The sequence below is a fragment of the Glycine max genome, chromosome 17, assembly GCF_000004515.6.
Source record: "Glycine max cultivar Williams 82 chromosome 17, Glycine_max_v4.0, whole genome shotgun sequence".
NCBI classification, from domain to species: Eukaryota; Viridiplantae; Streptophyta; class Magnoliopsida; order Fabales; family Fabaceae; genus Glycine; species Glycine max.
The window spans coordinates 7,450,648-7,521,971 of NC_038253.2; the positions used below are offsets into that span (position 1 = coordinate 7,450,648).

Sequence of the window (71,324 nt, forward strand, 5' to 3'; positions counted from 1 at the left end):
CTATTTATCCTAAAATTATTTATTAATTTCTCAACGATATACTCCAAGAATTCTTTTAATCTTATTATCTGCATAAAAAGTTTCGATGCGTTTTAAAAAATGGCTAGTTAACTATCTGATGATTGTCTGCCTCTTAGTCTTAGGTACACTTGAAGTGGTAGACTGCGCCGCATATTCATTATTCAATGGCAGCAGCAGCTACAAAACCTACCGGCAAAAAAATATATATATATATATATATTTAAAATCACCGTTCGAGTATTTTTTAAAATCTTTAAATCTTTAACAAACTATTCTTTATTGATCACTGTTTTACTTTATTTGTTATTCTGCAAAAAAAAATGTCCTCATTTTGCTTTCAATCCATACCAATTTCTCTCTGATAAACCTACTAAATGGACCTCATGGTAAGAATTTTGAATAATTTACACAGTCTTTTAAATTCTAATTTCATTGTCACTACTGTAATAAAAATAAGCTGATTAAAAAAACTGTAATAAACATATAGTTCCCGATGATAATTACCACAACTGATTGGTAAATTGCACTCAACTTTGCAAGTAAGGCTTGAATTCGACATTTTATTTAAAAGATTCGAGCTCAACAAAATTTATGAATAGTTAATTTTTTTTACCTTATTAAACTTAATTTTGTAATGTTGTGACATAGTATAATAATAGTTTAAATTGGGACTTTTCCTGGATAGTGAAATATTGCAAGAATCCGTCCATTCGAACCACTGACTATCCTAAAGCCCAATCAACATACAAATTAAATGGGTTGAACATGGCTACGCATACTTAGAGCCCATGGCTGCGAACATGACAATAGAAATGAAAATTGGTCAGGCTTGATGAAGAAATGTTCTATTTCTGTTTGTGTATTAATTATGGAAGGACAAAATTAATTTGATTAAAAATTATATTTACAGTTAAGGATGTATCAGAATATATGCTAAATATTGTTTTCACTGACTCAAGGTCTCGATCTATCTTGAACAAAAAGCTATTATAGATAGTCAGTCATATTTTTCTCTAGATATTAATCATAAAAAGTTTGTGAATATTTCACGTTATGGTGAAAAAAATGGTAGTTTAATTAATAAATACCCATATTTTTTTATGAATAATATGAAGAAAAATTAAAACTCTATAAAGAAATACAAGTTAAATAATCTCTAAGCGCATAACAATAAAATCTAGAACAAACTAAAAAAAAAGGGATTTTTTTTTTAAAGGAAGGAAACGGTGCCAAAGGAAATCTAACTCGGGTCAAGCACATTCTGAAAAACTGAAACCTATTCCGCAGCATACATTACCCATTACTGTAAGCAGAAATGCTATTAACATACTTTTTATTATGGGTTTATCTAATTGAACCCAGATGAAAAATGGGATTAAAGAACTTCATCTTTTATAATCAATAAAATTTAAATAATTATCTTATTTTATTATTATAGTTAATGCATTGTCTTTTGTTTCTCATGTCATATAACTCATTTATCACACATTTTATTTTATTGATACAATTTATAAGAATAACACATTAATACTTTATTTTCTTTCCAATATTTTCATTATATACCTTCTTTTATTTTTTATTTTTACCGAATATACCTTCATTTATCACACACATTTGTTATTTTTATTTTATTCATTTCGAAACTTATAGCTAGGTATAATACTTCTATTTTTTTTTCTAATGTTGTCATTGTAATTCTAAATAAAAAATAAAGATAAAGAGTAACATTGTTAATTAAAAATTATAAAAATTAAAATAACTCTTTATAATTTGATAAAAAATATAAAAAATGTTACTCTTTAATGATACAGAGTATATGACATGAGAGAGAAAAGGATTCTCAACATATAGAGTTAGTTATGCACTAACGATTTTCTATTAGTTAGAAGCAGTTATAGTTAATTGTATTTTTTGCTAGTTAGATTGACATCGAGAACTGATTGTATATAAGTTAAAACACATGCATTCATCATTCATTCTTTCAATAAGATTCATTCAATTCATTTGATCTACTATTGTTTTCTCTACAACCTTTTGCTTCTTTCTATGTTTGTTTATGTTCATCATGAACTTTATGATGGTATCAGAGCTCTTCACTTGAAGACCTTTGTTGCACATCCTCTGATTTCGTTTTCTTTTTCATCTTTGATCATCATGAATCAGAGTCAAGATACTCTGCAAGATTCATCCCAAAATGTTCATAGCCCTTACTACTTACTCCTTAGTGAGAATTGAGCTACGCCATTGGTTTCACCTGTCTTTGATCCCATGAATTAAAATTCATGGAGTAGGTCAATGCCCACTACATTGAGTGCAGAGAATAAAGTAGAGTTCAATGATGGAACAATTCACAGGCCTACGTCGAACCATGTGTTGTTTCTAGCGTAGAAGAAATGCAATAATATGGTGGTTTCATGGTTAGTGCATTCTGTGTCAACTTCGATTAGGCAAAGCATTTTGTGGCTTGATGATGCAGTAGACATTTGGAAAAACTTAAAGTCGCGATACTTCCAAGGAGATTTGCCAAGGATCTTTGATTTGCAACGGGAATTAGTAACAATCAAACAAGGTGATTCTTCCATTACATAATACTTTACAAAATTGCGTGTAATATGGGACGAATTAGAAAGCTATAAACCATATTCTTTTTGTGTTTGTGCAACTAAATGTACCTGCAATTCAGTTATTGATATAATGCAAAGAAAAATCTAATACCAGGAGTGTCTTCCTCAAGTGCACCCGTTGTTCATATTTCCAACGACTCTCTTTCAAGTTATTCACTTATTCATGAGTCTTAAAGTACTTCCTTAGATTTGGTTCCATTTTATCATCCTCTTCGAAAGTCTGAAAGACAAATACTAAGGCCACAAAAGTTTCATGACTTTCACATCAAGTATACATCAACTGTTATCACTTATTAACCAGACATTAGATATCCTTTATCCTTAGTTTTATCTTATGACAAATTGTCACCATCTTATCATAATATTATCCTGCCTATTACTGCTTAAACTAAGCCTAAGAGTTATACTAAGGCAGTCGAGTCTGATCAATGGGTCAAGGCTATGCAAGATGAAATTGCAGCATTGGAAAGAAATCATACTTAGGTTGTCACTGGCTTGCCTCTCAACAAATCTACTATTGGATGTCGTTGAATTTATAAAATCAAGCATCATGTTGATGGTTCTATAGAAAGGTACAAAGCTCACCTTGTTGCTAAAGGCTACACTCAAGTCAAGGGCCAAGATTATCTGGATACATTTTCTCCTGTTGCTAAAATAACCACAATACTATTGCTTGTTGCACTTGCCTCAATCAATAATTGGCATCTTAAACAACTAGATGTCAATAATGATTTTTTGCATGAAGATTTAAGTGAATAAGTCTATATGATCATGCCTCTTAGATTACCAATATCTAAAGCAGGCCAGGTCTGCAAATTGCATATACCTTTTTATGGCATGAACAATGCAGGACTATTAACTTTTCTCATATCTCATGGATATCAACAATCCATCTCTGATTATTCCTTGTTCACTAAGAAACAAGATGGCTCTTTCACTGCTCTCTTTGTACATGTTGACGATATAGTCCTTTTTGGAAACAATTTGCCAAAAATATCCCATATTACACAACTGCTAAATGACAAATTTAAAATCAAAGATCTTGGCAATATGAAATTCTTTCTAAGCTTTGAAGTGGCTTGTAGCAACACAAGTAACAACTTTTGTCAAAGGAAATATGCACTAGAGATCCTCTTTGATGCCAGAATGCTTGGTTGCAAACCTATTTCAACCTCCATTAATGCTAGAATGCTTGGTACACGACTTCATCAAAATTCAAACATTGTTTTGTTTGAAGCAAAAACTTCTTCATTTAGAAGACTCATTAGTCGCCTTATCTACCTCACAAACACTCGTCCAAATATCACTTTTGTTGTTCAAATTCTCAGCCAATATGTTTTACACCTTACATCAGCTCACTAGTAAGCTAGTTTTCGCATCCTACGATATATCAAAGATGCTTTCGATCTTCCCTTATTTCCTGCTACCAGTGAAATTCAATTGAAGGCATTCAGTGACTTTGATTGGGTGGGTTACGTTGACACCGCAGGTCCATAACTATTTTCTTTGTCTATTTAGGCTCTTCTCTTATAGCTTGAAATCCAAAAAGCAAGCCACCGTTTCCAAAAGCTCTTATGAAGCCAAGTATCAGGCACTTACTAGTGTTGCTTGTGAGTTGCAATGGCTCACATACTTACTGATCTATGTATATCTTCCAAGCAAGTCTTACTTTTTTTGTGATAATCATTCAACCCTTCATATTGTTGCCAACCCTGTGTTTCATGAGCGCACAAAGCACATGAAAATTGACTGCCACATTGTATGCGAGAGATTACTTTCAGGCTCGATCAAGCTTCTTCCTATTTTTCCAACCAATCAACTTGCTGACATATTCACCAAAGCTTTATCTCCTCATGCTTTTCATCTTTTACAGCTCAAGCTAGAAATGTCTAACATACATTCCTCAGCTTAAGGAGGGCTTTCAGCATATAGAATTAGTTATGCACTAATTGTTTTCTATTATGACAATTAAAAGCAATTATAGTTAGTTGTATTTTTTGTTAGTTAGATTGACGCCCAAAGCTGATTGTATATAAGTTGAAACACATGTATTAATCATTTCATTCTTTCAATGAGATTCATTCAGTCCATTTGATCAATTGTTGCTTTCTCTACAACCTTTTGATTCTTTTTGGGTTCGTTCATGTTCATCATGAATTTTGTGAAACATAATGCATTAAATATGATAATGATTGCATTAATGATAAAATATTCTTGATTATAAAAAATGAGGTTGTTGAATTCCATTTTTTACTTGGTGTCAATTAGATCAACCCTTTTGTTATTTGCTGAAATTTTTCAGTAAAAAAAACAAAAATAAAGCCCAACCCGGGACTCACTCTCTTTCATTCAGCGCTTAAGCCTGAAGAAAATCACTGCGTAATGTGTTGTGTGAAGAATGAAAATATAGCTCAATTTTTATGCTAATGCATTTTAAAATCATAAACGAGTTTGTTTAGTTCCACATTTTTTTATAAGATTTCCCTAAATTCAGTTTATTCTTAATTTCCGACTTCCTACAAGAAGCCAATCAAAATTGAACTACAAAATTTACAGTATAAGTTTTTAAACTATAAGAATCTATTTAATTTTTTTAATGATGCATGAACATGTAGATTAACTTACCTTTTTTTTTTGGCGTATTCTACATTGAAGCAATGTTATAATGATATATATGACCATGGGGTTTGTAGGCCATAGGGTATCCTCGAGGAAGTGCCAAGGGTACCTTTGTATAATATATTAATGAGTAGTGAACAAAACTTGATATCAAAAGTGCATCAAGGAACACAAACATTTAGGAGATCTGAGAGACCCTTTTTAGATTGTCGTGGTTCTCAATAAACTTTTTCATAGAAAAATAAGGGAGGGTTTCCACTGTCCACTGAGCTGCAAAGTACAAATACAACCGCCCTATGCTTTTTAATCCAATTTCTTGCGGAAACCACGTCAACTATGTTGTAATACTAGTACAATTGTTGTTTGGTTTTAAAAGTGCTTATCTGCAAGTTTGAGATGATACTTGATCTTGAAACTATTAATCAAATTAATGACATGTGGAGATGAATTAATTTCCAATACGAGAGAAAAGGAAACAAAACTATCACGGCTCTTTATTTAGAAAAATCCCTCTAAGCTCCTTGTCATTAAATTAAATATTTAATGCGATTAACGTAATTAATAGAACCCACCAAAACTATAAAATTCAGGTCATAGAACCATATTTGTGAAAGTTGGAAGACATGACATCAATTATATACCAAATCCCGCTGTCCACTGCTACCAACAATTTCCTGGTTATTCGGGTCAATGCAAAAATTTGAATTAATTTTAGTTAATCTATGCAAACAAGGACGGGATTCAAATTCTCTATCAAAGGATTAAGTGTGTATTTAAATGAATATTCACATAATTAATTTTAAATAAAATAAATTTTAATTAGAATTGATTTAAAAACCAACATGTGAAAAATTATTTAAAATTAATTTTAAACTCAAATTTAATTCCATAACGTTAAATCAAGCATACACCAATATCTTATATAACTTATAGCTCCTCACACGAGAAATAAGAAATGGACAAAAATGAGAATGGGGACTAATGCCTAAAATTTAATGCCATGGACCCCAAATATACGTGAAAGTTGAATGATTGGACATTTTTGCAGGCAAGAAGTAGTGAGCGAGAGCGACGTGAGAATACAAACAGTCCCTTCTGTGCCGTTTCATGACTACGAACAAAATGCTTGATCAAATCAGAAATCCCAGCTATTTCCATTTTCTTCTTTACTTTAGCACATTGTCATAGATGCACTACTAAGTTATTTGATAAACAACAAACACATAACAGTGATTGTTAGGGTCACTCTATTTTTCGTAGTCACAATATTGCTAATATTGAGATAGCAACTAAGATGAAAATTATCCCTACCAAAATTTGTAACTAACACAATATGGCAACATTACATGTTAAGCTGCAGTTCATTAAAACAATTTGGAAGAGCATACTTTTTTTAAATCGCCAAAATGTTAATTGGTAATTTTTTTGTTAGAGGAGAAGTCGAATATGTGACATTTCAACACTAAACATAAACAAAACTTCTTGTTAGGCAGAAATTTGTCTTTAAAAATATAGAATGTCCCCATACTTTGATGCAATCGGAAAGTATGAAATAATTTAAAAATTTAAATTCTAATAATTGTACAATCAAATTTGATTTCAGTCAAAAAGATAGATAAATGTAGATACACAACAACAATCGGTGCACGTGGCTTGTAAAGTTGGTTTCTTCCATTAACTCTATTTGTTACACACCGCATTAATTAACATCTTCAGACCCACTTAGGTAGTAGAATTAAACCGAAACAAAGTGGGTGATCCCTTTTTGAAGCAGAGGTAATGTACAGAGGAATGCTGCTACTCTAAGGCTTTTTTTTTTTTTTTTTTTTCTTTCTAAGACAAAAATGTATTCCAAAAATCTTCTTTTCTGAGTTCTGACCAATGCAGAATTCATTCACCTCCTTCAAGCTGCTTTTTGTACAGCGGTCTTAAATAAGAGGATGTATAATTTTTGATCCATGGAGAAATATAGAAACCCTCCAACAGAATGGGTCACAAAAGACCCAAAACTAGTCCCCACAATACAGTGCCATGCCGGTCCATACACCCCATCAAATTCCTGCAAAATCACAACCACCCAACCGAATTCCATTGACCAACCAATCAAACCACAGAGACAAAATTTTGAATCACCAAATGGGTTGATATCAATTTAGTCCCCAAATTTTTAAGAACTGACTAAATCAATAATTATGCCTCACCCAAACTTACTAGTAAGTCCCAACACAAGAACAAATTAATTAATTAATCTAGCAAATTTTTTAAAAAATCAATTCAATAATAATAATAATACAATACAATGATTATTACAAAATTGTACCTTCTTGAGGGAGAGTGCAAGGGTTTTGGATGTGAACTTCTCCATGCTATCTATGGCCTTTCTAGCACAATCCACAGCATGGATCTGCATAAAGGGTGGCATATCAACCGAAACCATTTTGGCACCATTGATTGCAAAGACATCTCTTAAATTAGCCTGTGTTCCACAGAAGGATCTCCTTCTACCCCCACCCGGAGCCAAAGACGACACGGACATTCTCTCAGCAGCAGCAACAACAACAACATCATGTTTCTCCAAATGAGGATTCCTAGGTTTTCCTTTTACAACCTTAGCATCCTCGACCATGCCCTTATCATTATGATCACCAAGTTCCCTCCTTTCCAATTTCAAACAGTGCCTTTGGGGCTTCTCTTTGTGGGTTCTCTTCACAGGCACAGTAACAGAACTCTCTTTCTCTTGTATGGCTTTGGCCTGCAAATGGGTGTCAATAAGAGGAGAGTGTTTTTGGGGTGGACGGGTTTTGTGGGGTTGACTCAAGTTTAGGTTTGTCAAGTGTTTTACTAAGAAAGAGGGTTTATAGGTTTGGATGAGATCTGGGTTTGGGGTTGTAGGGTTAGATTCTGGAGCTGCTAGATTCCGACGCTGTAAGGGGTAGTGTGCCATGATAGAACGGTATTGGAAAATGGAGAAGGTGGAAACTGGAAAAATGGACAGTGACTTTTTTTTTTCTCCTGCGGTTTGGTTTTGTTTTGTTTGTCGGAGAAAAGATAATCAGATACAGATAGTGAGATAGATAGATGGGATTTGTAATGTAGAGTTGTGTTGTATTGTTATATGTATTGTAGTAGTTCGAGGGAAAGTAATAACTTGTGTTTGAGTAGAAGATTGTAAATAAATTATTATTTTTGTCTTTAATTTTAATTTATTTTTATTTGTTGGATTTACTTGTATGCAGGATTGCATTTTCAATTTAAATTCAAATCCACGCTTAAACCGAAGATAACAAAGGTGGAGGTGGTGGTCAACTTATGTCTTCATTACAACTTATACTGTGCACTAGATGGGGACTTGTGTGGTGAGATAAAACAATAGTGGTAATGAATTCACTAAAATCTGAGTCATATTTTTCAACATAGTTTCTTGTAAAGAAAAATTATTTGACAAACTCCATAAATCTTTTATATCATATGATTAAAAAAAATGATGTTTAATTCCCTCACGCACCATGGGGACAGTGGGACCGGGGATGGGGAGTTGTTGACCGTTGACCGGATACTCTTACGTTACGTATGAGAATGGGTATTGGGCACAGGTTTGTAATAGTAGGGTAGGGTAGGTAAGGGCCATGGGTACAGAATAGATTATTATTGGGATTACTGTTGATTGGTATTTTGAAGTTTTTCAGAAAATGGTTTTATTGCTGTTGTTGCATTGTTAAATATGATGTTTAAAATTTTGTAGGGTTGTGTAAAGGAAGGCTAAGGCTTGTGTATTCAAATGTTTCATTGTAATCGTGTTTCTAGATTCCTAGTCATATCATAGCACACATGTGGGCGATGATGGAGTCGTAATTGTTGTTCGGTCTTTGTTAGTTAAAGGCCAATGGGGAAGGAAAATGCTGCCATGATGGACGCTTTACATGTCATTAATTGGAAGGACAATTTGCTTTCCCCTTTTAATCTAACAACGTTCATGTACACATTAATTACTAAAATTTATTATTCTTTGAACATTTATATCATTGGCTCATCTAAAATTTAAAAGCAAAGAGTTATTTAAAATGCTATCTAAGCTTAAAGTACTTTCCAAGCTTAATTTATTTTAAATTAACAATAAATAAATTGATAATTTTTTATTTTACAAGAGTTGAATTTTATTAGAAGTATTTTAATTGAAAGATTGAAAAGTTAACTTACTGAGTTATACTGTTCAGTAATGTGCAATGCTATAAGAATATATATATATATATATATATATATATATATATATATATATATATATATATATATATATATATGATTCTCTATACATTTTTTTAATTTGTGAATAAAATATCTTTATTAAAAAAATTTATAAATATTGTAATATTAAATAAAAAATGTTGAAATAATAGTATAATGTTTATTGGGAAAATATATAAAATTTTATTATTAGTAATAAGTTCAAATGAAATTTTAAATATAACAAGAACAAAAATCTTATCTTATCTTTTTTTTTTTTTTATAAAAAAAGAACAAAAGTCTTATGGTAGTAGGTGACGTTAATAACTATATTAATCATACAATGCTATTAGACTCGCTTAAAGATTAAAATTTAAAGATATTATTTATCATAAAAATTATTTCTTTCAAATAATAATTTTAAATTTTTTAAAATGTATTAAAATATATAAATAAGTTAGTCAAACATATCATCAATCACGATGACATCAATATTTTTTTTTGTCTAATTTTGGTTGACAGGCTAAACACAGATTAAAATTGCTTAATTTTTAAAACGTTGTAAACAAAAAGGTTTAATTCACATTGATGTGATGATTAACATCGAGTGCTTTGAAAATAAAAGATGTTATAAAATAATATTGAAATAACGTTTACTGTTCAGTATAGTGTGGACAAATAGAGCAGAACCTTTTATACTAATTCAATTCCCCATCACATTTCTCCTTTTCAAATTTCTCAAACTACATCTATGAATGTTCTGACAATGGAAGAACGGAAATGCATAACAATTTATTCTTTAAGTTGAAATTTTAGTTCGATATCAAATAATAAGAGAGAAGCATCATGGAAGATCTTTATGATTGTATCCTTGACATTAGCAAAGGACTTGTTTCTTTGAGTTAAAACTCTTAATAAATGCATAACGTACACTCATCATATTTCACGTCTTAAATTAATTGCTTTAAATTTTGAATTATTAATAGGATACTAGTAGTATACTCATAAAGGATCAGAATTCGTTCAATTATATCAGGAAAAAATAGTTCAAAAGTATAGATGTAATATTTTCGTAAATACACTAGCCCGTGATCATATAAAGTAATAAACCTGAATCAGTGACATTTGGTAAGAAACTAAAAAAGAAGACAAACCATATTTGACTTTTCCTTCGCTCGATCTTGATGATAGAAGATTTCAGCAGTCATATAATATCAAACATTGTATTGCACGTTGAAATTTAGAGACTGATGGACACTTTAGTATCAAATACATTTTTTTAGCTTCATAAGTCAATATGTTATTATTAAGTGATTCTTATGGATTGGTCGAAGTGAATAACCTAACTTAGGCTAAAATTTATTACAGTCCCGCTATTATTTCCTGTTGTCACGTCCCATTACATCTTGGAAACTCAATACCCCAAGTTAAGATGAACTAGAGCCCAACTTTAAACACGTGTTTAGAAAATTTTTGGTCCCATTTCATTTCTTCTGCAAAATAATGGAATTGCTATTCTTACTCATAAATTTGAGATTCACACTTCTCACGTGGCTTTAGATTTTGTTTTGAGAATATACTATTTTCACTTAAATAAAATTTCAGTGAGAAATACAAAAAAGGAAATATGTTTTCGTTAGATAAGAAATAATAAAAACTCACTACCGATAAATACAATATGTCTTTTGTTAAGAATAAAAAATATTTAATATCCTTTTTGGGATAAATTTAACGTCTCAAATTAAAAAGAAGTGTGGAAATTTGTATCCCAAGACAGAATAGGAATTAAATCAAACTTCTTAAAACCAAATTAAATAGTAATAACATGGTATAATGGTGGTATCGCACGGTTTCAAGCTGGATGGAATTGGAAAGTGGAAAGTTATGTACCGAAAAAAAGCTGAATGGAAAGTGACCTGAAAATGTTGCAGGAAAATAGTGCACTTGAGATTCATCAACATCAACATCACCACGCCAACGAGCCCTTCTTGCTTAGCTAATCCATCAACGACTACGCCACGTTTAATGCTACCATCAATTTCAAATTTTCAAATTCATCATCACATACATCACTCCCCATTGCAACAAAATGCCATCAACAACAAACACGACGTCGTCACGGTCACCACCGCCAACCTGAAACCAATTTCTGAAGCCAAAACTAGAGATGAAAAGAGGGAACAATTTGGTCGCATTGAGCAGACAACGATCCATTCAGATTCTCATCGCCATTGCGTTCTTGTACGTCCTCTTCTTCACCCTCGAAATCCCCCTCGTCTTCAGAATCGCCCAAAAACAACGACCCACTCACACCCGCCGTCAACTCGTTCGCCGCCAAAACGGCGTCGTCTCCGCCTTGATCCTAAACGACGCCGCGTTCGATTCGGAGCTCTACCAATCCTCCTGCCGCGCCGGAAAAGCCATCTGGGAAGAACTAAAACTAAAATCACGGAGCCCGCGAGGCCTCATTTCTAAGCCCGAGAACCGATCTGGGCCGTGCCCGGGATCCGTCTCCGTGTCCGGGCCCGAGTTTCTGGGCCGCGGGAGTTTGATGATGATTCCGTGTGGGCTTACGTTGGGTTCCCACGTAACGGTGGTTGGGAAGCCGTCAAGGGTGCAACGGAAGACGTGTCAGTTCGTGATGGAGTTGCTGGGGCTGAAGACGGTGGAGGGTGAGGAACCGCCCAGGGTGCTACATTTCAACCCTAGGTTGAAAGGGGATTGGAGTTGGAAGCCCGTGATTGAACTCAACACGTGTTACCGCATGCATTGGGGTACTGCCTTGCGATGTGATGGTTGGAAATCCAGAGCTGGTGAAGATACTGGTAAGAAAAATTATGTTTATATTCACTATGGTTGTGATGTATGAAGCAAATTCGATACCGATACCTTTTGGATACTTCAGCTATTTGTGAAGTATCCAAGCCTTAAAAAAGTTATGGAAATCCAATACGAATATAATATAGAACCATAGAAGCACTAAAGATGGAAATTGTTGATTACAAGAAAGGAGTGAGATTGATACTACTCCTACTTATAGACAATAGGAACTGATTTATAATCACAATAATAGTAGATATAAGGTGGGTTACATGATTAAGGGAGAAGGGGGGAGAGAAAAGGTCACGGGTTCAATCTTCTCGGCTAACAAACTAACATTTATCAATAAAAAAAATCACAATGATTTATAATTTTTATTTGTTTTTCACAATGTCCAAGAAGTATGATCTTAATTTGAATTTGCAAAATTGCAATTATATATTTTTTTATACATATTCAGATATATCTTGTATGTGTCATGTGCTATATGTTTTTTTGAGAATAATTGTATCGTTGTTGTATTGTATCTGATACACTTATAGCATCCATGCATCATAAGTTATGATCGGGATGAATTAAGTTGTTGCTTGTGTTTGATACAGTTGATGGGTTGTTGAAGTGTGAGAAGTGGATTAGGGGTGATGAAGATAATAGGGATGCAGTGGAGACCAAGGCAGCGTGGTGGTTGAAGAGATTGATAGGGCGAACAAAACGAGTAAATGTTGACTGGCCATTTCCATTTTCTGAGAACAAGCTATTTATTCTTACTCTTAGTGCTGGATTTGAGGGTTTCCATATTAATGTTGATGGGAGGCATGTGACCTCTTTTCCTTATCGCACTGTGGGTAATCAATGTTCTTCAACTTATCAGCTTGAAGAGGGTTCTGCTATATAATAATGTTAATGTTTCAATTTGAACAGGGATTTACTCTTGAGGATGCCACTGGTCTTACTTTGAGTGGGGACATTGATGTCCATTCTGTATTTGCTGCTTCTTTGCCTTCGGTGCATCCTAATGTTTCTTCGCAGCAGCATCTTGAATTTTCAACCAGATGGCGTGCGCCAAATCTTCCTCGCTATGGTGTGGAATTGTTTGTAGGGATCCTTTCAGCTGGAAACCATTTTGCTGAGCGGATGGCTGTGAGGAAGTCATGGATGCAGCATAGCTTTATCAAATCTTCTAAAGTGGTCACTCGTTTCTTTGTAGCACTGGTAACGCGAACAAGTTTCTCAATTTTATTGTTACTTTGTTTGTTGTGTAGGTTTCTTAATAGTTGAAAGGTTTTAACAGCACCCGAGGAAAGAAATTAATGTGGAGTTAAAGAAGGAAGCAGAATATTTTGGTGATATTGTTATAGTTCCTTACATTGATAACTATGACCTTGTTGTGTTGAAAACGATGGCCATATGTGAATATGGGGTAAGTTGTTGATTGCTCAAAGATCTTTCAGTTTGATAAAGGAAATAGTTTTAAGTTAATATATGAGATGTGTTGTGCTGTTCACAGGTTCACACAGTTTCTGCGGAGTATATCATGAAAGGTGATGATGACACTTTTGTAAAAATTGATGCTGTTATGAATCAAGCAAGGAATGTTCCACGTTCTATGAGCTTTTATATTGGGAACATTAATTACCGACACAAACCCTTGCGCTGGGGTAAATGGGCTGTGACATATAAGGTAATCAGAACCTGTTGGCTGCTGCAATGCTTTTATCATAGTTAATTAAGCAGTGAGCATTGTCTGGGAAAAATATTTGTGTTGTAATGTCACTAACAAAGTGTCTATATTTGATCCAAAGAATGTATGATCTGTGCATGAGCACAGTTTCTTTAGGCACAACTAAGCAAAAGCTCAATTCAATATTATGATATTAAAATAACTTCAGTACCGACTTGACCTTAACACATACTTCATTGTTATTTTAATACTTTGCTAGCTTTTGATTGGTTGTGGTTATAAGCATTGCGCGTATACCATAATTATTCTGTGCAAGAATTGCTATTCTTCCCTCTCTGCAACCAGCCATCAGGTCCCCATTGTTTATGGTTAGCACCTAACCTAGTTGCAGGCTTGCAGCACCATAGTCAGTTGTCCGAATTTTATGGGCTGGAGACCACGATCCCTAACTGAATTTAACATTCAGTGAAATGCTTTATTAAGTATTCAGAGCACTTACTTTAATAGAATGGGCTGTGATTGATTTAACAAAGGCTCTTGCTTCCTTACTGTTGTCACATCTAACTTCTTGCTGGTGATAATTTATTGTTCTCTTCTGCTTTCAGGAGTGGCCAGAAGAGGAATACCCACCCTATGCAAATGGACCGGGTTATATTTTGTCTTCTGATATTGCACACTACATTATATCTGAATTTGAGATGCATAAATTAAGGGTTAGTGTACTACTATTTCATTGCTCATTCTCTCTGTTGTCCTGTAATGTCTCCCAGTATCTTGATGCTGGTGCATCTGGTGTCCATAGTGGTTGAAGTTGTCGGCGTTTTCATCTTTATGCAGTTGTTTAAGATGGAAGATGTGAGTATGGGAATGTGGGTAAAGCAATTTAACAGATCGAAACCGGTAAACTATTTGCATAGCTTCAAGTTCTGCCAATATGGTTGTGTAGAAGGCTATTACACAGCCCATTACCAATCGCCTAGGCAGATGATATGCCTGTGGGATAAATTGCAGATGAAGACAACGCCTGAGTGCTGCAACATGAGATAACATTGAGGTATAGGTTGCCATTGAAGTAAACAAGTTTTGCAGTCATAGCTTAGCTTAAATATTGTAAATATAGTGGAGCTTGGATAGTTAAATGTAGCCCTGTATAAATGTGGCCCTTTAAATTTCATTGTTTATTTATTTATTCATTTGGAAGGACAATTCCATTATTTAGATTACTCGATTTTGTTTCAGCATGGGAGTGGGATTGGAAGATCAACGTGAGGGTGGGCGGGAACTATGGGTAGGCGTAGGACCATAGGTATCGGGAACATTTTCTTTTTTTGAGGGAGAGCAGGAACATGTTAAATATAGAAGTTCTGTATTTTTTTTATATTTTATATCTTAACTCTTTTTGAAATTTTATGCTTTATCTCATTTTCTAAAATATTAGTTTAATCTGCAGTAAAAATAAAAAATATTACTTTAATCCTTATTATATCTATAAAACTGGGTTTTTCAAGTTTAGTGTTACTCGCAATACCGAGTCCTGCCCCGGGGGTATTTATGTAAAACAATGAAGTCTTGTTATCTTCATTATTTTTAAAAATAAGCTGTCAAATAAAATTAGCAACTATGTATTATAACACATTAAAAAAAATTAGAGCCCAATTATGCATGCAATGATACAAGTTAAATGTTTTTTTTTTTGTTTTAATCAAGACATTTGATTCAAGATAATTTAGTAAACTAAAGTAGGAAGAATTATGTCTGGGTTCACCAAAAACATCATAAACACCAGAATAAAGAGATTGCTCGTCGATACAATTCAGGTCATTAACTTGTACTGCATCATCCACCTGTCCAAAATTTGAACACAAAAATATTAAAAAATGAATAAGAACACAATAGGATTATACTCCAACTGTATCTTTCATCTCCTTCCAACTGAGTAAAATTGATACTCCAAACATCTCAAATTAAACAGCAACGTTTAGGGAGTAAGCCAACGAAGTTGAAGAAGATTCCATATACCAACCAAATAAACTCACGAGAGGAACAAGTTGATATACATATTTTATATGAAGAAGTAGGTAACAAAAACGCGAGAGCAACAAATCAACAAAGCAGATCCATTGGCTGAAGTAATACATATGTAAGGAGAACGAAGTCTCAGATAATATAATATAGAAGATAATGTAATTTGATAAGATGGATCAAAACCAATTACAAGACTAGGAAAATGCATCAAAGCTCATCTTCCATCCTCAAGTACTCTCCCACATCGGCCTGGTGCAGAACAACAATCCCGTTGGGATCCAGCTTCCTACAATCCAGCGTGGACTTGGCGGCGACACCGAAACCCAACGGCACGTCGGCCATGGAGAAGACGACAACCCCGTCACCGGCAGCGATGTTTTCGGAGAGTTTCCCGAGAGCGCCCTTCAAGACATGGTTGCCGTACAAGAAGGACATCTCGGACTGGGGCTTGAGCCAGACCTTGTGCTTGGCGTTGGCGGCGAGCAAGTTGAGGGCCTGGACGGTGAGGTGGAAGCTGCCGCCGTGGGTGTATTTCCCGATGCAGGTGCCGAGGGAGACCAGGTTGGGGCGGGCGACGTTGGTGGCGCGCTTCACGAGGGACTCGCTGGCGTAGAAGATCTTGTTCTTGTGGAGCCGGAAGCAGTAGCGCCCGGGGTTCGAATCGGGACCTTCGTGCGAGGGGTTCTCCACGATGTTCTTCAGGTTGTTTCCGACGAACTTGAACAGCTTCTCGAACACTGCGCTCGTCTCCTTCTCGTCCAAGGGTCTCATCCTTCCTCCTCCTCCTTCTAGGGTTTTACACCGCAATTAGGGTTTTACAACAGAAAAGGGTGAGTTGAAAACTTTAGATGAAAAGAGTCGAAATAATAGTACTAAGGCCCAAGTCTAAGAAATACGGGCCTCGTGAGCACAAGCCCACTATAAAACAATTCGGCAGGAGCTGGGCACTTGCTATTTACATTTCCCCGTTTATCTAAGTACACCCCCATGCCTCCTTTCTGCCTCTTAAATATCCATTATACCCTTTTTCTTATTTTCTCTTCTTTCACGCATATTCTTTTTGGAAACGTTGTCCCGTAGTTCCGGTGACGACGTTCCTTGGATCTTCTCACTCGCAGGGACATGTATGTGAGCAAATATAATTTTCCACGTGCTAGAAACTTGAAACAGGATTCTGAATTGAATTGGAAACTTGAAAGTGTGGCGGCAGGTATGAGGCATCACATGGGCATTACTGTGGAGTGTGAAGAGATTCTGCTGAACTGTAAAATTGACATTGTTAGGGACATATCACACATAGAACAGCAATTAATGTTCAATTTGATTTTTTTTCTTTCCGCCAAATAAATATTCTCTTCAGTCTTTTTTCATTTAATTTAAAATATTTTTTCTACACAGTTAATGAAAGCAGCAGATTTCTTCACCCTCAAGAAAATTACCGTTACTGAGTTACATTATCTAATTTTCTTTCTTAAATTACAAGTTAAGGCTTATATTGGATTCACTATTAGATGTCCTGGAATGTTGTCGATAATATTCAACAGAATCCTACTCTCTTTAAATCCAACTTTAATATTTGTATTTTCTCTGGGCTAATTAATTACCACCCTGTTTTGTTTTGTTTTGTATTATTATTATTATTATTATTATTATTATTATTACAGTATATGCCGCTAAATCTAAAATGTAAGGCATCTTTGTATTGCCGTTGGATTTGCGACTCTGTGAATCCAATGCTTCTTCACCGCAAAAGTAATAAAGGGAATGCTTTTAGAGGGTTAATTACAGAAATAGGTCCTTTTCTAAATTTTTTTTATCATCATGGGAATTTTTTAAAAAAAATTACAAAAATAGATAATTTTTTTTAATAAAATTACGGAAATGGGTAAATGATATACGATTTCATAAAATATGATTTCACTTTTTAATCGTTTAAAATATCTTTTTCTCTAAGAAACTAGAATTGTATGTTAAACTACAATTTCAATTTTTTTTTACTGAAATCGTATGTTGAAAGACGATCTCAACTTTTTTATTTTTTTATTTTTTCTAAAAAATTAAAAAAAAGGATTTCAAAATTTTTCTACGGAAATTATATCTTGAAATATGATTTCAATTTTATTTTATTTTTTCTAAAATAATTAAAGAAAACAAAAACATGTTGAAATCATGCCTTAATACATAATTTCAACTTTTAATAATAAAAAAACTGAAATCATATGAAAATATACGATTTTATTGTAAATGTTTTCTGTAAAGTAAAATCGTGTTTTGAAGCATGTTTTTGTCAAAGCTTAGTTTACTCATTTTGGTATTTTTTTTAAAAAATTATTCGTTTTTGTAATTTTTTAAAAAAGATACACCATAATGCTGCAAGAGCCGCTTTTAGAAATATATGTTAGTGTTGCCTATTCAACAATTCAAACATGTGCATAATAGAAGCTATTTAAGTTAAACCCTCCACTATTACGTGCATATTTGAATAATTATTTAAGAAGTACATATACGTGTTATTTTTTTAGGAAAGATACTCTATATTTTTGTGCTGAAAATATTTTTAAAAGGGGCAGAAATCCATACTATACTTGAGTGGATTAACTCGTTTTGTTTTTGAAGTGAAAACTTATTCGACCGGGGAAATAGAATACGATTCTGACTTGTGATTTTTTTTTTCTTTTTGTTTTATTAATAGAGATTGAAGAGAGAAAAAATAAGTTTATAATACTCACACATTATACTTAATTAACTAAACTAAATTTTCTTAGTAAATTCTTTTCTTTTTAATAAGGAGTGTTTCTAATATTTTATTTAGGAGTATTTATGGGTGGATTTATCCATAACCCAACCTAATTATACTATGATTTGAATTTTAAAAATACTTAAAATACATCTAATTCAACTTAATATAAATCTAATTATATTGGATTGGATAATTAATCCGGAGTTCAACTTTGACCAGATCATATAATAATAAAAAATTTAAAAATATTAATGTTATTAATAAGAATATAATAAAGTAAAAAATAAAAAGATTTCTTTATGCAATAAATTTATATATTCTATGTAATTATATTGTATAATTTAAAGAAAATTATTTTTAAAAAATCCTTCTTTGTGAAATTTTTAGTTTTTAAATTTTATGTTCCAATTGATCCTACGGATCATAATCGGATTGGGTTAAATTGAGTTAAACAACAAAATTACTAGAATGTGACTCAATCCAATCTGAGATTTTTTAATTGAATTGGATGATAGATTTTTTCAAATCTAATTTGACCCACCTAACTTATCAGACCGGATGTACATATGTGGCGAGAAAGAGGAAACGTAAGTACGAAAAGAATTACTCCAGAGTCACTAATTTGATGACCTCAAGGTTCTTTGCATCATTATAATAATAAGTGAATACTCCGTCACACATTTTAGACCCAGGTTAAACAATGAATGTAATTTTATAATAATCGCAGTGGAAAATAGTAAAACTGGATAAGAAACAAACATCTAACATGGATCTAATTTGGAAAAACATTAGTGAGGTAACTTTATTAACTTGAAATATGCTTGTAATTGTGTTATGTTTCAACAACTTGAGGAAAATGACAAGAAACTGCATCAAACAATGAGAAAGAGACACAACACACAAGTACTTGGAAATTTTAAGTATAGTGAGCATGAGAAGGACCCCATTATGCGTATGTTGAGAAGCCCGTCATCTCCATTGACAGGCAAGTAGCAACTTCAATAGAGCGTTTAATTTTCACTAGTCATGCGCAAAAACACCCTTTCATAGATAGGGGGCCACATTTTTTTTTGTTATGTATTTGCTAAGTGAGTAATGATATATAAACGATCTTTTACTTTTTGGTTTAGATTATATATATTTTTCATTGGATATAATATTGTTTGAGTCAAGTAATACTATTATGCATAATAAAAAAATTTCTTCAAATATTTAAAACAACTATACACAATTGTACAAGATTCAAATTACCTTTTATTTTAAATGTCCTACTAACACTTCTTATTTATTTATATCTCTATCATTCTATTACATCTAAATCATATTATACCTATCATTTTTTTCTCTTTTTTTACTTTCTCTTTTTAAGTGTTAGATAACACATTGAATTTGATGTGTATCAAACGTTTTCTTTTGCTCAGTTCCAGTCTTTCGGAGCCTTTTCTTTGCCTTGCAGTGTCCAATGAGACACAACATACCGTGAATCAGCTAATAATTTTTAGGCTCTTGGACCACCTTCCACATAGTCCCACCAAATCAAAAAACACTTAGTGGAACCAAATATTCTATCTCACTTGTCCTTTTCCCATTTTAATAATACTCCACACCGCCTTCGGTAGTGTCATTTGACTCATTTTGGTTATAAACACTGTCCATTCTCCTCTTTCTCAATTCTCAAATATCAATTCTCATCCCTACCCACTCACTATCTCACACTGCTTTTTTAGTGTTTTTTTTTCTTCTTTTCCCTTGGTTTTTGATAACACACTCACCCCACAAAAGAGTTGATCAAAATATACCACCATGAAGATGAGTGAGATGTGGGCAACAATGGGGTCAACCTTAGCCAGCTTCATGTTCTTGTGGACGATCATGAGGCAGTACTGTCCCTACGGTGTTCAACGTTTCTTCGAGAAGTACACACACAGGATCATGAGTTACTTCTACCCCTACATTAGAATCTCCTTTCATGAGTACATGGGAGACAGGTTGAAGCGAAGTGAGGCCTATGCAGCTGTGGAGGCATACCTCAGTGCCAACACATCAAAGAGTGCCAAAAGGCTCAAAGCTGAAATGGGAAAAGATAGCAGCAACTTGGTTTTGACCATGGATGAATACGAAAGAGTAACAGATGATTATGATGGTGTGAAAGTTTGGTGGGTCTCTAACAAAGTTATGTCACCAACAAGGTCCCCAATGTCTTATTATCCAGAACAGGAGAAAAGGTTCTACAAGCTCACTTTTCACAGCAAGAATAGGGACACAATAACAGAGTCCTATTTGAAGCATGTGATGAGGGAAGGGAAGGAGATTCGTTTGAGGAACAGGCAGAGGAAGTTGTATACTAATAGTCCCGGCTACAAGTGGCCAAGTTACAAGCAAACGATGTGGAGCCACATTGTGTTTGAGCACCCTGCAACTTTTGACACAATGGCCATGGAGCCTGAGAAGAAAAAAGAGATCATTGAGGATTTGGTCACTTTCAGCAAGAGCAAGGATTTCTATGCAAGAATTGGGAAGGCTTGGAAGAGGGGTTACCTTCTCTACGGCCCTCCAGGGACCGGAAAGTCCACGATGATCGCGGCTATGGCGAATTTGCTGGCCTATGATGTCTATGACTTGGAGCTGACAGCAGTGAAGGACAACACCGAGCTGAGGAAGCTTCTGATTGAGACAACAAGTAAGTCCATAATTGTAATTGAGGACATTGATTGCTCTCTTGATCTTACAGGGCAGAGGAAGAAGAAGGGCGATAAGTCCTCGTGGGACGAGGACGAGGCCGAGAAGGATGTTATTGGAAGGAAAGAGGCCAAGGAGGAAGGAGGGAGTAGTGGCTGCAGCAAAGTCACACTCTCAGGGCTTTTGAATTTCATTGATGGGATTTGGTCTGCTTGTGGAGGGGAGAGGTTGATTGTGTTCACAACCAATTATGTGGAGAAGCTTGATCCTGCTCTCATTAGAAGGGGGAGAATGGACAAGCATATTCAGCTCTCTTATTGCACCTTTGATGGCTTTAAAGTTCTCGCGAATAACTACTTGAAGCTTGAGACTCATCCATTGTTTGACACCATTGAGAGCCTTATTGGGGAGGTTAAGATCACCCCAGCTGATGTTGCTGAAAACCTTATGCCTAAGTCTCCACTGGATGATCCTCACAAGTGTCTCTCAAACTTGATTGAAGCACTTGAGGAAGCTGCAAAAGCAGAGGAGATGAAGCAGAGGAGTAGTCACATTAAGGAGGAGCTTCTTCAACAAAATGGGTCCATTAAGGAAAATGGTGAGCTTCATGGTGACAAAGCAATGAATCAGTGCCAGATCTGGCTCGTTAATGATACATAATGTTTGTGTACACTATTATGAATCTATGTTAGTCAACTCCATGAGATGATTAAAAAAGGGAGGGGTTATCTACTTCAAAACGCTCTCTGGTTTTTGGTTCAGATTGTAATTTAGCGTCTGAAATCTTTGGTACCCAACTAAATCCTCCTACTTTTGGAATTAATTTTGAACTTGTATTAGAGAGTTGATGAAATTTATTGTTATTGGGATAGGTCCCTCCCTAATTGTTCTTTTTTCCCTTGAAACAATTTGCTGTTGTGGCTCCAAAATTGCGACATAAATATAATATTAATGTTTCTGTTGCACGCCGTATAAACAAAACTTAGTTTCATCATGTTTTGTATGAACATAACGGAACCTTATGTTATGTGGGTTATTGCTGAATTTTGTTTCTGTTAGGCTCGGATGTAAACCTTAGGAACCATGATTGAGAGAAAAACAGAGAGAAGAGAGCTCAAGTTAACGTGGAAGAAGGAATATTAGTGTCGCTTGTAAACGGAAAAGCACCTTTTTCTTCTTCTTCTTCTATGCTTAAAGTGAAAAATAAGGAAAATGTAATTTATAAAAATTAAAGTTTAATGTAAAAATTAAAAATAATTAATAATTCAAATTTTCAAAGTAAATTATATCAAATAAGGTGAAACAAAAATAAAGAGTACAATATAAAAATATTCCCACTCTGAAAAATAAAGATCTAGGAATATATTCAAAAGACAAGTATAAGAATCCTAAAAATAACTTGTATGGTCATTTCACAGTTCTCATTTCGATTTTGTTTTTATCTAGTATTAGATTCCCTCGTGAATTGAAGTGTGTAAAGCGATTGTTAACCAACAAATTTCTAATACATGTAATATTTATATAACCATTCCAACAGTGTCCTAGAAAAATAGTATCTTAGGTAAAAACAACACACGCATTGCCATTTAAAAGAAAGAATTTATATTAGACTTGGGTACTTACAATAATCTGTTAAGAAAATATAGCATCACGTTGTTGTTGATTGTGTATTAAAATTGAAAGCGACCTATAAGAACATTTGAATCTAATAAAAATTTATCATTAGAATAATCAATTTAAAACATTGAGTTTAATTTTGATATATTGTTGTTGTGATGATTTTTATATTTTTAATAAATTAGAAATTAATTTAAATATAACTTTTAACATAATTAGTATAAAAGTTAATAATATTACCACTATCATAATTTATGCTTTGATGATGTTATGTTTCATGTATAGTTAATTTTGACTGAACTCTGCAAATATTTTGTTGATCGAGATTTAAAATACATCGATGGTGACATTTCACTTTGATGTGATTGGGATGTGGTGAATACCATAAATCCCTGCAAGACACTCTCGAGTACCAGAGTAATGATATCGAGTAATAGTTAATCAAATACTATTGACATTATCTATATTTATAGGAGTATAAAATGGATTAGATTCCTTGACATGAGGCAAAGGGCCTCTAAATGAGTTATTCTATCTAAGTGTAGCAACGTGCTAACTTACTCTAAGACAAGGTGTGCATAGATGTATTCGTACCTTTAAATAAACTGATTTCTTTCTTTTTCTTCATTTCTGCAATCTTCGCGTAGCTTCCAAGTTTCTTGACACCCTTAACATTTTCTTTACATTTTTTGGTAACAGGTATCCTCCACTTTCTTTATCTCTTTATTTTCTCACTATGATTAACCTAATATTATTATGTTCTTTATGAAATTGACCAGAATTTGAAAAAAATAATCTAAATTTTCTACTGTAATGCTAATCAGCAATCAGTATCAAATTCAAGAAGAAAAAAAAAAAGAGAAACGGGGGCATGATAGTCTGAAAGCCACATACATCTTTTTTAAAGTTACAGTTATTGTACACGGATCGGATGGGGTAAATAACGCCGATCAATTTTCTCATTTTTGGGGGACCCTTTGAATGTAAAAATACTAAAAAAATGACTACCTAATCTACATAACTGAGTATCACGCTGCTTCTGGTTGCAAATCATGCACCAAGGGCTGCTTAGATTGTGCCATAGGAAGAGACCTGATCGTAACTTCCTCTGGGGGCTTATAACAAAATTTATAGTTCTATTATCATACATACCCATTGGCTTCCCTGATAGGAAACTACAATCCCTGCTCTCAACCATAATGGGAAGCTTCAGTAATCATTGTCTTCATCTTTCATTATTGTGTTTGGACCATCATCGAAACCCGTGCTAGGGGCAAGCTCATTCAAATCAAGGAAGCGTCTCTTTCCTGTGCTGCTCTCAACTTCCTCCTGACCAGGACTGCTTAATTTTTCAGGAGGCTGGTTTTGTTCATTCTCTTCTACTGCTGGATATGGAACAGGCTCATCTACTTTCTTTTCTTGTTCTTCATTATCACTGCCATCTGAATCTTCACTTTCCATCATGTATTCACCATTCTCACTGGGATCTGAGTGATCAGCTGATGAATTAGACTTCTCAGATTTGATCAACTCTGTTTCTGATTCTGATGCCTCACATTGTCGGTAATTTATACGATTTTTAGTTGCCCTCTTACTGCGTCTTAGACCGGATTGTATCTCACCCACAGACCTGAGTTTGGTTTCTCTCCTTGTGCGGCCACGCAACTGTTTGACCTTGAGGGGTTTGTCACTATCCTCACTTATGCTTAAGGAATCATCGTCATCGTCATCTTCTTCTTCATCATCTTCAACATTGTATTCATCCCACTGATACTCTTCATCATCTCCTTCGGAGCCACTAGAAGACATCCTTTTCTGCTTGCGTTTCTTGAGATATTCTTCATCATATACGGCTTCTCCAACAATATCATCATCACTGTCGAAGTCTGTCTCATTATCTGATACTGCCTCAACAAACTCTCTTTCTGTATACCGTTTAGGTCTCCGTCTTTGACGATTGCTAATGTTAAAATGAAGTTATTAGTGATATTTGGAAGAAAGCATCTTAACATATTTGAAAGAAACAAAAACTACACACCTTCGATCCAAGTTGTCAGTTTCATTATCTTCTTTGTCATCATCAGAATCAGATGATTCTGGAGATGATATACCAAAATTCCGATCTAGTGTAGCATATGGAGGACCATATTTACCATTAGTCAAAGCTTCCGCTTTTGCTACCGATTCTCTCCTGGGCATATGTTCTGGAGATGACTGTTTCTGCCTGAAAATGAAGAAACAGATACATATGCCCTGAGTAGATGGAACAAGTGAACGAATATGACCAACTCATCTCCCTCCCCACATTGCATAACACATATACACAACAAAGAGAGAAAGGATATAAGCACATACTTGGTTACTTTAATTGCTTCCTTGATTGACTGATCATAATCATCTGCAATAACAGTAATTTCAAAAGTTAGGTTAGGGTAAAACAAGCACATAGTAGTTTTCTGAGGGTGTAAGTTGATTTGAGTCCAACATAAAAGAAAACCAGGAAGTTCAGGCATAACAATTTGAACAAAACCACTAGGAGTGGGTTAGATGTGAGTGTTTTGGATAATATGCAAATCATAGGTTCAGACCATCATGCTCAATATAAAAAAAAATGGACACAATTTTAGCTTTAACAGAATGCCAACATATGAAGTTGCATCTTGCATAAAATGTGACAATGAAAAATCTACAAGGGAAAACACATCCAAAACTAGTTTTTTGGATCTTGAACCACCATGGATTGAAAAAGAAAAATCTACAACCGTTGCGATAATGGGAAAGGTTACATATGCTTTTACCCTTGTGAGGGGAGTTGTTTCCATATGCCTAAAACCAAGGACCGCGAAACCACAAGGTCAAAATCTTACCATCCCAAAGGGCCTACCCTCATAAATTACCCAAGAACTAAGTATGAAATAAAGAATCCAAGAATTTTATTAAAAAAAATTACCATGTTGAAACAGGCTGACTGGCAGAGATGAAAAATCCAATGTGACATTATTTATCAAATCGAGATAGTACCAAGATAGAGAATATAAGTGGAGGGAACAACACTCACCTTACAAGTTAGTTCTGTAGGGTTGAGTTAGATCCAAAACCCAAATTGTAAGATGATAACAAAGCCTATCCTAGATCCACTAACGAGCCACCGACCATATTTTTCATGCACCAAGTCCAAAAGTGTTGAGCATGTAATTGGAAAAAATCCAAGTCCCACATCAGCTAGAGTTAATGCCAAGATAGAGTATATAAGTGGGGGGCAACCCTCACCTTACAAACCGGTTTTGTAATGTAGAGTTAGGTCCAAAACCCAAATTTTAAGAGATTGGGTGACTCATTGGATGATCCAAAAACAGAGCTACAATCAGGTAGTTCCAGATCCAGTGCAGTATTGCTATAGTAGTAGCCAGTGGCATACCCCAGGCCTTTGGGTAACCAGACATTTCCCAAGAAACATAACAGAGATGATGGGTAAATGGATCCATCCTAAGTGCCTCAAACACTAGGAGGTGCACTAGGAGGTGCCTGGGGCCCAAGCACAATCACAGAAATTCAATTTTTTGTTGAAATTATAATATTTAGGTAGGAAAAGGAGGATATAATACTATTCAATTACATCAATATGTGTTGTAATTGTGAAAGAAAATACTGATTCAAAAGTCCCACTTATCCTAATAATTAGGTCAAGTACTAGTATAGAATTTACTAGAACAAGCCCCAAGCTCACTAATACAATAAAATTATTAATCTTAATTAAATAAGAAAACAAATCAGGAAATATTGGGAAACAACTCCCCATATTGCTTCCCCAATATATAGGATCATGTAAGATGCTCTAAAACATTCAACGATATAATCAAGATATTTATGAGATGCTTTTTTAGATATTCAAACATTTATACAAAAGGAGTGCAGACTAATCAACCTGCAATGTAGGCATTAATACCATGAAAAAATTGGCTCCAGTTATCATTAAACTTTCAAGTTCTTACCAAAAGTGTAGGTAACAGGTTTCCTGTCACGAAGAGAACGCCCAGGACCAAGCCCGTCAACAACCAAGTAATTATCAAGCAGAAGAGCTTGTCTGTGTTGCTTTTTCAGCAACTTCTCCTTTTTCTGTGCCAAACAAATCAATTTGGTATCATTTCAAAATGCAATTAAGATGCTTCAAGGATCGCAAATCAAGATTTTTAAAATAATAGACAGAAATTTGGGAATTTAATTTTGCAAACACCAGTTCTTCTCAAATTTCTCGACCCTCGAGTACCTTATGAACTTTCTCAATTTCAGGAAGCATGTCTATCTTCAGCCTTTTCCCCACAGAAGTCTCTGTTCTGTTTTTACTTGAGAAAAGCTTCTCCTGTGTGAGCAGATGAAAGAATTGATTAAATTCACATGTGACACAGCTTAATGTAAAGAAAATAAGAGCAAGGAAAGGGGTACATGATTCTTTGTTTTTTGTTCTTACAGAAAACGAAAAAGAAAAATAAGGGTGAATCCAATCATCTGGATAAAGTTTTATCTGCTAAATAACATTGACCGCAGTGAGTATAATTATAATTCAATAAAGGTTTAGCTACAAACAAGTTATAATGTTTGCTTGTGAGATCAATAAAGGTTTAGCTCAAACATTTTGAATCAGGTATTATGAAACCTACATAACAAAGCTACAAAGATGTCTTGGAATTTTGAGAACCACCCACAACATGATTGAGGAGGATTTTGCCTGCCTTTGTGTAAGAACTGCTAAATCCAATAAGTACCAAGCAGAAAAGAAAAAAGAAAAAAAAGAACAGCATTTGTTTAGCAATTTATTATATTAAAGAAAATCCTTGCAGAATTTTCAGATATCTAACAGTATATTTTTTTTCATTTTCTTATTTATGCATGTGTATCCTAAAGTGGATTGTGATAACCTACTAACAGCACAATGTTCTTTTTTCTTTGTAAGATTAAATAATGAAATACACAAAATCAAGAAAATACGTAAGAAATAAGAAGCTTGGGTAACTTCAATCATGCAAGTTTTCATTTGAAATATAATTTGATTATGATAAATAAGTTGTTAACCTAACATGTTCGCAATTCAGGGATAAAACATAATTTGGATTTCCAACAAAAATAATGTTTTGTACCTTAACATAGTTTGCTTAGAATATTGATTGGGCTTTCTAATCATAATTAAAGTAGAATTGTTTTGTGTTTTCCAACATAACAACACTATTATGTAATTTACTTTTAAATTTATTAAGTGATTCATTATCTAAATCACAAATCTATAACACCAATGTCCCAACTTCAATCAAGCCATCCATCCAACAATTACAACAAACATGTTAATTGTTCTGTGTTTAAGTGATAAGTAACTCATTAAGATGAACGTAGATCAACCAGCTTTAGTAACTTACAGAAACATCTTCAAATTCATCAAAATTGGTAGCAATTACTTCCCACAGGTATGATGTGTTAGAAAGAACCAGGGAACCTCTTGGTTTCCCTTTCTTCATTTGTACCACTTCGGTTTTCCTTATTTCTCGATACATCCTATGACCAATAATGGGGTCATCTTCATACCTGCACCAGTCAAATTTCAAATGAATAAAAACCAGACCTAAATGTACAATAATTTGTAATATAACATTTCAAAATTTTACCATGACATCACAAAAACAAAAGTTTATTACCAATAAGAAATTCCATTTGAATCACCTCCAATACGCTCTTTACGGAATGTTGAAAGTTGAACACCGTGTTTCATTGAGTTGTCAATATAACTTCGGATATCTTCTTGCTGCAAAACATTACTTAAATTTGATCATTACATCACTCAGAAAATACAAAAAGGGAAAACAGAGTAAGAAGAACATTTGGGGAATTGTGGGTGCAGTCAGTGTGGGTTTTGATCTTGGGGTTCTGGCTTCCCTGACCCCTTAAAGACTTCTAAGGAGGCCTAATAAGAGGCAAAATTCATTGGCCCTAGAAAAAAGAAAAAAGAACATAGCCACACATATGTGTGGATTGTAATATGGAAAATGCTGTTTGGTATGAACAATTTTTCGTAAAAACAGTACAATGAATATCATTGGTTGAGAGCATAAAAAGAAGGATACAGAGTAACGGAAAATTAGCAATTTACAAGGACCCCACCAAGTATGGTCATTTGTCAGTTATTTTCCACTATTCGTGCTCCCTTTCATAACAATTGGTTTGTACTAAACAGGACTACTCTTGTAATACATGACATGACAGTATGTTGATGCTGACTATAACAAATTGTTAGATACGCAAGCATAACAGACTCTTTTATGTGAAAGATAGAAGGAGCAAGGCAAAATAAGCAAAATAAAGAGACAATGCCATGCATAGAACATAAACAGCATCTAACTCAGTGCACAACATGAATGGACTTTGTATATAATCATTCGTTAAGATTCAAGCTAATATCATAGAGGGACCTCATCATACCATACCAAAGTTCACCCATTTAAGATGAAAACATATAGATAGATGAATATTAAAAAAAACATAACATACCTCAACACGAATATCACATAATACTTTTAAGATAACAACACGGACCCCTGGATCAAGTAATTTATATATTTCAATCTCCGCCCTGTCACATTAGCATAATCTGAGACTTGAGATATATGAAGATTAAGATTCTAGGGTTACAAAAATTGCATGAACACTTACCCATGTGAAGCAACAATTGGAAGATCCCCATCAGCAACCTACATTTGAATTCCATCATCTTATTAGCTCTAGAAATTGTAAAATATACATTATTATAAAATATCAGCTTGCTGATTAAATTAATTTATTACCCAATGCCACCAATCTCTCAATTTCCTGCATAATACGGTTATCCAAGTATCGCGTGTGAGTGCCATTCGTGTAATAGGAGGGATTGCCTATTAAAATGTTTAATATATGTTAATATCAGACCAGTAGAAGCTCTGCAAACATGTGGAGAAGAAAGTACTGATTTTCTAAAGGAATAAACCTTGAGAAAGATCATTGCAGAAGAATTACATCTAAATCCACAACTTCAAAGTTCAAACACCTCTTATAAGATTTGAAACTGTGCGATTACTTACAATTAACAGCCTTGACTTCCCCCCACTTGATTTAATAGAGACTAGTGCAAGGTTGATGTTTTTACAATACTCAAGTTAAAATCATAATTCATATAGTTATAAACATAAGTTCAAGTACCACGACTGTTTTCATTCAGTCCGTGACTCATTAGATCAGGGACTGGTTAAGTATGCTGCCTTTAACATCATTTATAAGCACAGGAACATCACAATAAAATGTTAAATCATCAAACTTTTCAGAGTATACTAGTCTCACAAGTCACAGTATTTGAATCTTGTAGAAAACTACAGTTCAAGTCAGAAAACTTTCAGTAATAATTAGGTATGAAAAAGACTTTTGTACCCCCAAAGTTTAGAGAATTCTTCTGAGTTGGCCTTTCCTTTTGGTATCCAGGGTATATATAACCCCTTGCAAAAGCAACTTTTAGATTGATTTGCATCCAGAACATTAAGTGAGGGGCCAAAAGTCAACACATGGATATTAAAATTTATGCAGATTGTTTTGGAGCTTGTAACCATTTCATAAAGAAAGCACTATCATTTTTGTTCTTAAAAGTGACAACTACATGGAATAAACAAACATCATGGTTGCATCCCATGCTTCAGCAGGGAAATGGGACTTTAGATCAGCTTATCACAACTCCCCAATTTAACACTCATGCATGGAGAAGAAAGAAAAATGCAAATTCATATTAATCTTTTAGCTATTGAATAAAGGGCTTCTCATAATTGTAATAAAAACCTCCCAATCAAGTACCTGCTTTCTACTCACAAATCTCAGTCAACCTCAAGCACGCAATCAGTCACAACTCACAAACAATTATATCCATCTCAGACTATTATATTTGTGAAATTCATTGCAAGGTCATCAATCCATTAATGTAATTTGAAAACTAAAAAATTTAGGATTCCTTCCATCAAATCCAGTATTACAGAAGTCAACTACCCCATTGGACAAAGATTCAGCCCAACTGCTGGGAATGCCCTGAGTTTATGATCTGGGTCCAACTCATTCACTTAGAAAACTTACACAAGTTCTCACCTTTGTCATAAAAACATTCTGAACACATATAGCTACATTTATGCTTGCACTAAGACTAAACAACACCAATGCAAATGTCTGTCACTCTACTCTCTTCCAACCACATAGCTACATTTATGCTTCCATGCCATAATTAGAAACACCCCACTTCATAACTCTAAAATTTCTTTACAGTTAGGCATCCAACTCAACCAGGTTACAAAACTAAATTCTGCAATCTAAGTTGGAGTATAAACATTCCAAATAAGTAAATTCAGCACAGAACAGAAAGAAACACAATCATAGAATACTAATTAAACATGTGCAGAGTAAACACCACACCACAACAACAAGCTCTAGACAAACTCAATCCGCAAAAGATTAATACCTACATCACGGAATAGTGATGAAATGCCCTAAACATGAACAAAGCACCAAACCACAAGCTCAAGGGAGGGGGGGTGGGGGGGAACCGACCTTTAGCAAAGGCATATGTATATGAAACAAAGTATCGTTGGGAGCAAGAAGAGCTGTCTCGAACTCTTCCGCAGAGAATTCCAACGAGATATTCAAAAGAGGCCTAAACAGCTGCAAAAAGGCACAACATTTCAACTTACAGAAAACACAAAAAACGCAATCCAAAGAAAAAAATTACACTTTGCAGCTCACGTGCAAGAAATTCAGCACGGAAGCGAACTCCCACATCGACCGCAGGTTCCACCGCGGCAACTGCGACGGCGACGGCGGCTCCACCAGCGGAGTCACGATCTTGCTGCATTGCGACGGTGGCCGCGGCGAACCCTCCTTCCTCGCACGCGCCACCTTCTTCGACGGCGCCGGCGAGGAAAGGAGGCGAGAGGAGGCGCGCATGGTGCACGCGCGGGAGGGGCGGGTGCTCCTGGTGGTGAGCGGAGGAGGAGCGGCGGCGGTGGTTTCCTCCTTCAAATCGGAGACATGGTTCGGAGGATTGGGTTCCGGCGAGGATCGTTCGCCGGGAACTGAAGGAGGGGATCCGTAGGGCATGGCGACGAAGATGAAATTAGGGTTTAGGGAAGTTACTGTGAGATTACATGTAGAGCATCATGATTCATGGGTTACCATTAGATGGTAGAAAAAGAAAAAGAAAAAAAAAAGAGAGAGAGAGAAGGAGATAGGAAGGACCAAAGGGTCCAATCCAAACCCTCAAATTCAAAGGTGAGTGTTACTCTATGAGCTGCTCATGTGAATCAAAGTCACTGCAAAATAGGAAAAACACTTTGAAGCAAAGTGATGAGAGAGAGAGAGGGAGAAGTAGTGGTCACTCAGTGGTAGATTTGGTTTGGTTTGAGGTTAGATTTGCTTTCACCTTGGATCAATTGGTAAAACCGTAAAAGTAAAATAAAATCTACTTTTTTTTTCCTCTCCTAGGTTGGACTGTTGACTAGGTTTACTTTAGATTTTCTTGACTACACACTTCTTCAGTTCTTCTGTTTTTATAGTTAGACTAAGTATGTTAGAATTAGCTTTATAAGACATATTGACACACTAGTCAGATTAAGTGCGTATTTGCTTACATGACAGATTGACATATATTAATTTGAAGTAATTTTTTTTATTTATCTATTTTGCATTATTTGTGAGATTTTGATGTGATTTTGAACATGATTATAGACGTGTTGTGCTATGCATGTTGCATACCGAGTCTTTTGAGCTTGATAGATGATGGGTCGTGTATTTTCTTAGCCAATGGAGGTACAATGTTATATTTTCCTGGCTAGCTAACATGGATGTGATAGCATATTAGGAAGTAATATGCACTAAATATCTATGGACCGGATAGGTGTTTTAGGCAGAAAAATTTACTCGAGTTCTTAACAATTTACTCAATTAAGCCCAAGCTATATATTAAGAAAAAATTAAATGATGAAAGCATGAATTTTAATTCTTAGCCACTTTTTGGTTAATAATCTCATATTAGCTACCTACAATGGTAACTAGAAGGCATATGTTCTTTCTTTGGAATATTTTGAAAGGTGTACGTGGGAGATGTTACAAGAATATATGAAAGGAGAAATTACCATTGGCAAAAACAGGAAAAGAAATACTCATTAAAGCTATTGCCAAATTAAGGTACTAACCTACTCAATGAGTTGGGTCAAGTCAATTATTCGATCCACTCTCGATATGTAATGGAACTTGACTGAACTTGACAGGATTCTGATAGGGTCACAATACAAATTAAGTTCAAAAGTGTTAACTGGCATAAATTAAGAAATTCTCATTCTTATGTACTTTTTGTAATAATAAGGTATTAAAAAATGCTAATTAAATGCATTTTTTAAGTGTAGTATTTTATATATTTTTAATATTGTTTTTAATCAAAATTTTATCTCAATAAAATGTTTGTCACATATAATAAATCATCGATGTTTTTTTTAACTTCAATCATTGATGTTATATATTCATATATAATTCTTATCACATCATTACATAAAATTATATAAATATAACTCTTTCTAAAACAAACATTAAACATGACTATATATAAACAAGTAGCGTTCATGGTTTTTCCCATTCACAATCGTAAAACTAAATTTTGTTAACACTCAACAGGCTGGAAAATCATTCAACAATACCTTCTCTACACAGAAACGCCTCATCTCTTTTGACAACTATATATCTAGCTAAATATTTAATTTCCTTCCCATAAAATGCATCTCGTGGAAAGTTGGTCCAGCATTTAGAATGTGAGGGGCAAGAGGAGGTTTTAAGAGTATGTATGTAAATGCATTTTGGAAAAAACTGTGATGGCTAGCTAGCCTAAAGGTCTGGCATATATAGTGGACAAAACATATGGTGAAACGTGGTGCCGTAATTTTCTTATATCACCTCTAAATTAAATTAACTAAACACATTATAAAACGTGGTGCAATAATCAAAATTTGGCAACATATATTCATGATTCCCCTCCACGTGAAACTTCAGCCCACCATCTACTTCTTTGTGTCCAGGTGCAACCTCAAATATGTCATTTCGTGAAGACAATTATAAATATTATATACCATGCAATCAAAACCAAATAATATTGACGGTTGTATTTTTTTATCTGTAAAAATCAAAGATAAATTTTAAAAAATTTATAACAACTTACATGCATTGTCAAGTTAGATCCTAAATAGTATGTGGTCTCATAACATTATCTCCAATTAATTAATAATTAATGATGGATGATGATTTCAGTTTTGTATCGACCCAGGCACTTTGATATAAAAGATGATTTGCATATTATCTTGAAAGGGAGTTTCAGCTTTGCATGCATGCAATGATATCACGTAGCGTACGTTGATATTGTTAAGGAGGGCAAGTAAGTATATGCGACCAAAACTGCCTATAGAATATCCGATCATACACAATCATTTTCACACTTGTAACAATATTTAATAATTAAATTTAGTTAATTAGTATATATTAATTAAGAGTGCAAAGATGTTTTAATACTTTAAAATTCATTTGATGATAAATTTTAATTATTATCTTAATAATTATACATTGTTAGTGGAAAAGATTTTACATTATCAACTAAACTTATTATATATAGAATAATTATTATATATCAAAGTAAACAAATTTATTATATATATTAATTAATTTATTATTTATGATTTATAACAATGTAAGATAAGTTTATATCATCTATATATATATATATAGTTTTTTTTTCTTTAATTGATTAATAATATATTGATCGTGCCCCGTAAATTAAAATTTTAAAATAAACTTAACCGGAGAAGGTTAATTCATTATTTTTGGACAGTTTTAATAATCAGACATTTTTGGACTCAGTTAACCCATTCGGCCTTGTTTCCATAGACCCAGTAGGTCTGGCAAAATGTCAGCACTAGCCCCGGACTGAAACTAGTTTTGGTTTCGGCTTAAACTCTTATAACAATAATGATGTAATAATTAACATGAGGATCTTTTGTTCTGCATAATATCTATCATTCTGTTACATTGTTATATTTTACTTTAATTCAATTTTTTTTAATTTGAATTTACTTTTTTTTTTTACAATACCAAAAGGATCCTTAGAGATACAATTAACAATTTAACATTAGTGGCTAATTAGATTGTTATCATATATATATATATATATATATATATATGCTGTTTAAATGACCTTTCTACTCACAATTGGTATGTGAATGCATTGAGGTCTTGATAGTGATTCTCGTGTCCCCAATTTGCTCTGCTTAAAAGGACATTAATTGATGAAAGGAATTCAGTGTCAGGTTGAGCAGTGTTCTTTTGCAGTGGATTGTCAATTCTTGAGACTCCAAGCTGATTTTATCTCTACAATTGCTAATACAGCTGTACCAAACCTTCCCAAAACTATAATGCCACGCCAAACTGACACTTGTATGGATGAGATCACACCAACTGGCAAATAATTTACCTTACTCTTCCTTGGTGGTGCAAACAGTAATTAATTTCTCAGTCTCACGAGTTCAATGATATCTTTTCAACAATAGTAATAATAAGTTGGGCTGTAGCGAATACAACTAAGATGCATAAATAAAAAAAACTCTCAAGGCTTGCAGTCCACGAAGCTCATAATTATTGAATATTGATGACGCTACAACAATAAGGAAATTGTGTGCCGCATTTAACCAACTACTCGTACTAACATAATTATATCCGGCATGTTTAGATTATATTATTTTAGGGATGGCTCTAGTTGAATTGATTGCATAACATGTTAACTTTTGGTATATATTTTTAATTTTTACGGATAAAAAATAATAATAATATTTTGCATGCTTTAAATCTTAATTAAGCGGAATTTCATCCACAAATAATAAATTTGACAAAATTATAAATATTTTTTTTCAACATGGTTTTGAGTTTCAAATCATAGTAAGATTTTGAATTGTGGATAGAATCACTTATTCTATCCACAATTATCAGGTGCGAAAAATTAAAAACTAAGTCTAACTTGTGTATAAACTAATTATAACTTATTGTAGAAGTTTCATTATTTTTTCCTCTTATTTTCTTAGAAATTTATCTATAGTGTGATTACAATTAGAGATGTCAGCATATCAAATGCTCACATGACAGCAACACGATATAGTCACTCTAGATGACAAGGAAATTCCTCCTACCCTACTCAATGTACCGATATAGCTTCAAGAAAGTTATAGCCATAAGTTTCCATTTTTCGCACCTGAAAAGTTTATTCCACAAGAAAATTATTAGCATAAACCAATGCTTTATCTATCTACGTTGTGAAATGAAATTGAGCATGCTTTTGAGCCTCCAATGTGAACATGTTGTGACTGAAGGACATTAATAGCAGTTAGTCAACCATGCTGACATATGCTGTTGACTGTTGTTTCAACTTTCTCGATCTCATTATAATTGTCATGTGTGAACAAAAAATTTTTAAAATAATTTCATTTTAATTTTTTAAGATAACATTAATTATTTTTTTTACTTATAATTATAATATTAATAGTGGATAATAAAAGTTATAAATAAATTAATAATAATATAAGATTAATTTTATAAAATTATTTTTTTTTATAATTTACCACAATAATTATTTTAAAATGAGAGAGTATCAATAACTACATGATGTCTTATCAAAACTATGAATAAGTCGCTAACTTGCCCCTAAGGGAGGGAGACAAGAAAAAAAACGCTATTTCCTTTTTTTTTTAGTCCTCTGCATACTACATGGTTTGGAAAAACGAGAACCTTACCCCACAAAGTATTGATTTCACAATCGAGGCACAGCCATGATCAGATACATTCATCAGTTGGAATTGCTTCTGTAGAATTGCAACACGTGCTTCCATTGTAAGGGCAAAATCCAAGTTTGGTATTGAGGTTAAATGGTCTCCCTACACCAAAAAGAAAAAGGGTCACACATATACATCTATAATGAAACTGGGTTTGCAAAACTCAAAAAGTAATGGCAAACGAAGAAAATATACACAGACTTGAATGAAGGCATAGAGGAAGTGAAATAGAAGAATCCAAAAGCAGCAGGAAGCAACAAAACAAGAAGGTGATGGAAAGAACAGCCTTCATGGCACCATCCAGTTGTCTGTACTCCAGTTCACATAAACAGTAACGCCATCCTTATTTTAGAAGCATTAGTGGTTGGTAGATTGAAATTATGAACAAAGAGAATAGTTTTTAGAGGAAAACATCTTCATGGAGTGTTCAACTTTCTTCCTCTCTCTCGTGCATATTCCATTTTTTCAAATTTCAATCTGTATCTTTCTTTTACCCAAATGTAAAGTCCAATTTAAGTCAGCTCACAAAGTTTCATTTCATTCAACCCGCTTAGTAATGTTAAAAATTTAATTAAATAATAATAAGAATCGCAGTGTGAAAGTTGCTTTAATTTCCGGTGTGTAGGGATCATTGTTTGAGTATTTATGTAATTATAACTAATAAATAATTAAATTATTAGTGAATATTATAACTATAATCATAATTAGTTTTATATAATTAATTATAATCGGTTATTGTTTTTAAAATATGATATATAACCAGTTATAAATAAAAATAAGGTATTTAAAATAATCACAAATATAAAATTTATTATAATTTTATAACTATTTTTATTAACTAATTATGATTATAGTTATTTTTCTAAAACTAATTTTGTTGACCAATGAGGGAGTCAGCATCTAGAAGACCAAGCGGTTCATTAAGGTCACATTATAGTATCTCATTAAATGTATGTATTTGTGCAGTACGGTGTCTGAGGCCAGCATAGATTGCACTGGTTTAGTAAGCTCTAAATTCTAGCCCACCACCACTTGAAGGTGAAAGCCATCTACACTAGTCAGAGGAAATAAAAGGTGAATTAAATTATTAAGACAAAAGAAAAAAAAATCATAGATTCAATCTCTCTGTTAATAAGATTTCAACAGATTTTTTTTATGGAAAATTATTAATTTTGTTTAAAAAAATAAAACTTATGAGATATTTTTCTTGTTTTCTTTTTTCTTAACCATGCTAGTCATCTAATTATCCTCCGACAGACTGTGAAACTATACTGCATTATTTTCCATCAATAAACTAATTGGAATTGTTTTACGTTATTCACGAAACAATAAATGGCCTGATAGGATAGGCCAGCAAACGGAGTTTGGTTGTCTATTCACACTTTCCCAGATAACTTATAAGTTAAATTTTCACCATGATCAAATCTCATAAAAATTGACTTTCTCAAATACAAATTTTAACATAAACCCCCACACTTGTATAAGTTTTCAGATGATAAATAGACAATTTTCACATGTTAAAATTCAACATAAAGAATCCATAACCATTATAATAAATTTTAAAAACAATAAAATTTTATTAATTTTATTTACCAAAAAATAATTAATTTTATTTGTTTAATCCACTCTTATACAATAAATTAGATATACTTTTTAAAAAAACACTTAAACTAGTTTGCCTTTCTTTAAAAAAAGTGTTGCAATATCAATCTCCACTTCATTTTTCTCAATTTTATTTTATTTTTTAAACGTAGGTATAGAATGTAACTTTTTTTTATTGAAGTATCAACACACCATTGGTTAATAATGTATATTATTATTAACTAAAAGTTCACTACTTTAAACTAGAGTGATAAAGGAGATGAATGAGGAGTCACAAAAGAGAGTATACATGGTCTTGACTAGACTTGATTATCAAGAATAAAAAATTGAGTGAGGTCACGAGAGAGGATATTTGAACTAAGCAAATTTCATTGTGCACACCCTCACCAGTCACCATCATCCGGCACCCCCACTCACAGTGATCTCAACCATCAAGTGCACCAAGGGCTTTCATGTCTTCTAAGAAAGCCGTATATGAGTCATCAATGCTCTGTGCTTTTGGAGCTGATGACGAGCTCACCGACTCTGATTTTACAATAGTTGGTCCTGATGTACCAGAGACTGTCCTGGAGGTAGGTCCTGGCACTGCCGGTTTTGGCTTTGTTTTAGACACCGCCGCTTCTCTTCTCACTCGCACAGATGCAGGAACCTAGTCATAAACCAGATATAGACTCCATTAGAGAATATATACAAAGAGATTGAAATAATAACAAGTTTTGAGTTCTCAATCATAAACAGCTCAGGATATATGTTAAATTAATTTATTTAACAGCTATCTTTCCTCATGATTCAAACTCATAGATAGCACTTCTTCCGTTAAGAAAATTGTTCCTTACAAGTAAATGCACACAATAAATCATTTAGTTGTTACCTTTTTGGTTTAAATAATCAAAACATAAAGTAGCAACAAGCAATTCCCATCAGCTAAATTACAGTATGATAACATGAGCTTCTTTAGAGTTCAGGAAAGCTTATAATCAAAACACTATTGAAAGAATTTTTTACTTGAAAAACTCGATAGTTATAAAATTAAGCTAAAAACAAACAAACAAATAGTATAGATCACCTAAATAAAGAAAATAAAATAAAATCAAGAGACAATATAAAAAACACAAGAAAAATCCTCAACTTACCATAGCTGTGAGTTCTGGAGTGTGTTGAGCTAATGGCCTTTTAACAACAGTAGAAGCAGCAGATTTAACATATGATGGTTTCGGAGGAGGAGGAGGTGGCCTAGTTGCCATATGATCCTCTTCCTGGAAGTTTGGAGGAGGACCAGGCGGAAGTGGAGGTCTCATCATTGGAGGAGGACCAGGTGGAGGACCATATGGTGGCCTTGGCATTAGGGGGACCATCATTCCAGGAGGTGGTGGTGCCTGAGCAGGTAGTCCTGCAACCGGCAAAGGAGGTTTCATATCAGGTGGTGGTGGGGGTGGAGGGAAACGAGATATTCCAGGGGGTAACAATACATCAGGCTGTAAACTTGGGATTAACATGGGTCCTGGAACAGGGGGTTGTTGTCTTGGAGGAGGATGCCCGGCAACCATTTTTGGGATCTCCTGGCTTGAAAGTGAATTCTTATTCTCAGTAGAAAGCACAGCACCATCAGACTGAATGACACCAGCCATGGGTGGCACCTGACTATGTGGAGGAGGTGGAGGAAGCTGCACCTGCATTTTACAAATTATGTTACTGTGTAAGAAGCTTTTGTTTAGGAGAATCATACCAGGTCCTGGGTTTTAAACTTATAATCAAATGTAATGCATTCCCATTTGGCAACCATGATAAATGTATATTACCTTCCTATCTATTAAGCATGAATATGCAAAAAGCTACCAAAAAACCAGAGGTATACCTGAATCAAAGACCAAAACACATACAAGAAAAAACAACAAATTTCCTGTCCTCTTTCAACTTGAGTCTTGACCATTTCAAAATGTCTCTAATGTGTCCAAAATCCAAAAAATGCTTTACAATGTTTCAAAACTCAAAATAGGTTCTGAAGAAAGTCAAAGCATGATGAAATAGATTAAAAGATTTACACAACCCTATAAAACCTTTAACATCTCTGTCTTTGGTGCTTTTAAAATGAAAATATATATGTTATTTTTTTGCAAACATACTTTTAGTATTTATTCAATCAATATTCCCTGCCATACCCACATCCTAGATTTTGAAATACAGCCGTATCCAGGTACTAAATCATTTCAGATATCTAAAACACCACCAATGAATGCTTTCAATATCATCACTAATTTCATGTCCTTTAATACCTTTACCATCAGATCATGCCTTTAAAGAGAAAATATACGTCATTTAGTTAGACAAGAGCATACCTGGCCAGGCTCCTTGGAAGGTGAATCATCTGTCAATGCAGACTGATTTCTCCGTTCACCTCCATTGGTACCAGGTGGAGGAGGTTGAGACTGTTGTAGGGGCGGAGGTGGAGGGGGAAGAGTACGATTTGCAACTTGTTCTTTAGGTGGGGGACCAGGAGGTGGAGGAGGCAAAGGAGGTGGTGGTAATGATGTAGGCACAGTAGTAGCAGGCTTTGGAGGCATGGGAGGGGGAGGAGGCAATGGCAAAGATTCAGGTAAAACAGCATCATCTGCTGAACTCGCACTGCTACCATCAGGCAGTGGTGGCGGCGGGGGAGGTGGAGGTACAGTTAATACATCATCCTCCAACTCTGTTCCTGAGGATGATGCACCAGCACTTGATGAAGCACCAGACAAAGGAATTCTGGGTCCTGCATTCCAGCACAAAACTTGACTAAATAAGGGAGATGTCAAGCCAACATCGTTTATAGATTCATGATTTTACAACACAAAATATGAACAAGAAGCTCAGCATACCTATAGATGATTTAAACATAGGAGGTTTCCCTGGTGGTGGAGCCCCTGTAGGGTTTAATGTAGGATGGTAATAAACAGAGTCCTGTAGTAAAAATCATTAACTCAACCATTACTGACAGCTACACCAGTTTAGTTCGGAAGAAAAAACAAAACATAAGCGCACGCACACACACAAACAACCTAAAGCCTACCTCAGGCTTTGGGTGCTAACCCTTTCTTCTTCTTCTGCAGTTGTTCTCCTTCGAGGAAGCCCCAAATGACTGCCAAAAAGACACCCTAGAATGTGTGAACTACACAAACACAAATTGGGAATAAATCCATATTTTTAAATGACATGAGAATTCTTCACCTGAACATAACTGGGGTCTCACCCTTCTCCCGCATTTTGTCTTCATATTCCTATACAAGAGTGATTAGATCTAGATCATCAATAATTAACAATTGGTAGAAATCATTTAACTAAATAAAGCAGATGTTGTGTTCAAATTCTGAACACTGAATTTTCAGTCCTCTACTAACTATATAGTATATACATATAACCAGACAGCTTCTGCTACGAATACAATATCAAGCTCACTTCATGAATGTTCCATTTACATTAAGTTCTGTTTGTACCACTCAAGAAATTGTAGTAAAAAAGCACACGTCTCAAAAGTCTAGTTTAACAATGACCCATTACAGGTGTAAGCAGGATCGCACAACCTTTTATATGGGTTTAAGAAAATATCGACTAAAACTACCACTTACAGAGTGTGATAAACCCAAGAGGGGGCCCTTCAGCTACTCTTAATGGGACTTGCCCATGATAAGAATGATACATCAACCAATGTGCTTGTTACAACTGGTTTTCAGAGGCACAAAATTAGCAATCACACTATTCACGATAATACATGGTTTTTAATCATGACAAAGAAAAAGAGACTAAAGACTATAAAGAACCAAGAGATATTTAGCATTATAACTGACACATTGGTCAATGCTGATCTGGATTACGATGTAATGATTATTTACATTCATTGACAGTATACATTTCTATGATACTCCATAACGAACTACCACTTGCAGAATGAGATAAACCGAGGGGACCTTAAGGTACTTTAACAACACATGCCTGTGGACAAAAATGGTACATAACCAAGGTGTTTGCCGTAAGCCTGGTCCTTAGTGGTCAGAAAATCGCAATTACCCTATGTTATAGCACATTTTTGCATCATAACACATTTGTCAGTGCTGTTCTGGATTATGATATAATGGATTAATGAGTATTTTTCATCCCTCAAAAGTATCCTGTTTCTACCATACACTGTAACATGAAAAATCACTATCTAAAATTCACCAAGTTTTCCTTTACTTCACGTATGAGAAAGAAGTTTGATAGGAAATTTTCTCCAAAGTAGTCAGGGTATTATAATATGTCACAGGATCATTAAGAGAAATAGCTTGCATATTGGCTTTAAAAACCCAGAGATCAGTCCTCACCATTTTATCTTCTTTATTTACATTCAAGATAGCACATAATTGTGCACAGCACACAAGTAAAGGACAATCTACAAAGAAATATCAAATAATAGAGAAAAGTGGTCCAACACAAAGAACACATAATATATTCTTACCCTCCTCTTCTTTATGACAAGATTAAGTGTATCTTGTAGCTGTCTCTTCTTGTGCTTTCTTGCTTTATCCAAAGCACCATCAGCCTCTGCCACAATCAACAATGCACAGCGAATTTGAATAAGTAAAAGCATCCCAAAAAGACATCATACTTAATTTACCATTATAAAATTACATCCCAGAAAACAACTATAGTCAAGTAATAGATCAATATATCCAGCCAGACAGTTTATAAACAAAAGTGGAAATTAGAGAGTATGAACAAAAAAAAAAGAATAAACAAGACAACCTAGAACATCCCCCCCCCCCCCCCCCCAAGGAAAAGAAAACAAAAAGAAGCTATACTGCAGATAAAAACTCCATGTGTCTGGGCACAACACCAAAAAACCATATAAAGCAGTAAGTAGCACACCACATGAGTCCATGTATATGTAGTAACATTATTTCCCATTGCAACTATCTGGTAGAAGCAAATATATAAATGTTTATATTTCATACCACAGCATCTATATAAATAATTGCATATGACATAATTTCTTATTTATCCAATCCACATGGAGACATAGTCCTTTGTCCATGTTCCATGGAGACAAAAAGGTATCCTTCAAGGACAAAAAATAACTGGACAGAATTCAAAGGGAACTTCCCTAAACACTGTAATGCCATGGTTTGATTTTCCATGTTCATTTGAGAGTTCACCAACTTTAAATTGATTTTTTTACTAGTATGCTGATGAAAAAATTTGTACAAATCAACTGGTTCTCTTTCATCATCACAATATATTTATGACTAACAAAAATTTCAAAATTTGATACTGCTCTCTGCAAATTGATTCTCACAATTACACAGAATAAGATATTCATTCAAACCACAACAACTACCAGATGCTCGATCAAATAGTCTATAAACAGTTCATCACTCAATAAACATTTTGCCATAATAATAATAATGATAAGCGAAATAGATGATATCGGACTTCACTGCCTTCCAGTACAAAGTAAAGCACGACTTACTCATCATTTCCAAGTTGTCAATCTGCTTCTTCAATTGATCAGGATCTTTCTTCAAAATCCCCACCTCCCTCACCTTCTTTCTTTCCTTCTTATTCTGTTCACCAAAAAAAAAAAAAGTGGAAGTGTACAGAATCAGACCATCAGTTGAATTATCCCAAAACACAAGCAATACACAACAAAACATATACTTTAAGGAAAACAGAAATCACTGCAAAAAAAAAAAATGTCCATTTCATTGAAACAGCTCCTTGAGTTAAAAACCCTATTAGCAACACTATTTCATTATTTATTTTAAATTTGTAGCATATCTACTTGCACTTAAAATCAATTGGCAAAGAAACAAAATCAAATTAAAAGAGAAAGAGAAAATGGAGCGGCGTAGGTTAAGGAAGTGAAGAGTACCCTTTTCAATTCTTTCTTCCGAAGCTCCTTTCGGTAAGCATCGGTAGGGTTCATGACCTTGCCGCCCTTCGTCGTCTTCATTTTAGGAACACTGAACCCTCTCTTTCAGAAGCTCTCCTTATTGTTCCTCTTCCGAAATCGAAACCCTTTCCCCTTTTCTTCGTTCTTTTTGTTCTGTCACGATTTTCAAATTGGTAATAAACAAACACGGGATAGAGTTACAGATGATAAAAGGTGTAATAAGAAATAGTACGAAGATGCTTTTGTGTTCCGATGGTAGAGAAACCAAAGCCCGGCCCACTAACCTTTCCCCTGTTGTTTGGGCCCAACTTTCGCCTTTCCCATCTCAAGCAGAAATTCTCTTTCTGGGCTCCTAAAAAAAACTAATTTTTGTAACCAATAAAATACAAATTGTCAAAGCTACAAAAAATTTCCATATTTAAATTTTGATTTTTGAATATTTTTTAGATAAAATCATTATTATTTATGTATATTTTTATCCTTTATATTTTGTCTTTAGTTAACAAATGCAATCCCAGTAAATTTTATGATAATTTAAATTTTGTTACGAAGTTCAAATTGATTGCAAGTCTATATATAAACATATTCTTTTTTAAACTTCAATGATAATTTTTCTTCTTTAAAAAGGTACAAACTGAACAAGAGTAATGTTCATGTGATGACCAGTTAAGATATACCAATCAATATATATATATATATATATATATATATATATGTTATTCATAAAAATATTTGAGCTGAAAATTGAAGGTTTGATAGAAAATGTGAAAACAGGAACAGCTGTGACATAAGAAGAGTCAGATAAATTATCACATGCAGTTAAGGGGTAATGATGTCTAAAGATAACTTGAGACCGAAAAACCTACCGTCGTTACATATTGTTATTGAATAAGTTAAAACGATGTGCATAAGAAAATCATAACTGTCTGTAAAAAAAATCATAACTGATTTAATGAATTTAACCATGTTTTAGACTATTTATACATATACACATCTATATATATAATAATTACAATAAGTTCTTTTGTTCTCCATTTTTCTTTAGACATCATTACTCCTTATTTGCATGTGACAATTGATCTGACTCTCATGTCAGAAACTGATTATGTTTTGCATTTTCTAACCTTTTCTCTCTTCCTTTTCATTTTTTTTTTCTTTTTTCCTTTCTAGAAAAATGTAGAGAAGGTCCTGCACCGTGCAAAGAAGTTCTGGATCGTAAGATGACTGATATTCTGTGGTAATGATTGTATGGAATCATGTGTTTAGAGAAACCGTTGATAATAAAAGTCTTTATCCATCAGTTTTTTTTTTCTTTCTTTTGAATTTACGGGATTCTAACATGCACTTCCATTCTTGTCGGCGTTGTCTTGTGTCGGTGACATTTGAGTAAATGTTTCATTTTCCTGATTCTTTAGATGTCTAGGTTGCATTTGGTTAGCGTTCGTTTTGAGATGAAAAGTTATGTTTTGACTTAATTTTATGTTTGCAAAATGTATTCACAGATGTTGTTGTGCATTTGAATTGTATGATTAGGTTGAATGCAGAATGCGAAGCGTGATGTGCTTAAGCTCCCATTGTTTCTGTTATTGAGTTCAATTTGATATTGCTAAAAATACACCTGGATTTACTAACAAATTTCCTAATATATGTATATCCGTACAAACGTGATTCCATGTGGTTATTATCATAGAATACACGTGATCCTACAGAGAATATCAATCATCCATATTGTAACTGCAATATCCTACGGTTCTGAATACTTTCACACGGTACAGGATCTATCTAGCTTGTGCATGCTAGAAGGCGCACCTGATATCATTCTATTTTCAACTTAGTAGGTTCTGGATAAAAATTTATATGTATTTATCTGATTAAATATTTTCTTTCAAAAAAAATCTAATTAAATATTTGAGCTAAAAATTAAAGAGATAGTTAAATCTATGCAATCATTTTTTACTGCAATTTTTTTACAAAAACATTTTAACTTTTTTTTTAAAAGACCAATGTTAATTATTAAATTGTTAATTTTTTTATTTATGGAAAAGATTTGAACTAGATATCTCCCTGGCACTTCTTCCATTTTAACTTATTTAAATAATTTTACATTATAGTTATTTATTAAATTAGGATGCATTTCAATAAATAGTTTAAGTACTGCATTCATAAAAAAGATAGTTGATCTACTTGTTTAAGAAATTCTTATAAAATAAGAACTTATTGATAAAGAGATATAAAATTAACTTGATGATTGAAAAAAAAAATATAAATTCAAGTCATTTTCACTAACAAATTAATAATTAATATTGATTTTTTTATAAGAAAAAACTTATTTATAAGTTTTATCTTAAAAGTATATTGAAATAAATTAGAAAAAAACTTATAAGAATATAATATGAAATTGCACGATGTATATAATCACAATATAAATAAGTTGTCTTCATTACTTTAAGTTATCTTCATTACTTTAAGCTCTTGATCAAATAAAATAACGTTTACAATATGAAATTGCACGATGTATATTCACAATGAATAATTTAAGTGATCATTTAATCTTTTTCATAATCTCGTGAGAGATTTTTTAAATTAATGGAGGGTCACATTCTTTCATGAAATTATGTCTCTTCATAAAAAAATTGCAAGTATAAGTAAATGCGACTCTTCACATCTCAACTTCTGGATGAAAAGTCAAGATTCAAGAGTCATAAATAGAAACAAAGAGTCAAACACCTAAATTAACCATTTGACTTATGTTACAATTCTTATCATTCTATTCATGAGAAATTCTTGAAACATTTCTTAACAAAAACACCTAAACTAACCATTTGACTTATGTTACATGAGTCAGACACCAATTATCTCTAAAAAAAAATGTCTTTACACAACATTATTTATCGTAATATATTTGCTCTAAGTATTAAAAAGACTTAAATACATTTTTTTTCTTTACAATTTAACATTTTTTTCATTTTTCTCTATGAATATATATTTTTTTAGTTCTTGTAAAATATTTTTATTTTATTTTTCATCCTTAAAGTGCTTTAGATAGTGCTTTAAATAATAAAAAAGTAATTTAAACACAAAAAATATTATTTAAAATATTTTAAGGATGAAAAACAAAACAATCATATTTTTAAAAACTAAAACGAAAAAAAAATTACAGGAACAAAAAAAAACACTAAATTGCATGGATAAAAATGTATTTAACCTAAAAAATATTAACATTAACACAATTAGGGGAACCCGAGTGCAAATTTAGATGTTAAATTGCACAATATTTTGCACTAATGTATATAGAATAATGAAGTATAATAATCCATCTCACTTGACGCTAGAATATGGCAAAATTGTGCCAAAACCTTTCAGCTTTTTCCACACTCAAAGCTACAGTTAACCTCTCCAACTATAACAATTGATATCATTAGTTCATTACCTTCAATCATACTCAACTTACGGATCCCCATCCAACACCACACACCCAAATGGAAGAAAACAAGAATAGAGTAGTGTTGTGGATCCAAAGGATGGAAGCCCTCAATTTACAGTTGCACAAAATCTGTCATGAAGCACGTTCCAACACAGGTTTCTTGGAAGGGAGAATAGTAGTCCAGTAGATCAGTAAACGACCCTCCTTTTACAGCCGAAGTGACAAGAAGCTGACATTTTGACAAATCTAATTGTATAAGAACTATACAGATCCCTTTTTTGTTTTGGGGGAAGGGGGTGGGAAGGAAATTTCTTCGACAACTGGTGAATAAACTCCCCTCGTACAAATGCTATATATATATTCCCGACAATAATGGGCAATTATTTCCATCATAAAACAGCCCAAGATCTTCTCGTACATTGCTGGTCAACCTCCACAAATTGTGGTTCATCTAGCAAAATACCAAAACCTGCTTATTGGTAGGATACAAGGAATGAATCCGATATTCTCAAAACGAACCAATTGTGTTCAGTGATGCTCGGTACCAAACACTCTCGGCTCTTCTAAGTCATCCTGTTACACTAAATGCATTTGTCATCATTATCCCTCGCCAGAACCTGCTCCTATTAAAATCCTGAATTGTATCGTAAATTTTAAAATGCTATACATCCCAACACAGAGGTATGTAAGCCAAAACTAGTTTTGTGTTATGCAATGCAACTTGCAATTTTATTTGCCCGAACCACTTTTGTGTTATGCAATGCATCTGCATAAACAAGGCCACTCCAGAAACCAATTGAAACCCAAAAGTCAACATTCTTCAGTCCAGCAAATGATGTTATCAGTTCCACCAAAAATCTAGTTTACAGCTTCAAAGAAAAGAACCTGAGGTTGTAGATGCCCTCTTTCACACATTGTAAGAACATCCGCCCATCCACCAATTACCTGGTCATTGAAGAAATTTTTTTAACACAGCAAGAACGACAAAAAAATAATTCCCATCTGTTCATAGATTCAACTCACCTTGACAGTCTTGTCATCATACATAATCCACTGTTCATGGTTATGGCTATAAGCAAAGCAATGATAATGCTGGCCGTAGTAGCAAACCTAAAGGTTAAACAACACATTAGCACATATACGATGCAGACAATTGTGGCATGTGATATAACTACTTTTTTCCACTCAATAATCAATAGTAAAAATGTTGCTCAACCATCTGATAAAAAATGGAAGAATGCCGGGTTTGTAAAAGTATATTATTTATCTGCAGTTTTCATTTAGATTTTTTCCTTCATTTTATGGAAAGATAAACAGCTCGTGTATATAAATGAGCCTTTTCACTGTCCAGGGCAGTCCTTTCAGGACCTCAATAAGAAAAGCAATATTTAAAAAAAAAAAAAAAACACTGGGAAAATGTTTATATAGTAGTGTGTACCTTCTGTAATAAAGCCAAATTCATCACTAAGTTCCTTACATATTAACAATAAAATACATATTAACAATAAAATAAGTAGTCGAACTAAATATAAACATTCCTTACATATTAACAATAAAATACATACCACTGACACCAAGTTATGGATGCATTTAGGATCTAAACCAGGATAAAGGACACTGATATCTATATTGGTGCTCAGGGCTGCCAGAGTCTCTGTTATATCATTGGCACTCTCACATGTATTTTGCCAACCTAGGACTGTAAATAACATGCATGTAAGAGAGAGTAGCAAAACCATATATAAAAAAGTCAACAACATTCCAAAAGCAACAAATGAGGTACCTGTCATAAAAACATGGGGTGGAGTTGAAAGTAAGTGATGGATGTGGTTGAGCTTGCCACAGCCACCAGCTTCTAGATCACAAGCCAACTGATGGTTCATCTCCACAAGATTCAAAAGCTTATCGAAGGAACTTTCAGCAAACATATCCTAGCAAGTGAAGAAGGGATCCAGCTAAGGTACTTAACAAGCATAATAGTTTGCCCATGCTTCCAGCAGCAGAAAATCAGAAGCAATATGAATTGTCAAATGTTTAAAAGAATACCTTCATTGTCCGGAGGGCACTGGCATTTATATTGTGAAAGAAGGAAGTATATTTCAAATGTCTGGATTCAAGACCACAGTGATAGCAGTTCATTTGTTCAAAAATGTTCATTCCAAAAAGTGAATGTGCTATACAACTCCCATTTGCACAATCCCAAGATCCCGTGCAGTTGCTTTCAGCTGATTCTGCATCAGAAACACTTGAACCACGAGTAAATGACTGATGAAGGCAGTCAAATATCACTGCCAGCACCTCAGAAGCATCATTCATCTGAGCCTGTCAAAAGTCAGTCTATTAATCAAATCGTCCACATAAGAAATATCTCCATTCTTTGTCTGTCTGTCAATGAAGTTACCTCCTGGAAGAAATTACTGTGAGGATACAGGTTGCTTAGAGCTATCCGTAGGGATGTAGGTGCAACTGCTTCTCTCCTTGAATCCTTTGATGCAGTGTCCAATGCAGTAAAGATTTCATACAATGCACAGACAACGCAAGGATTACCCACATGATCATGCTCTGATCTTGATCTACCAAGAAATTCCTCCCGGAAGCGTCTTAAATGCCACAATGACTGGAGCTCGTACAGAGACAAAAAATTGTTTTAGGCTATGGAAAATAATACAAAATAATAATAATAATAATAATAATGCAACAGCCAATATTATAATTAAGTGGAAAAATTCCAAAAGACCTACCTGTATAATAACATTGAGAAAACAATTATATTCACCCACTTCATTCTTCAGTCCAGTACCAAGCAATGTAGCCCCATTCACATTATCAGTTGAGTCCTCCACAGGCAGGCAATCCACACTATCCTCCTGTGAAGAAGCTCTCTGTGACATTCTTAAACTGGAAACAGAATGTGAATTTCCACGAGCTTGATATGTGTCTGATAAGAATATCTTTTAAAGTTAGAGAATTGTCATAGTTCCATAATTCTTCAAGATGAACCCAGAATTACTTTTTAGAGTAGGAAACATAAGCATTACTCTCAGGATTCAACTAATAGTCTATGTCCAGTTTTGCTTGTAAGCCAAGTACAAATTACGTATGTGTAGGAAGGTTTATTTTTTTGAGGGGAAATATCTTCTATTCTTCTATAAATATTAAGGATTTGACATGTTTTCATAACTTCCTAGTTATATAATCTTTGAGATTGTAAATCACATGTATATAATTAATCCTGTGGAGGCTAGTACAGAAAACAACATGCCAAAAGATCAGAATAGGAAAAGGGAAGACTTTCAGAGAAATGAGCATTCAAGCTCATTTCATTTCTTGAGCCATTTACGGTGAGGCAGATTTTGCATCAAGAAAGAGATGTGTTATAAAAGAGATGTGTTATAAGTTACTAAGTATAAGAAAATACATCTTAGATGTAAAAGATAAAAATAACTACGTATGCATGGAATGAAAAAATTATACCCAGGCTTTGGCGTACAGCCATTTTAAGATCAGCTTGGAATCTTTCCTCCTCTGCATCTTCTACTTGCAACTCTCCCATCACCTTTGATCCATTATTTTGCCACACTGATGCACATACCAGCAACATCAACTTAATTAATTTTCATACTCAAAAGATGCTTTTATTATTAGTATTTTTAAAAACATTATAAATTACTTAAACTAGGCTCACCAACTGAAATAAGATATCTGCATGAACAAACAATTTCAACTAACATACTGATATAATCCTCCCAGGAAAAGAAAGCAACAGTGACACTAATGAGTTTTCAAACACTATGAAATCTTATTTTGCATCTAATTTAATATTATACTGCAGATGTACATTTTAACAAGAAACTTTTTATTATGAGAAGGAAGAAAGTCTTTCCCACAGCTTCTTCAAATTTTATGCACCCATAAACACTTTTGTAAGCCAAGCTATGCAGTACCACAAACTAGCAGCCAGTAGTTAATTCTGAGTTAATACTACTTTTGAAAAGAATTGGGAGTCAAATCAGATAAATAAAACTAATTATATAATTATGCACCAGCATTACATCAAAAGAGTCTTTCCCACAGCTTCTTCAAATTTTGTGCACCCATAAACACTTTCGTAAGCCAAGCTATGCAGTACTACAAACTAGCAGCCAGTAGTTAATTCTGAGTTAATGCTACTTTTGAAAAGAATTGGGAGTCAAATCAGATAAATAAAACTAGTTAGATAATTAAGCACCAGCATTACATCAAAAGAGTATTTAGGCAAAGTTAAACTAACCATTATTAACATCTTGATTGTTATCAAATTTGAATTGCTCTCTCGGGTGATAATCAGTATGTGTATCCTCAATGTTGTCTTTTGCTGATGAGATAAATTCAAACTTTCCATCAACTTGTCTGGAAGAATTTTTCCGTTTATGTTTTTTTCCTGCACGGCGATCTAGACCGTTCTCTGGAACAACTCCATTAGGCAAACTTGCTGCAAAAATGAAGTAAATAAATTTGAAGAACCTCAAGCAAATAAAAACAAACACCACATTTGAGACACTCAAACCACCAACATTGTTTACTATTTGACTGATGCGAATAATTATCAAGGGAACCATTTGCTGTGGGTGTAAGCACACCATCCAGACTACTTTGGGATCCATTCTCCTTTACCAGTTGGTCCTGCAAAATCGTAAAGGTTCAAAAATGTACAAGTTCAGAGGTATATTTCCTTTAATACCTAATTCTTATTTATAAAGTATTAGTACACTTGCAGTAGTATTTTACTTTCCACTAACCATGCAACAGTAACTCAGACTAGTGACCAGAAATTCTGTCTCCCTAAGGGGGAGTTTGGTACAAAGGAAATTTTTAGTTTCATGGAAATCTTAAGTTGAGAATGTATGTTTTTCATGTTTGGTTTGTTTTTTAAAAATAACATTCCCAAGAAACAATGTTTCCCGAGAATATTTTTTGCTACGTTTCCCACAAAAATATTCCATGGGGGAGGTGGGAACCTAACTTTTCCAAGTTAAAGAATAAGTATTACTGCTGTAAAAATATCACGTTACTCTTATTAAATCATTTATGTGGTAAATAATTTTGTGGTAAAAATACTATGTTACTCTTTTATTTCCAGGAACTTATACGAGAATATTTAAGACCAACCAAACAAATTTAGTCATTCTTAGGAATCATGATTCCCAAGAGATTCAAAAAATAGATTCATACCTGCACAGGTACTCCAACATGTTCATGTGCATCTGGTGGATAAGCATCCACCTTTGTTTCAGAATCTTGAAGTTTGTCTACCACTCCTTCCAAGTATAACCCAGATGATTTTTTTTGTTGCTCTGCAAGTTGCTTCTGTTTGGCTTCATTTTCTATCCTTCGTTGAAATTCCAAAGTTTCTTCAAGCTTTTTCTCCTCCTCTTCTAACTCAATCTTACGTCTAAATTCCTCTTCAAGTTGTTCCAAGTCATCATCATTCATAGAAACAACCTCATTATCTGGGAAGTCACTTTCAGGTGCAACTAGATTGGAACTGTAACAGAAGCACATCAAAAACATTTTTAAGAAGAGTGACAGAAAAATAAAAAATAAAAATCATGAAGAAAAAAATAAAACATATACTGACTCAGGAGTTGTTGATCCTAGTGAGAAGTGTGCATGACCACTTGTGACCTGCAAGAGAAAGAAACTTTAGTCAGCTGTCATAGACAATGACCCATATATATGAACAAATTCCAGAAGCATGATGAACACCTTAAAATCTCTTGCTTTTCTGTGATCTTTATTCTTCTTCTTATCTTTTGTTTTCTCGACATGTCTTGCACTCTCACTTCCCCCCTTAACAGCCTTCTTGGAATCAAGAGCAAGTTCAGCCAAAAGTGCTTCACTTACAGCATCAGACTTCTCTCTCGCATCCTTCTCAGCCAAATCTTCCAAAAGAGCCTAAATTATATATATATATATATACATATATATATATACATATAAAAAAAAAAGGAACACTCAGTTAAGTGAAAGGTCAAGCAACAACGTGTTTCAGGAGTTTGAATACAAACCCTTAGGTACAACTTCACTAGAGGCACTAATATTGCTCGATAATCATTAGCAGAAATAGGCCCAAGCTTGAATTCCAGTTGCTGCATCTCTGTAACACTTCTTATTATTCGGGCATCAATTTTGCTAAGCTACACAGTGAAAAAAAGAAGGTTAGAACATAAAGGCAGAAGGACATCCTTGTTGTTTGTTTTCTTTGTAGACATATAAAACAAATCAACAAACTGACCTCTATAGATAAATGCTCTTTCAGTTTCTGAATAGCATTTTCAATACAACCATCCATTTGATGCAAGTAATCTTTCATTCTCCATTCATCTTCTTCACCAGATTCCAAGTCACATAACTGAGAAGTCACACCAGCATAAGTTTCATCATAGCCGAATTGATTAACATTTCTTGCTTCTGCTTCTTGCAAAACATTTGATATAGCATCCAACTCAAACTTATTGCTGACATACATCATATCATTCTCACTCTCAATGAGCTCTTCTCTTCGCTTTCTTAAGACAGATTCATAGCTTCGCTGGACAAATTCACCAACAGTTTCCCTCTTCTTACCTTCTTCAAGACAAAGATCCTCCACTGTTTGCAGAGCTTCCTCATAAGCTATTCGCTCACCCTTCTTCTCACATAGGCCCTGTAGATGATAAAACTCCTTCTCAAGCAACTGGACAATTTCCTTTCCTTTATTTAGTTTATCTTCTCTGGTCCGCAGCCATGATGTCAACTGATCCCCAATAGGTGAACATGAAAATATCCAGGATAGCAAAGCATCGTTATAGCATGAAATTCCATCAGGAGAGCTTGGGGTGGTCACATCATCCAAGATAGCCCCCTGAACTGTACCAGCAGTGACTTGTGTTTGCAGTAAATACTCATCCAGTAGGAGGCATGATGCATCTCCATCAAGTACAATCTTGTCTTTAATCTCGGGACCTTGACTGATATTGAGCAAATCATTTGTGGGACTACCACCTTTATCAGCATTTCTGGCCAACCCACAGGCATGAGATATTTCCTGCAGAAATTGGAAAATTGTCTTAAGCTGTGTAGCTCCTAGAAAGCATATGCACATTGGTGTTTGGTCCACGCCATGATTTAGAAGTTGAGAACCAGCAGCAAGACCCTGTATCTCACCCATAGTAAACTGTATGACCTTATTAAGATGACTAGCAGCAAGACATTTGTGCCTAATAAGAGTCTCAAAAATGGCATGAATTTTCCCCAGAAGTTTTGCACGCTCAGGGTCATCAGACACCGGCCAACAGTCAATAATGGGATTAGCCATAGATAGTTGGTCTTCAACACCTTCTCTCACATCATTTTCAATTTTACAATGGTTGTTGCATTCTACCGAACAATTACGACGACTGTCCCCTGAACTTTCCTTCTCAATGTAAGAGCTGCTTGCATCTTTAAAACAATCATTATAGTCCAGAGCATGATGATCCAAGTACAAATCCTCAGGAAGTGGTGAACTTTTCAACTTTGCTTTATTATCAAGCATTCTAACTGCAGCTAGGACATCCAGAGGATTCCAAGAACAATTAAGAATCATTTCAATCCATTCACTATCAACATTTTGGGGCAGAAGTCTCTGCATTTGTGGTGAAAGACTCCCCATGTGTTCCTGCACAACATGATGCCTGTGAGAATCCGGGTTGGAATGTTTCTCTTCACAGTTGCAGCAACGCCAGAATTTCCATGTTTTATTGGCCTCAGCATAAAACAAAGCTTCCGACAAGATATCGTTCGGCAAAGTATCCTTTGAAGACCCATAGTGCGACTTAAGATCATAAATTTTAACCCTAAGAAAGTCCTTCTTCAGATCCATACTAACCGAATTCCAATACGAGTGCACCCACTTCATCCTCTCAGCTGAAAAGCCACTCTTCCTCGCATTTACATGCCTCCTCCTATCGCCAATCCTCTGACCAGACCCTACAGATGAATCCAACGGCCTGTCATCCCTATCTCCCTCATTCGGCAATTGTGGCGACTCTGAATTCTTCTGTATCAGCCTAGCAGCAGCCACTCGAACTTCAATTTCCTTTCTCCTCTCCTCGGGTGTCTTGGTCACCTTCTTGATCTCATTAGGCCTCCTAGTTTGAACCAGCCTCACCTCCATAGGATCCTCCGGTGTCCTCCTTATCGGAATCAACCGAAACCTCTCCTCCCCATTGCTCAAATTCTTCATCCAAGACGACAATGAAGCTATATTTGACTTCTGAATAAGCTGCCTCAACTCATTCTGCACGTGCCCAATCCGTTCCTCAAGAGATAATGCTTTATGCTCGCTCTCATCCTGCAATGTCTCCTTAGCAGGATCGCTAGGGTTCTCAATGGCAAGCCCCCTCTCACACTCATGCACCACCTCCTCATAATCCTTCCCTTCACTCGCGGCCTCCAACATCACCGTGGCACGGAAATGCGCGTACTCGACGGAATTCGGCATGAGCTCCACCGCGCGGCGCGCCGACTCGAGCGCGTTCCTCAAATGCCGCTGCTTCGAGCTAGGGTCGGTGATGACCGTGGCCGTCTTGAAGCACATTAGGCTGTGGACTCGGTTGACGAACGCGGCGTGGGGAGAGCCCTCTTCCCTGGCGCAAATCTCCTTCAACTGCTTCATTGCCTTGGTGTGGTTCCCGCGGCGGAGCGTGGTGAGTGCGCGCTCGCATTCGAGCTTGACTGTGGAGTAATCGGAACCCTCGGATTGGGGCGAGGCCAATTCGATCTTCCTAGGGTTGTGATCGGAAACATTATTGAACGCGCTGTCGGCGTCCGGCGAGGTAGCACTACCACCGTTGGCGGCGGCCGGGGGGGATTGTTTCGAGCGCGGCGCAGGGTTTCGCTTTTTGTGCCCCATGGATTGAGTTCATGCAAATCCGATTCGCGTGCATAAAAACACGTGCGAGAATCCGCAAACGTGCCTGTGTGAAAAAAAAAAAAAATACACATACATATAAGCGATGCAAAAAAAGAAGAAAAAAAGAGCGACCTGACCTAATAAATGTAGGAGCAAAGCGAGTAAGTGGTTGGCGAAAACGGTTACGGAGAACGATCGACGGTGAAAGGGTTAGGGGAAGAAGAAGAAGAGAGTTAAGAGAAGAAAGAGCACTGAGCACATACCCACACAAGAGGGGTGGGGTTTGATGGAAACGGAGAGCGAGAGATACTAGTGATAAATTTATCGCTAATATGCGGCCTAATCAATCACATTAACCCCCACAACACTTTTCATTTCTATTTTTATTTTTATTCTATGTTAATGTTAATGTCAATTACTTAAATAATTCATTTCTTTTAGAGAAACAAATCTAAATATCTTTTTCTTATAAAATTATTTAGACTAAATAATTCTTTTAATTTTTTTTATCTTTTTTCACTTTGATGATTTATTTTTTAAAAAAAATCACTTTAGTTCTTTATTTTATTTATTTTGCTTAAAATAATTATTTATTTTAAAAAAAGTTTATTTTAATTTTTAATATTTTTTTTATCCGCTCTCCTCAGTACTCACACATTCTCATCAAGAGTTAAACTCTTTTAATGGATCTTCATTTATTTAAATATACTCAAGTGATTATCTTAGTGTTATTTGAATAACAAATTTAGATATATTTAAATAAAACAACGTACAGATTAATGAAAAATATTCAAGCCCTAGTATTTTAATTCTGATAAAAAAGATTATTTGGCCTTAATTTATATGAATGCATATTTTTTTAAATTGTTAGTAAATTAGTTATATTAAGGAATGACGTGACATAATCGGGTTATATCATGATTATTTATCACGTGATCTTTCAACCAAACTCATCTGGCAATCGGGGTTAAAAACAAATATGTATTTTCATTTTGATAAAATAAGATATTAAATAGAAAAAATAGAAGAATTGAAATAAAAAAATGTTTTTTAAGGAATTAGAAACGTACATAAACCCGAAAATATATATCACCAGTTTTATAATACCTGTTATATTATTATGTATGATGAATTTAGTCATTTTCTTGAAAATGATATGATATCTAAACGTTATCTTATCTTATTGAATAAATAGTTTTTTTTTTGCTGCACTAAATATTATTTTAGTTTGTGCAAAAAGCAAGATAAATATCATTCAGCAAAAACAAAATACGAGATGGATATTTATTTTAAATAATTAAAATTTATAATAAAAAATATTTTAAATACAAAAATTACAATAAATAGATATTTTAAATATATATAAATTATAGTTTATATTCATAATAAAAATTATTTTTAACTATTGATATTTTTAAACCAAATTATTGAAACCTAATTTAGAAATAAAGATTAAAATGAAAAGCTGAAATAGATAAGAGTTCAAGAAAAATTCTTTAAAACGTTCTCATTATAATAAAAAAATCTACAAATACCCTAGTTTAAGAATAGTTCTTATATATATATAGAGAGAGAGAGAGAGAATCGTGTGTTTTTCTCATTTTGGACGCTTTTAATGTAGAGATTCATAGTGGAAAATAATTAATTTAAGAGATTTTTTATCTTTGAGAAAAAATAACATCAAGGAAAATTTTGAATGTAATTAATAGTTTTGAGATTTTCTTAAAAAAGTTAAGAATAAATAATGATAAAGTAGCATGTTATAAGAATAATAAAGAATGCATGTTTAAGAGTGAAAAATCAATTTTATAATATGATTTATTTTTACTTTTTTCCTTTAATTAATATTAAAAAATATCTATATTACATATATTAGAATTAGAATACCAACAAATTGTTTATTCCAATGAAACTCAACTCAATTCTCCTTTTAATAAGATTTTGAGTGAGCTGTGAGTGTTGTGAATGGAAATTATAAACTTATTAATATTTTTTTTGTTTTTTCTTCGTGATGGAGGTATTTATTTTACGGGGATAATTTTTTTAAGAATATAACATAGAAATATTTAGTTAATAATAACTAACTACGTCTGAATTTAACATCCAAATGCTCCCTAGACTGAGTCTCTTAAAACTGATCATATCTTCCATCTAGTGTTGATTACAGGATAAGCCAGAAACAAAAGTGAGATTTGTGGTAACATAAACAGTTTGGCAGGGTGAGATGAACTAGCATACATTAAGATATAAGGTTTATTAAATAGCTAGCCTTGCATACATACTAGTACAAAGGCAAGTAGCATAGAAGAAAATTGCACGAATAAGAATTCAAAGATAATTATGTTATATAATATTGATTCATTATAGCAACTACATAGGATTGCACTCAATTGGATAGGTTGCACTATAAAAATCATTAAAAATTGTGCAATATCAAAATGACACGGGGTCAATTGCATTCAAAGAGGACACATAAAATTACAACATCACCAAAGAAAAATTAAAACTAATTATATAGCCTCCCCACGAAGACATGATAACTTCATTTAGCATCACACGTAAGACATTCTCAAACAACTAAGCATAGCACACCCATGTGTAAAACTTCAGGACACGTACAAGATACACTTGGGCATTTATTTAGCACCAATATTACACACAGAACTCAACAAAGCACATGTTGTCCAACCAAATTTTAATTTTAAGTGTTTAATTAAATTAATTGTTGAAGTAGTTAATAAATATAAAATAATAAATATGAACATTTGTTATATGATATTTTAATAAAAAAAAATTATTTTTTCACAAATATATTTTGGAGTAATTATATTTTTAGGTTTTAATTATTTTTAAACTCTTATAATTTTTATCTATAGATCAACTATTTTATTTTATTTTTGTTTCAATTGTTATATTTTCTTCATATTATGCATTTTACTATTAATTATATCATATATTAAAATGTTCCCAACATAAACTAAATTATCATACACTTAACTATATTACTGATAAAAAAAAATTAACCTACACTTAAGCGCCATACTTTTGTTGATTAATGTAATAGATAAAATATATTGAAGTATAATGTTCAAATAATAATAACGAATAATATAAATAGCACGGTGGTTAAAATAAACCGTGTAAAAATAAGAGAAACAAAAAAAAATGTTAACATATGTAAAAAAACTAATAAGGAAATTTAATAAATAATTCAAGAAGGGTAAAAATAAAATAAATTATAAAGAAATTTAAAAATTGATATTTTAAAAAACAATGGCTGTAGTAGCATATCAATTCTCAAACGTATATAAATATATATATATATATATATATATATATATATATATATATATATAGAAAGAAATTTCCAAACCATTTAATTTAGAAATTTAGAGAGAGCGAGTGGTGCAACAGAGGATTAACATTTATTTTTTTGACTGAAGGGGATTAACATTTATATCTTCCTACTATTCTATCGCTTTCTATGTTAAAAAAAATTTAGAAGAAAAAGTATATTTAAATATATTAACTAAACTATTTGTGAAATTTTAGAACAAAATATGTTTTAAGTCTTTAAAGAGACTAATGTTTGAATTTGATCCTTATATAATTTTTCTTATTATTTCCATTCCTCTAATTTTAAAATACAGTACTTTTGGTTCTTAAAGCGCTTTAAACATTAAATAGTATTTTATACAAGAGTAAAAATAATTTAGATAACATTTAAAAAAATCCAGCTTTTCCAAGACAATTGATTATAACACTGTAAGTAAAAGCGTGAGTAGAAAGACCAGCTTCTTGCATTCTTTTGTACATAGACATGGCAACATCAATAAATCCAGCTTTAGCAATGTACAGTATGTGACACGATCTGTTCTTGCAATTTGCTTATCACATCAAACCTTCTAGTACGGCCCAGGATACCAACCATGGTGGTGTAAGTATTTCTAATAGACTTCGAATCAGTAGAAACAGAGGGTCTGGGATGAACACTGGTAAAGTTCTCCTTAATCTGTTTCACATTTGAAGATCTGATGTTGGGTGGGGTTCTGGCAGTATCAACCATACAATTTTAGGAGTAGCTTAGTATGTCCATTCCATTTGATAAAGGAAACTTATAATAAGCTAAATCGGAAAGAAAATTTATAGCTGCAATACCATCAAGTGATCAGCATTGAGAGGAGACAAGTGATCAACATGTTCCTGAACACCATCAATATCACAAGCATATGTTACAGAATCTGGTTTACTTGCCGGACTAGAAGCAGACCCGATTTGCTGAATAGTGCTAGATTTATCAACACCCTCAGCCTTGCAACAAGCTGGCCCACTTACTGAGTTTGCTGAAACCAATGTTTCATCCACTTCAGACGTAGCTTTGGATACTAAGGAGGATGGCTTCTGTGCAGGTAAAACATGTTTTTTTATATGTTGTCATCTAGACACACAAGTTTCATCCTCTGTGCAAGAGCATGAACTACCATCTGCTGCATTACAACGCGAACCACCAATGAGAAAACTCCTAGCACTGCTAGAAAGTGCAGTGATCTGCTTTTCTCGTAGCATGGTCTGCAAATAAAGTTTATTAGAAATAGTTCATGATCAAGAAATTAAGAAACTAATCACAAAAGTGAAAGAGGCCCAGTTTTCACAAACTTTCTGCAAACAGGCCATGGCAGCAAACAAACAACAAATCTACCCCTACAAAGTACAGATGCCACCAGGCACGAGTCCTACTCTAACTTTTGTATTAAAAAAAATTGCAACAGGGGCTATAAATTTTGTATGCACCAGCACCAACACTACTAATGATTTAGATGAGCTGAGCTAATATAAACTCTTAGCATGTGTACTTATTACTTAACCAACTAGCAGTCTACTTTTCAGCAACTCAGAGTAAAAAAACATGTGGTTTGGAAGAAATAGAGAGGAATCAGGTTCATTTCTTCACATAAATAATAAGAATTAAGAACACTAGAGACACAACACAGTACGTATGTTTGACATTAAGTTCCTTTATCCATCATCTCGATATGATTAGTTTGGCTCTCAGAATATTAGAGAGGCCATATTCCATGTCATACTTGTAATAGAAACGGGACAGATGGATACCAAAAATGAGTATTATAAAACCACAAGGTACAAGACGCTCACTTGAATTATTATTCAAACAAACCACTAGAAGCTAATGTAAGGTTGCGCGCTTTGTTGTTTGGTTTTCAATTTACAAGAGACACATGGCTACGCATCATGGCTACACATTGCCACAGACTTAATATTTAAAACAGGTGATGTTAGATTAATTTTTAAAAATAATAACACTAATATATTAATTTAAACAAATTAAAAATGATTTAATTAAGTTGACCTTTGCGTGTAAAATAAATGAATTAACTATGGCTCTTGGCCCAAACAACGTCCTAGGAGTCAAGGAACGCCTAGATGGGTAAATATGTTATGAAAAATTCTTGCTCCAATCTGACCTAGCTGGTGAGCGATCCCAGTTTGCGACAGAGAACAAGACAGCAAGCGAGCCTACCTTTGTTTGCTTCTTCTCCACCAAGCACATATTAGTCACCATTTCCAATTAAATGATTAATTAATTAATATAATTATATTTATGGAATTTTAATATTATTAATTATTAACTTATCTAAACTTTGAGATAAATTTTATGAGGAGACAAGTTAATTTTGTCGGCTCACCTTTTAGTAAGAGCTTTGCAATTTAGTGTTGGTCACATGTCATATGATTATATATCATCTTGCACTGAGCATAGTATTATCAATGAAATGAATTGAGCTTCTTTACTAAAATAAAATATTTTTGCTTTCAAATTATTTTATTTATTTATTCTTTTTGAATGGTTGCAAAAATTAATGCGAAATTTTCATATTTCGTTTCTACTTAAGTCGATTAATACCTCTCAAATAGTACGAAACAATATATAACTTCCCAAACCTAATAATTCAAATGGACCAAAAATGCCCAAAAAGAAAAAGAAAACAGAGAGATCAAACTTGAAATTATGTAAATTAAAATTTATAACCAGATGTGGTTTTGAAAACAACTTCATGCACAGTTGCACACTATAAAATTGACGATAAATTTCCTTATTAATCAAGCAAAGGACCTTGTTTTCCTTCTTCAATGAATATATAAATTTTTTGAAAATAACCTTTTACGCATTAGTAGAATTATTATATGATTTTAAGATATTGTAGTGAAGATAAAATTGATAATGATTATAATATCTTTATATTTATTTATCAAGCTGAATTATGGGTTTGTGGGAGATGGAAGCAGAATGAATGTTGATTGTTGGCCCATGCTTTTGAGATCCTATTTGATCTTGGCACCCCTCATTTTTCATTTTCATTTTTATTTTTATAATCCTACCTTGCCTGATTTTTAGAAGATTGATTTGAGACATGACAAGCAAAACTGGTACATTTTACTACCTTTGGTTATAACAGAAATCTTTGAATTTTGAAGAATAACTAAAAATTATAACTACACTTACATAAAAATATATATTTGTGTCATTAAAATAAAAATATAATTTATATAGAAAGTAATTTTAACAAATATTTCTTATACAATCAATTTTAAAAAAAAAAATTAACTTATCAATTATATATTCTTGTCAAATATCAAGATATGTCTGTATTAGATACATTAATCAAGTTTAAGTGTGTTTAAAAAAATGATTATGTATGTCAAATACTCTCTCATTACATTTTGACACAAAAACAATAGTAAAAAACTTCTATATCTCTTTAGAAATGAAGTGAAAATAACAAAAACGTAAATTAAGAATGTGTATCCAAACACACTATAAGTCTTGAATAGTTATATTTGAGAAATAAATCACACTTTAATATTGTAAAGCCCCTCTTAGCCTTGAACAATAATGGGCTTTGGAAATATAATGCTTTCTTTTGGACGCCCCTATTGTTCATCTCCGACAAGTCTTTTGATTCTTTGCGTTGAATTGTTTCTTCTTTAACTGTTGCTTTGTCATTTGTTATTGTATCTAAATTTTATTTTTATTGGTTGTTCCCTTTTTTAATGTTTGTATGGTGGAAGATTGCAAAACATCCACTTCTTTGATTGGGTGGTGGCACGGTGGTGGGTTTGGTGCAGTACTGTGGAGGTGGCACTGAGTGGTTGCGGTGGTAGTGTTGGGTGGAGGTGGAGTGTGATGGTCATGGAGGTTTCAGGGAGAGGTGGCTAGGGTTTTCTTGGAAGAGGAAGCACAAAAAGAGAATATTAGGACTTTTGGTGGTACATCAAGCAAAAAATAGGGGTTCATTAAGTAATTTCGAAAACTCCCTTAATTTCATATCTTGTATCTAGGTGCGACAATGGCCCATCAACATCATCAATTGCCTTATTTCCCAGATGTAAGGTCTTTATATACAAAAATATACAAGTTCATTTTTGCATAAAAAAGAAACATATATACACATTCATCAACATCAAATACACGTAAAAAATGAGCCCATACTAAAATCCATAGGGAAACCTTGCATGGAAAGTTAACGGTTAGCATACTAACTTAAATAAATGGCTATGAAATAATTTTCTGATTTTCTCCTCACTTAGATAAATCCTTTAAAAAAAACTTATAATTTTAATCAGATTTCAAATTCTTTTAAACTTATTTTAAAAAGGTAAAAAAAATACAAATAAAAATCTTTTAAAAGTGATTATATTTTTCTAAAAAGAACAATTCTTAAGAAAACTATATAAAAAAAAGATCCATATTTTCCTCATAGGGCTCAGAAGTGGCTTAACCATTTTTCTTGGGGTGCGAGACGAGCCAGCAAATGAATTCACTTGCTTTTTTGCAAACCTATCATCCAACACAATCATCGTGTAACATGGCTTTTATGCTTCTTTTCGGCTCTTTTCACCCAAAGAAATTATTGGTCTAACTGGAAAAGTAGAAAGCCATGCCAAGTGCATAAAGATACTACTTCTACGTGAAAGGAGGCTTCTCCAGAGAATTATTTAAAAAATATTAAGTGAACATCCATTATTCTATTTAATTTAACACCTAGAAAGATAAAGAAAAAAAAAAAGTATAATAGAGTTTAAAATAAAGAAGCATGTGTTTAAAATAATGAATGTTTTTATCATTACTCTAATTATTCTATCCGCATTTGAAACACGTCATGATCTCCAAACCTCCATCTTCTTATATGCATGGAGGAGGTTAATTGAGGGTGCTAAATCCAGTTAGTTGGATCCTCTTTCTAGCTTTCATCATGTCTGATTTCTGTATAATCTTTCGTTAGGTAATTCCTAATCATGTGATTCAAAGATTCTGGCACACAATAATACTTTTCTTAATATAGATTTCTACATCTCTAAACTTCCAATTAAAAGTAATGCAATCAAATATCTTTAATTATGTTAATGAGGTTTTACTCAGTTAATTGAATAAAGTGCACAAATTATTGTAAATTCTTGTCATTATTTTTTATTTTTATAGAAAAAAACTTTATATATAATAATAGGTGTATCTTTGATAAAATATATATATATATATATATATATAGGCGTATAAATTTAGCAAAATAATGACAAAGCTTCTACTATAAGTATATGTATATACTATTTTTTTTCTCTTTTGTTCACTTATTTAAATTAAAAAAACTCATTTATTTTTTATTATTTTATTTCATCTAATAATAAATTTTCTTTTATTTTTCTCTCTTTCTATTGTTTCTGTCCCTTCTATTACTTTTTGGGACAAACTAAGTGTAAGTGAAGTCTACTTTAGTAATTGCCAAATATATATTTAAACTATAATACTTTGTATACTATAGAAGAAGAAAAAAAAATGAAAAATTTTAAATTAAAGGGAAAATTTAAATAAATGGATTTTCCCAATAAAGATACATTACGATTTATGCTTTTATCTTTTATTTTATTTCCTCTTATTCAAGTGGACCAATAATGTGATGTATTGCTTATAAATACAGGAAAAGAAGTTGCTTAAATGGTTTTTTTATGGGAATTGCTTAAATGGTTAAACTATAAAAAGAATGTGATTTTACTGCGTTTGAATTGAATATTAACAATTTATTCTTAGGGTTAAAAGGAAGGTGGTGTCCGTGACTTTCTAATGAAAACATTACCCAATAGCCAACACTTTATAACCTTTCAATGTAGGAAAAGCTTATCAATTATCATATCCTTGTTTTCTCTCTCACCTTTTTTAGAGAAAAGGGGGGAAAATACATTTTATTATTATTATTATTATTATAAGAAAAAAGAGATTATTATTCATTGACATAGGCATTGAAGAAATATTATTTTTGTCAAGTGGGTTCCAGCCATAGCTCACATAGTTTAATTTTGTAAACAAAATACAGCTTTTGGATTTTAATTAGGTTTGGAATTGACCATGTCAACAGTACAAAACTACAAACCACTTTTCCATTTTCATCATCCTTAGTTTTGGATCTCATTTTTGGCTTCCACTGATCTGGAGAAAATTTCCAAGCATGTAAGTTTTTCTTCGTTTGGTTTAAGTAGCATAGGAAAATAATTCAATAACTGTTATGTCACAATACAAGATTTTCCATTTTTGCTCTAAAGGATATACCATGACGTTAGGGAAAGAAAAAGATATTATAGACTAGGACCAAGTCACAAAATTAGTGGGTAAGCTTGATAGCTGTTGCAATATTATTTTATTCTTGAAACTTCGAAATAGTAAACTTCAAGCTGACCTGTTTGTAAGCATATGGTATGTAATGATATGAACAAGACCAAAGCAACTAGCTACTAATACGAATTGTTATGCCAATTATGATTGCATCAACCCATGTTACTTGCAATGAAACAATTTGTTACCCTTGACCCATAAAATCGAGCTTTTTGTATTAAAAAAAAAGAGTAACTAAAAGATTAACGACTTATGTTATTGTTTTTTGGTTTTTGGGAAAATTTATCTTCAAGGTATTATTTAAAGACTAATGCAATCGATAAAATAAAAAGACTTACCTATTTACCAAAAAAAACACCTTATACCCAATTCTTGAATTCAAATTATTGACGTTGTAAATGAAGTTTACCAAAAATTACAGTTCATTTTTGCTTAAATACATGAATATTATTATTTTTTACATAAGACACATTAATTACCAATTTCAAGAATTCTTAAAGCTTTTAAATAATTTGTTAAAATAAAAAGAATTTTAAAAGGAAAATGGAATGCCTCAAATTAAAGACCTTGCATTTTGAAATAAGAAGTGCCAGGTAATTCCCAGTCCAAAGAACTTACATTTTTTTTTTAATACATGAGATAAGCTAAACCGCAGAAAGGAAAAAGAACAAAGCTGCTGTCTTAGAAAGACAGTCCCTATGGAATCTGCAAACAAAAGAGTGGACAGTTCCGAAGGGCATAAGAACTTACATTTATCTTATGAAAAAAGAAAAAAAGGTAAAGGTCCAAACCTAGTAGTTAAGCATTTGGTTGTTACGTGAAAAAAAAAAAAAAGTAGAAGAAAGTTCAAGAAGGAAGGAAAAAAATGTATAAATGTGATCTTTCCTCCATTAGAAATTAGGAGGAAAAAACAAGTGAGTTCCATAAAAACAAAAATAAAAGTTTACTGATCCTAAATTGAAAAGAAAAAGAAAGAAAAAAGGTTCGAAATAATATATTTTATTTATTATTATTAGAGTTAGAAAGAAATTTGTATTTTTTAATTTAATATATATATGTTTTTTTAAAAAAAATTTATAATTCTTAATTAGTTAGTGTGAGCTACATATTATATTTATCATTTATATTAGTTATTTATATTTATGGGTTCAATAAAAATGATCTAATTTGGTGAGCCTGTCGAACTATCATCATAAATTAATACGGATTTGAGAGGACGAAAATCAGTTTAACCCATTAAGAAATAATGAAAACTCTGACCGTTTAAAACCTAAAATAAGGTTGTGTCTCGAGATATCAAATCAGAAATTATATTTTCTCCTCCTATCAAGAAACCTAAGGTCCAAAAAGTAAAAAAGTGATTTGGGTAAGGAAGAATACAAAATCAACCTTACTTAGACTCATCAAATTCTGTTGTTTATCATGAATTCAGGTATTTTTCACAATTCCTCCTGATAGTCTAATGTAATATGTTTTTGGTGATTATTGGTATTTTATTAGAATTTCTAAAATTACTACACAAAGACTTCCTTGCAGCATGTCATTCTAGGAACAATTAACATCCAACATATAAGGAACCGGAACCAATCAAATTTAAATTCTGATAGAAATTAACTAACTTTTTCATCTTCAAATGAGTAAGAAAAACCAAATTTATCCAAAATAAAAATAGAAATTAAATTCAATCTAAAAAACGGTACAACAAAAGTTTTAAACAAATCCAAATAAAATTTAATCTTTAAGTACAATTTAAAAGTTTTTATAGTCTCCACCACAACTCTTGCCAACAAATATAAATCTTTGATCATCGTCAATTCCACAGACAACCCTTTCTTTGCATGTCATGGGTGTACTTGAGGTATTCTTTTTTTCCCGTGTCAAGACTTCTTATAGGAATAGTAGATAAATTCTTGATTCTTCTTTAATTTCTTTTGCTGAAAAGACCTTCAGTAGCACCCCTAATTTTCTAAAATTCCTAACACTTTTTTCTTACAACTAAACATTCAATAAAATCATCTTAGTTTTTTGCTTATTTATTTTACTTTATTTTCTGAACTACACATGTTTCTGTATAAAGGACACACACTTATTTCACTCGAGCAAAATTATCCATTAATAATTTTGCATGCAATTTAAAAGAAATAAAAAAACAAACATCGAGAAACAGTATAACTACAGTTCTAAAGAGTCTCGCGCAGAGGCCCCAACCAACCAAAAAGTAAGAATCACCATGGTTCCTTGGTCCCATCAACCATCATACACTTTATAAATTAAAATGAAAAAGAAAAACATTTTCCAAGTGTCATAGCCCCACGCATTGATCCTGAAGAATCCAACCAAATAAATGAAAATTTTAATACATTACATGCTCAAATAAATAAAACAATAATAATAATAATAACATAAATTTGAACCCAAAAAAACATTAATTCAATTAAATAAAAACCTGCGGCGTCTGCTGTTATCCGTCATCTCAAAACGCAGCCACATCCGATCTGTATAATTTAAAAACTCAGAAAATGATTTTTTTTTTACCAACCAAATTGAACTTTATTATCATCATTTATTTTTAATCAAATATATTAATAACTGCCATTATTACAGTCAAATAATCTTGTCGGAGTCAAACAACATCCAAGTGAATTAAAACTCAACTTTTTTTCCAAAGTCATCATCTATCTACCTTCTCTGTTATTCCCGTCAGCCGGAGAAATCACCGGCGGCATGGGGAACTGCAACGCGTGCGTGAGAGTTGATGACGTGGCGGACTCAAACCGCGGCAAAAACAAGAATAATAAGAAAACCAAACCGAACCCGTACGCGGAGGAGGAGATACGCTCCGGCGTTCCAATCCGCGTCCTGAAGGACGTAACGTCACGGAGCCTCATCGGCGACAAGTACGTGATAGGCCGGGAGCTAGGTCGCGGTGAGTTCGGGATAACGTACCTCTGCACGGACCGCGAGACGAAGCAGGAACTCGCGTGCAAGTCGATCTCGAAGCGGAAGCTGAGGACCGCGATCGACGTGGAGGACGTGCGGCGCGAGGTGGCGATCATGTCCACCTTACCGGAGCACGCTAACGTGGTGAAGCTGAAGGCGACTTACGAGGACGAAGAGAACGTTCATCTCGTTATGGAGCTTTGCGCCGGCGGAGAACTCTTTGATCGGATCGTCGCGCGGGGGCACTACAGCGAGCGTGCGGCGGCGTACGTGGCGAGGACTATTGCTGAGGTTGTTAGAATGTGTCACGCCAATGGAGTTATGCATCGTGACCTTAAGCCAGAGAATTTTCTGTTTGCGAATAAGAAGGAGAATTCTGTTCTCAAGGCTATTGACTTTGGACTCTCCGTGTTTTTCAAGCCAGGTATGTGAGTGAAGGAGTGAGTTCATTTGTTTCTTTTTTGTGTAATTCCATAGAAGACAGTCCTTTTATAAAGCCATTATAAGCAATAAAATTCTTCCTTAATATTTAATGGGGTCTAACTCAGTTGAGCATGTTATGTGAGACACTGTCTGCTGTCTTCGATTACTAGGAACAAAAAAAAAAAAAAAAGAGTCTTAAACTAGACTACTGATTAAGCTAGAATATGTTCATGAGAATTCAGTTTCTATATTTGGTTTTGATGAAATGTATGTACTGATGGTTTTTTGTTTTTGAATGAATGAATTAATAGGGGAGAGATTTTCGGAGATTGTGGGGAGTCCTTATTACATGGCGCCGGAGGTATTGAAGAGGAATTATGGGCCAGAGGTGGATGTGTGGAGTGCTGGGGTGATTCTTTATATTTTGTTGTGTGGTGTTCCTCCGTTTTGGTCAGGTAGGTGTTGAGTCGTTTGTGTGTGTTTTGGGTGAGTTGTTTGAATTTCAGTTTATATGTTTTGGTTTGTTGTAGAGGACGAACGAGGGGTGGCTTTGGCGATATTGAGGGGAGTGATCGACTTCAAGAGAGAACCGTGGCCTCAGATTTCGGATAGTGCTAAGAGTCTTGTGCGCCAGATGTTGGAGCCTGATCCTAAGAAGCGCTTGACGGCTGAACAGGTGCTTGGTAAGTACTAGTACTCTTCTGTTTGTGCAGTAGGATGGGATCACAATGTTTAAGCAGCTCAAAATTTCCATGTATGTTATGTTCTGTGTGATTATTTCTTTGTCTCAGAATGGACCCTTTGCTTCATTAATTACCCTCTCCTTAAAAAGAAAAGAACAAATTTTTGCATATTTGAATCCTTACAACTCAGAAGGCCATTAGGCCTACCTAATGTAGAAAGTGATATTAAATATTTACCATCCTTGTTTATGGTTGCAGAGCATTCCTGGTTACAAAATGCAAAGAAAGCTTCAAATGTTCCATTAGGAGATATTGTGAGGACAAGGCTTAAGCAATTCTCTGTGATGAATAGATTTAAAAAGAGAGCGCTTCGGGTTAGCATCTATTGTGGTTTATGCATAATTGTTAACTTGAGTTCTGTATATAATGGAGGTAATAAGGAAGTCGGAATGTTGGTGATTTGGATTTCTTTGAATGAATGCTACAGGTAATTGCAGAGCATTTGTCTGTTGAAGAGGTAGAAATAATCAAAGACATGTTTACATTAATGGACACCGACAAAGATGGCAAAGTAACATATGAGGAACTGAAGGTTGGGTTACGGAAGGTTGGTTCACAATTGGCTGAGCCAGAGATAAAGATGCTGATGGAAGTGGTAGGCTTCTTAAACTTTATACCATTTATAATGTAAATGCTCAATATATTCACTTCTTTGATTGTCACTAAATTATTAGACAATCTGATGGAGCTCTTTTAAACCATTTTCTGTTGCATGATTTCTTGGAATAGTATGGAATTCTATGATG

At 33.6% G+C, this 71,324-nt stretch overlaps 7 protein-coding genes, 1 long non-coding RNA gene and 1 pseudogene across 12 annotated transcripts in view; 3 read left to right on the forward strand and 6 right to left on the reverse strand.

Moving 5' to 3' along the window:
• Nucleotides 1-6,798: 6,798 nt before the first annotated feature.
• On the reverse strand, nt 6,799-8,328 carry LOC100800184 (uncharacterized). Its single transcript, NM_001254310.2, has 2 exons — nt 7,585-8,328; nt 6,799-7,323 (listed from the first exon to the last, which is right to left on the reverse strand). The coding sequence occupies exons 1-2, from the start codon at nt 8,206-8,208 to the stop codon at nt 7,168-7,170; spliced, it is 780 nt and encodes a 259-aa protein (NP_001241239.1). The 5' UTR covers nt 8,209-8,328; the 3' UTR covers nt 6,799-7,167.
• A 2,994-nt stretch (nt 8,329-11,322) lies between these two features.
• LOC100798450 (hydroxyproline O-galactosyltransferase GALT6) lies at nt 11,323-15,177 on the forward strand. The gene is made up of 7 exons (XM_003550712.5): nt 11,323-12,310; nt 12,908-13,146; nt 13,227-13,517; nt 13,597-13,725; nt 13,813-13,986; nt 14,592-14,699; nt 14,824-15,177. The coding sequence occupies exons 1-7, from the start codon at nt 11,653-11,655 to the stop codon at nt 15,031-15,033; spliced, it is 1,809 nt and encodes a 602-aa protein (XP_003550760.1). The 5' UTR covers nt 11,323-11,652; the 3' UTR covers nt 15,034-15,177.
• A 468-nt stretch (nt 15,178-15,645) lies between these two features.
• LOC100800715 (60S ribosome subunit biogenesis protein NIP7 homolog) lies at nt 15,646-16,973 on the reverse strand. Its single transcript, XM_014769966.3, has 2 exons — nt 16,202-16,973; nt 15,646-15,830 (listed from the first exon to the last, which is right to left on the reverse strand). Exon 1 carries the CDS (start codon nt 16,780-16,782, stop codon nt 16,219-16,221), a length of 564 nt encoding a protein of 187 aa, XP_014625452.1. The 5' UTR covers nt 16,783-16,973; the 3' UTR covers nt 15,646-15,830; nt 16,202-16,218.
• Nucleotides 16,974-20,069: 3,096 nt separating this feature from the next.
• LOC100798981 (AAA-ATPase At3g28580) lies at nt 20,070-22,392 on the forward strand. The gene has a single exon (XM_006600600.4). It carries the CDS (start codon nt 20,555-20,557, stop codon nt 22,088-22,090), a length of 1,536 nt encoding a protein of 511 aa, XP_006600663.1. The 5' UTR covers nt 20,070-20,554; the 3' UTR covers nt 22,091-22,392.
• A 1,530-nt stretch (nt 22,393-23,922) lies between these two features.
• On the reverse strand, nt 23,923-32,609 carry LOC121173822 (DDT domain-containing protein DDR4). Its single transcript, XM_041011130.1, has 12 exons — nt 31,838-32,609; nt 31,646-31,756; nt 29,875-29,961; nt 29,744-29,781; nt 29,582-29,663; nt 28,732-28,838; nt 28,456-28,621; nt 27,315-27,407; nt 27,040-27,163; nt 25,403-25,445; nt 25,086-25,271; nt 23,923-25,007 (listed from the first exon to the last, which is right to left on the reverse strand). Exons 1-12 carry the CDS (start codon nt 32,189-32,191, stop codon nt 24,257-24,259), a joined length of 2,142 nt encoding a protein of 713 aa, XP_040867064.1. The 5' UTR covers nt 32,192-32,609; the 3' UTR covers nt 23,923-24,256.
• A 6,135-nt stretch (nt 32,610-38,744) lies between these two features.
• Nucleotides 38,745-44,656, reverse strand: LOC100801800 (protein EARLY FLOWERING 5-like; annotated as a pseudogene). The gene is made up of 9 exons (XR_419050.3): nt 44,432-44,656; nt 44,030-44,123; nt 43,019-43,104; nt 41,755-41,804; nt 41,597-41,665; nt 41,406-41,487; nt 40,887-41,299; nt 39,684-40,220; nt 38,745-39,199 (listed from the first exon to the last, which is right to left on the reverse strand). The product of XR_419050.3 is annotated as a protein EARLY FLOWERING 5-like (transcript).
• Nucleotides 44,657-47,709: 3,053 nt separating this feature from the next.
• LOC100800030 (uncharacterized) lies at nt 47,710-57,165 on the reverse strand. 4 transcript variants are annotated; one of them, XM_006600603.4, is made up of 16 exons: nt 57,054-57,165; nt 54,151-56,854; nt 53,924-54,052; nt 53,622-53,810; nt 53,494-53,540; nt 53,088-53,400; nt 52,430-52,538; nt 52,147-52,347; nt 51,351-51,455; nt 50,618-50,814; nt 50,278-50,493; nt 49,923-50,198; nt 49,660-49,807; nt 49,442-49,575; nt 48,900-48,986; nt 47,710-48,821 (listed from the first exon to the last, which is right to left on the reverse strand). In XM_006600603.4, the coding sequence occupies exons 2-16, from the start codon at nt 56,788-56,790 to the stop codon at nt 48,735-48,737; spliced, it is 4,878 nt and encodes a 1,625-aa protein (XP_006600666.1). In that variant the 5' UTR covers nt 56,791-56,854; nt 57,054-57,165; the 3' UTR covers nt 47,710-48,734. The 4 variants fall into 4 exon arrangements, with proteins under 4 accessions (XP_006600666.1, XP_006600664.1, XP_006600665.1 ...); XM_006600601.4 differs by having other exon boundaries at nt 56,928-57,086; XM_006600602.4 differs by having other exon boundaries at nt 54,151-57,130.
• A 3,319-nt stretch (nt 57,166-60,484) lies between these two features.
• On the reverse strand, nt 60,485-61,938 carry LOC121173823 (uncharacterized). The gene is made up of 2 exons (XR_005889311.1): nt 61,785-61,938; nt 60,485-61,359 (listed from the first exon to the last, which is right to left on the reverse strand). It is a non-coding gene; the product is annotated as an uncharacterized lncRNA (long non-coding RNA).
• A 7,147-nt stretch (nt 61,939-69,085) lies between these two features.
• LOC100800559 (calcium-dependent protein kinase 10) overlaps nt 69,086-71,324 on the forward strand; it is a 3,886-nt gene continuing 1,647 nt past the window's right edge. Inside the window, exons 1-5 of the mRNA XM_003550716.5 lie at nt 69,086-69,836; nt 70,147-70,290; nt 70,366-70,518; nt 70,777-70,892; nt 71,006-71,173. Of these exons, the coding sequence (XP_003550764.1) occupies nt 69,197-69,836; nt 70,147-70,290; nt 70,366-70,518; nt 70,777-70,892; nt 71,006-71,173 (1,221 nt within the window). The 5' untranslated portion in view covers nt 69,086-69,196. The remainder of the gene's footprint in view (nt 69,837-70,146; nt 70,291-70,365; nt 70,519-70,776; nt 70,893-71,005; nt 71,174-71,324) is intronic.

Coding starts and splice junctions, on each gene's coding strand:
- LOC100798450 (XM_003550712.5), top strand. CDS start 11,653: ATGAAAAGAGGGAACAATTTGGTCGCATTGAGCAGACAACGATCCATT. Junction 13,147..13,226: donor CCTCTTTTCCTTATCGCACT/GTGGGTAATCAA, acceptor CAATTTGAACAG/GGATTTACTCTTGAGGATGC. Junction 14,700..14,823: donor TTGAGATGCATAAATTAAGG/GTTAGTGTACTA, acceptor ATCTTTATGCAG/TTGTTTAAGATGGAAGATGT.
- LOC100800184 (NM_001254310.2), bottom strand. CDS start 8,208: ATGGCACACTACCCCTTACAGCGTCGGAATCTAGCAGCTCCAGAATCT. Junction 7,324..7,584: donor TTGCACTCTCCCTCAAGAAG/GTACAATTTTGT, acceptor GTGATTTTGCAG/GAATTTGATGGGGTGTATGG.
- LOC121173822 (XM_041011130.1), bottom strand. CDS start 32,191: ATGCCCTACGGATCCCCTCCTTCAGTTCCCGGCGAACGATCCTCGCCG. Junction 31,757..31,837: donor CCGTGCTGAATTTCTTGCAC/GTGAGCTGCAAA, acceptor GCCTTTTTGCAG/CTGTTTAGGCCTCTTTTGAA. Junction 28,622..28,731: donor TCAAATGGAATTTCTTATTG/GTAATAAACTTT, acceptor TGACTGGTGCAG/GTATGAAGATGACCCCATTA.
- LOC100798981 (XM_006600600.4), top strand. CDS start 20,555: ATGAAGATGAGTGAGATGTGGGCAACAATGGGGTCAACCTTAGCCAGC.
- LOC100800030 (XM_006600603.4), bottom strand. CDS start 56,790: ATGGGGCACAAAAAGCGAAACCCTGCGCCGCGCTCGAAACAATCCCCC. Junction 53,541..53,621: donor GAAAAGCAAGAGATTTTAAG/GTGTTCATCATG, acceptor TTTCTCTTGCAG/GTCACAAGTGGTCATGCACA. Junction 52,348..52,429: donor TCAGTCAAATAGTAAACAAT/GTTGGTGGTTTG, acceptor TCATTTTTGCAG/CAAGTTTGCCTAATGGAGTT.
- LOC100800715 (XM_014769966.3), bottom strand. CDS start 16,782: ATGAGACCCTTGGACGAGAAGGAGACGAGCGCAGTGTTCGAGAAGCTG.